Below are 72,089 nucleotides of genomic sequence, written 5' to 3' on the forward strand. Positions count from 1 at the left end.
TGTGGAATGTGCTTGTAAAAACTCAAAAAGGTCCTGCCTATCACTGTCATTACAATTGTCAATTGTTTGAATTTTATTCTGAATTAACTCATTAGTTTCAAATATGCCGTCGATATCATCCCTGTCAGTACTTGCAGAGTGATAGTTAGTGTCTAGTTCCGTCGAAAATTCCGAACTGTTGTCTAACAGAAGGTAAAGTCGATTAATTTCCTCGTCATGGTTTGAGAGCCAATCTTCAAATTTCAAAGCTATTGACTTACCTTCTTTCTCTAAACTTATTTCAGCATCGTGAAAGTTTAAGATTGCTTTGTATTCATTCAAAAAGTCTACTCCCAGTATAATTTCCGTCGACAATAATGGCACAATAAGAAAGTTCATAGAGAAGCTGTGGCTTTGACAAAAGAATTCTACGTTGGTTTGTTGGCGTACATCTACACTTTTTCCAAAGATTGCACCTCGTAATTTAATCTTACGTAACGGAAGTGTGGGGCAATCGTTCGATTTGTTGCATTTGCTAAAGGCTGTTTCACTAATTACTGAAATGGGACTGCCAGAGTCAAGTACTGCCGTAAATTTTACGTCATTTACTGTAATGTGAATCACAGGATATGCAATGTTGTTATGTTTTACGTCGTGTTCCTGGAGTAAGATGTCCCTAATGTCTTCCATTTTTACGTAATTACTAGCTACGGCAGCTGCGTCGTCAGTTTCATAAGTACGTTTTGTGGCTGCCAGCGGCGTGAGTCATTGCCTATTGTCTCTTTGTTGGCGCGCGTCGTTATTGGGATTTGGAGACCTAACTTCTACAAATTCACTTTGTCGAGAGGGCCCTGCTCTGTTTGGATCCCGCCAGTTCTGATACAATTCAGGTTCGTCGCTACGATCATATCGTCTGTCGTCATGTCGGTAGATTCCATAGTTACTTTCTTGTCGGTCACGTGGTGGAGAACTTCTCTCTGAATCGTAACTGCGCACTGGTCCGTGGCGTCTAAAGTTATTCTGTCTCCCTTGATAATATTTATTTTGGTTCCCATATTGTCTGTTTCTCTGATTGTCTCTGTGATAGTCATTACCGCGGAGAGGTGATCTTTCCCTGTAGTTATTACTACTCTGCCAACGGTTGTCATAAGGGTGGTGTCTGTTTTGGTCACGATTTGTGTTGTGAGAATAGCTTTGTCGTGTCCAGTTATTATTTCTTTCATCGCGGAATTGTGACGGATGTGACCTGTAATTGTCGTGTTCCTGTTTTCGCGTTCCGTGATTATCAGTGTCAGTTTCTAATTATTGTAAGAGTCCCTGAAAAGCTTCAATGTCGTCTTTGCAACGTCCTGCCAAAATAATATGTCGTAAATGTTCAGGTAATTTGATTAAGCAAATGCGGATGAGTTCTGAGGGGCTGTATGGGTTTGACAGGTAATGATACTTGTGCAACATGTCTTCAAAATATTTCACAAGACTGGAGAATTCAGATTGTTCGAAATGTTTCATCATTATGATGCTATGTTTTACTCGGTCTTGTGTAGCTTGAGACCAATATGCTGAGAGGAAGGCATGATAAAATTCTCCTTCACTGTGACAATCGTGAATGGCCGATCGCATTCTTACAGCTGGTTCATTCTCTAAGTAGCCACACATAAATTCTAATCTGTGCTCTAATGACCAGTTGGGAGGAAAACAATGAGAGAATTGATGGAGCCCGCTTGTGGATGAATGTCGTTGTCAGAATTCTTAAATGTTTTAAATTTACGTGTAGTAATGAAAAACTTATAGTCAAAATCATCACGTCGGCAAGTCGCATATCAGTCATTGTTACGTCGTTTCGGCGGTTCCATTTCAAAATTCGGTGCACCTTGCCAATTTCTTTCATAATTTCCGAAATGTCCTGTGTTATTATTTTGTGGTTGTTCCGTATTTCTGTGTCCCTCTTCCCGTACTGGAGCGCGAGTATCCTCTGAAATATGTAATTCTTGTATTACTTGTGCCAACTGATCTTGTACTTCCCGGATTTCTCTTTTGTACTGTGTATTGATTTGATTTTGATTTTGTTTGAATTTTCTAATTTGTTCATACTCTTCAGTGTCAGTGAAGGCTACAGGTCTTGTGTCATTCAGATCATCATCTACCTTTGTAGATAAGTTAGTGAACTGATCTGAAAGTTCGGCTACTTTATCCGATAGTGAAATTATTTCCTCTGTGTGTTTTTCTGAACCATGTTTCAGAGTGTCCATTTGTGTTGAAATCGTATCTACTGTGTCCTTTACGTTTTCCTGCGTTTTTGCAAGTTGCGTAACAGAATCGGTAGATGCAACTGAGTCAATTTTAGCTTGCAAGGTGTCGTGATTTTCATGAACAATAGTTTGCAGTTCTTTAATGGCTGCTTCGTGATTCTGTAATGCATTTTCATGACGCGAAAAAATAGGTTGGAAATGCTCACAAATTTGTGCTTTTACTTCATTACAGACTTTTTGATATTTCAATTCAATGTTATGTAACTCAGTAGTTAAATCTTCACTTGTTTGTTCGAGTGTGGTGTCTAACTTCGAAGATTTTGTTCCATTGTGTCTAACTGTTGCTATGTTTGTCTCTGGTGTTGTTCCATTGTGTCTAACTTTTGAAGCTTTTGCTGTGTTTGTCTCTGATTTTGTTCCATTTGTTGCATTAATTGCAATAATAATGTATTAGTGTCTGGAATGTGTTTCTCTATGCTTTTTGGCAGTGCATTTTCACCTGCAACATTCACGTTTTGACAAGCAGAAAATGTGTCTTGACTCATTTGAGAAAACGGTGAGGACCCAAAACCTGAGTCTACAGTATTTGCAATATTGTGTTCTGTCATTTCGGATTCCTGAGGCGAGCTGTTGCCGACCGATCGATCGATAATGCTTCCCTGTTCACTAATTGTTTCACTGCCTACGCCATTATTTGCAGCCCGCTCCATTTCCCTATGCACAGTTACCAAGTTACTACTTTGAACATTAGTTAATTAATTACTCTGCGGCGCTGACACACTGCTTTCGTCTTCACTGTCATTTCTCAGTTTACTTTGAAGCCTAGTATTACGTTTTCCACACGACATTATTGTCACAATATTTCACACGACAACACAGAAAAGCACAATTTTAAGAGCAAAATAACAAAACACATTAACATAGCATTAAAAATAATATCTAGTTAATTGCAAGCACAGCTGCGAAATACTTGGTGCAAATCTACATGCATGCCACAACTGTGTACAACAATGAAAAACTACAACTACAAAGGAAATTCTCTCTATAATTATGCGCTAGCAATAAACAAAAGCTACACTAATTACACAAACTACAAGAAAAAATCAGAGGATTCCATTGAGGTATCCTGGCAGGGTCGCCATATGAAACGTCTCCTTAAAAAAATTATACATGACTGTGCTTAAACTGACACACAATATTTTTAGCGCAACGCAATCTGACTTTCAAAAATCCGTACAAAAGAATGGCCCTGACTAACATTAACCTACACATTTCACAAATCACTTACCTCACAAAAATCTTCGTTACTCAAACTACTGCAATACAGCGAGCGCCACTACTGCCAACTAAATAAAAGATTCAAACTACGGAAGGCACTAACTACTGACAGGCATAGCCAGCAAATGAAAGATTTTAATAGAGAACAAACAATGTATTTACCTTAATAGTCATAATATATATATAGCAGTTCATGATATCCAGTCTTACAAATTTCAAAACTCTGCCATCTCACTTCCCCACATCCACCACTGCTGGCGGCTTGCCTCCAACTGCGCAACGCTATGCGCTGTTCACATCCAGCTGCCCAACACTACAATGGCGAATATTACAACAATGCCACCCAGCCACAGACTGCACACAGCGCAGCCAGTGATTTTCATATAGAGGTGGCGTTACCAATAAAAAAAACCTAAACAGCCTACCTACAAGATATATGTGCGAATAAGATTAACGTATCAATACCAAAGGAACTTCAGATTGTCAATTGTAAATAGCATCCAGAACCAAGTTAAGTAATTTTTATGCTTGTTATTATTTTAATAAATGTGTGCGAAAATTAATCAAGTTCTGTTTAAAGTTGGTCACCGTCAATCTGCTGCTCTAAGCGTGCAAGTGGCATTTCTATCGTCTGACCTAACGGCAGAAGATAAACACACCACGATAAGACGACGAGACATATTGCTGACACTCGCCTACTTCGTTAGAGCGGCAAGTCAAATAATCTGATAGTGTGTGTACTGAAGGTCTTACAGTACGCACACCACACTCAGCAATTTCCGACATAGTGTAGCTGAGGCGGAATAAGGGGAACCAGCCCGCATTCGCCGAGGCAGATGGAAAACCGCCTAAAAACCATCCACAGACTGACCAGCTCACCGGACCTCGACACAAGTCCGCCGGGCGGATTCGAACTGGGGACCAGGCGCTCCTTCCCACTCCGGAAAGCCGTGCGTTAGACCGCTCGGCTAATCTGGCGGACCATCACAGATGTAAGTGTCAAGATGATCTTACACCCCTGGCAGTACTGTTGAAACTGCACACTGCAATGTATCGAGGCAAGCGTATACCGAGGTGACGGATGTCATGGGATAGCGATAGTCACATATGCAGTTGGCGATAGTACCGCGTACAGAAGGTATAGAAGCAGACTGAATTGGCGGAGCTGTCATTCACATTCAGCTCATTCGTGTGAAAAGGTTTCCGACGTGATCGAGGCAGCAACGGGAATTAACAAACTTGAACTTACGGAATTCACCGTTCCGAGATCCACAGTGTCAAGAGTGTGCCGAGAATATCAAATTTCGGGCACTACCTCTCACCACGGTCAACGCAGTGGCCGATAGCCTTCACTTAAGACCAGGAGCAGCGGCGTTTGCGTAAAGTTGTCAGTGCTAGCAGACGAACAACACTACTTGAGATAATAGCAGTTATTCATGTGGGACGTATGACGAACGTATCGTTAGGACAGTGCGGCGAAATCTGGGGTTAACGGGGTAAGGCAGCAGACGATCGACGGCAGTGCCTTTGCTAACAGCACGGCATCGCCTGCAGCACCTCTCCTGGGCTCGTGACCATAGCGGCTGGGTGGTAGACGACGGGAAAACCGTGGCCTGCTCAGATTAGTCCCAGTTTCAGGTGGTGAGAGCTGATGGCAGAGTGCGAGCGTGGCGCAGATCCCACGAAGCCATGACCCAAGTTGTAAACAAGACACTGTGCAAGTTGGCGGTGGCTCCATAATGGTGTGGGCTGTGTTAACGTGGAATGGACTGTGTACTTTGAACCGACCAAGGACTTGGAATGACTATGTTCGCCTACTTGGAGACCATTTACAGCCACTCATGAACTTCGTGTTCCCAAACAACGATGGGATTCTTATAGACGACAATCCACCAAGTCATTGGTTTGATGAACATTGTGGACAATTCGAGCGAATGATCTGGCGACCCGTTTCTCCCGGCATGGGTCCCGTCGAACATCTATGGGACATAATCGGGAGATCAGTCTGTGCACTCTACCCTGTATCGCAACACTTTCGCAATTATGGACGGCTGTAGAGGCAGCAAGGCTCAGTATTTCTGCAGGCGATTTCCGATGACTTATGAGTCCATGCGACGTCGAATTGCTGCCTATGTCGGGAAAAATGAGATCGGACACGATATTTGGAGTTGTCCCATGAGTTTTGTCACCTCAGTGTATATTATGTACCTTTCGATACCAGTATCATTCACTTCATTTTTCGCAAATCTACACTCCTGGAAACTGAAATAAGAACACCGTGAATTCATTGTCCCAGGAAGGGGAAACTTTATTGACACATTCCTGGGGTCAGATACATCACATGATCACACTGACAGAACCACAGGCACATAGACACAGGCAACAGAGCATGCACAATGTCGGCACTAGTACAGTGTATATCCACCTTTCGCAGCAATGCAGGCTGCTATTCTCCCATGGAGACGATCGTAGAGATGCTGGATGTAGTCCTGTGGAACGGCTTGCCATGCCATTTCCACCTGGCGCCTCAGTTGGACCAGCGTTCGTGCTGGACGTGCAGACCGCGTGAGACGACGCTTCATCCAGTCCCAAACATGCTCAATGGGGGACAGATCCGGAGATCTTGCTGGCCAGGGTAGTTGACTTACACCTTCTAGAGCACGTTGGGTGGCACGGGATACATGCGGACGTGCATTGTCCTGTTGGAACAGCAAGTTCCCTTGCCGGTCTAGGAATGGTAGAACGATGGGTTCGATGACGGTTTGGATGTACCGTGCACTATTCACTGTCCCCTCGACGATCACCAGTGGTGTACGGCCAGTGTAGGAGATCGCTCTCCACACCATGATGCCGGGTGTTGGCCCTGTGTGCCTCGGTCGTATGCAGTCCTGATTGTGGCGCTCACCTGCACGGCGCCAAACTCGCATACGACCATCATTGGCACCAAGGCAGAAGCGACTCTCATCGCTGAAGACGACACGTCTCCATTCGTCCCTCCATTCACGCCTGTCGCGACACCACTGGAGGCGGGCTGCACGATGTTGGGGCGTGAGCGGAAGACGGCCTAACGGTGTGCGGGACCGTAGCCCAGCTTCATGGAGACGGTTGCGAATGGTCCTCGCCGATACCCCAGGAGCAACAGTGTCCCTAATTTGCTGGGAAGTGGCGGTGCGGTCCCCTACGGCACTGCGTAGGATCCTACGGTCTTGGCGTGCATCCGTGCGTCGCTGCGGTCCGGTCCCAGGTCGACGGGCACGTGCACCTTCCGCCGACCACTGGCGACAACATCGATGTACTGTGGAGACCTCACGCCCCACGTGTTGAGCAATTCGGCGGTACGTCCACCCGGCCTCCCGCATGCCCACTATACGCCCTCGCTCAAAGTCCGTCAACTGCACATACGGTTCACGTCCACGCTGTCGCGGCATGCTACCAGTGTTAAAGACTGCGATGGAGCTCCGTACGCCACGGCAAACTGGCTGACACTGACGGCGGCGGTGCACAAATGCTGCGCAGCTAGCGCCATTCGACGGCCAACACCGCGGTTCCTGGTGTGTCCGCTGTGCCGTGCGTGTGATCATTGCTTGTACAGCCCTCTCGCAGTGTCCGGAGCAAGTATGGTGGGTCTGACACACCGGTGTCAATGTGTTCTTTTTTCCATTTCCAGGAGTGTATTTCTATGTATGCTACATACTTGGTGAACTACAGCTTTCATTTCATATGAATTGAGGATTTTTTCAGGTAGTCAACAAAAAGGTGTTAGTTTTACAAAATTACCTACATTAATTTTCCTCTAAATTATGTAATAACAAAAATATTTTGTAATAATTACGTACAGCTTCGTGTAAAGTAAATTTAAATACCTCCGTTGCCAGTTATGTAAACGGTTAGACTGTTTGCTTAGCCATTGTACTACGTCTATTTTCCATCTCGAGCGTGGCGGGACGAGATGTTGTAGTATTTATGTTAGTGGGTGACATCGAGTTTGTTGAGAGAGACGGACAGTTGTAGGGACTTGCATATTTCTGATATCTCGTTTATCGTGGTGTAACAGTTTTCATGTCCGCTAGAAAAAAATACAGGAGACAAAATTTATCGATCTCTTATTATTTATGAGCAGAACACGAGTCAAATTAAACTTCGCTGGTAATTCCTCCGGAACGACAAAGCCTATGCCAACAAAAAAATGGCTCTGAGCACTGTGGGACTTAACATCGGAAGTCATCAGTCCCATACACATAGAACTACTTAAACCTAACTAACCTAAGGACATCACACACATCCATGCCCGAGACAGGATTCGAACCTGCGACAGTAGCAGCAGCGAGGTTCCGGACTGAAGCGCCTAGAACCGCTCGGCCACCACGGCCGGCCCTCTGCCAACAGTCATACCCCAAAGAATATAACGAAGCCAATATAAAACCAGTTAAGTACCAGATTTTATAATTTATCAGTGTGGGAAAGACTACTTCCAGTTTTATACAAATATCTGTGAAGTTGATTTGATATGCAGTTCTTATTGAAACAGTACGTCAGAACGGTCTTCCCCCCCCCCCCCCCTCCCAAGTCCTCCCGTAAAACTACGACCCTGCATTTATTTCTAGACAGATTTAACAATTTTGTAATTCTGCAAATATGTTTAATAAAAAGTAATCACTATTAAAAATATTGCTTAAGAGAACTACATTGATAAAAGGTATTGTGCAAAGAAAATTCAATGTATCAACTGTATAAATGTGGTGTCACCGCTAGACACCACACTTGCTAGGTGGTAACTTAAATCGGCCGCGGTCCTGTAGTACATGTCGGACCCGCGTGTCGCCACTGTGTATTCGCAAACGTAGCGCCACCACAGGGCAGGTCACAAGACACGGACATGACCTCGCCCCAGTTGTACGGACGACATAGCTTGCGACTAGACCTATCAAGTATTCCTCTCATTTGCCGAGAGACAGATTAAATAGCCTTCAGCTAGTCCATCGCTACTACCTAGCAAGGCGCCATGTGTATCATTGCTAATTGCTTACTACTATGCAAGAGATGTATTTCAACAAGAACAAGACTACATTAAAGTTAAGTATATTAAAATCTCTCTTCTTTTCTTTATAGTTTTCATCCAGTCTCCTGTTTCAGAATTTACGCCCGTCTGCGTTAGTTTCGCGTGCACCTAGCCACTCATTGTGTCGAGACCTTAGGGAATCGACACAACAATATTTTGGCGACGAGGATGGGATGCCGCGCCCACGTTGCAGTCTTTGTGTTATACTTGCTCTAATTTGCTTGTGTCATGGCTTCGCCGCATTCTCCAGATGTACTGTCCGAATTTTTTCGCTTGCAGAATCAGCAGACGCAGGCGTTATTGGAAGCCCTTGGACAGCTCGTCCAGGGTCAACGTGCGCTGCAAACCGATGCGGCGGCAGCCGCTTCTTCGCTACCGCAGCCACACAACGCTGTCGCACCGCCATTTAGGCCCTTTGAGGCCACAACCGAAAGCTGGACTGAGTGGGCCGATCAGTTCCGGTTCCACCTCACAGCTTATGGAATTCAAGGTAAAGAGCGGCAGCCGTTTTTGCTTTCTTGTGTCGGTGTGTCTACCTACCGTGTGATAGTGAAATTGTTTCCCCGACGCGACGTAGCAACTCTGTCCTACGAAGAAATTTTGTCGGCTTTAGATGCCTATTTCAAAGAAACAGTAAATGTAGTTGCAAAACGGTATACGTTTTTTCGTACAAAACGTACGGCCGGTCAGACTAATAGGGAGTGGGTTGCAACTTTGCAAGGACTTACTAGAGACTGTGCGTTTGCCTGTGAATGTGGCCTCCCATATTCAGATACTATGGTGCGTGATGCAATTGCACAGAACGTTTCTGATGTTCGCATAAGGGAACAGATTTTGAAGCTAGTTAATCCCTCCCTGCAACAAGTGATAGACATATTGGACAGGCAAGACACACTTGACTTTGCTCAGGAATCATTTGAAACTTCGCCAGCAGTGTGTCACGTTAATCGGCCCGCCCGGCCCGCTGCACGGGACGCTAAGCGGCCCTCGCGCCCGACTTCGCTGCGGCCGCCTAGCTTGCAACCACGTGCGCCGCGTAAGCAAGCAAATGCAGTGAAATCTTGCCCGCGGTGTGCAACTAGACATTCGCGTGAAAATTGCCCGTCACGCCAAGCTATTTGCTTTTCCTGTCACAGGAAAGGACATGTACAAAGTGTTTGCCAGAAAAAGTTAAGATCAGACAATCACACAAATTCCAGGCCCTTTGCTTCGCGCCGGAATCGAACCCAGGACAATCAGGCTCGTGGACCTTCGCCCATGGACATCCATGTAGTTCATTCCCACCCGTCCAGTGACACTTTAGCTAACAGTGACTGTGTTCGTCCCACCCACAGTGTGCGTCGACGTCGCCGGAAATCCCGTAAAGTTGCAAGTGCTTCTGGACCTGTATCAGTTCAAATTGCACGTGACAGTCGCTCTTGTCGTCAACAAGACAATAAACTTTTTGTGGACTTAGACTTTGCAGGCAAAGTGATACCATTCCAGCTCGATACCGGAGCTGCAGTTTCATTGCTTAATCACGACACGTACAAACAACTGGGCCAACCGCCATTGCGTGCCGCAAATGTTAAGTTAACTAGTTACTCAGGACAGCATATACCTGTGTTAGGACAGTGCAGCCTTATTGCCACATACAAGGGACAGACAAAACTTGTGTCATTTTATGTTCTTCGTTCTTCTAGTGCAGTGAACTTGTTTGGTTTAGATTTGTTTCAATTGTTTAATTTGTCTATAGTGAATCAGGTCCTATCAGTGAATCAGACTGTGCCTTCCGCCAGTGTTTCTAGTCTTTGTGAAGAATTTGCAGACATTTTTGCACCGGGCCTTGGTTGCGCTAAGAACTATGAAGCGCATTTGGAACTGAAAGACAACGCGCAACCAAAATTTTTCAGAGCGCGCAATGTTCCCCACGCATGGCGTGATGAGGTCGCAAAAACATTAGCCGAATTAGAATCTCAAGGTGTAATTGAACGTGTGCAGGATTCTCTCTGGGCCTCACCCTTAGTCATTTTGCCAAAACCTTCCGGAAAACTGAGACTTTGCGTGGACTTCAAGGCCACTGTGAATCCACAACTTGTGACTGCTACTTTTCCTTTGCCCCGCCCGGAAGATCTTTTTGACAAACTGTGCCCGGGAAAATATTTTTCAAAATTGGACCTAGCAGATGCGTACTTGCAACTACCTGTGGACGAAGAATCCCAGCGCGTCTTAGTGGTTAACACGCATCTTGGCTTGTATCGCTTCAAAAGACTGCCATTCGGGTGTGCATCCGCCCCTGCTTTATTTCAGCAATATTTACAAACTATTTGTGCGTCGGTCCCTACTGCTGCGAACTATCTGGACGATATTGTGATCTCAGGAAAGACAGAAGCCGAACATTTGCAGAATCTCCGGACCTTCTTTCAGGTCTTGCGTCAGAATGGTCTTCGCTTGAGGAAGGACAAATGTGTGTTTTTTGCTCGTGACTTACCGTACCTGGGCCATGTCCTTAACGCCCAAGGTATACATCCGAGTCCAGAGCACCTTCGTGCCATTCAGGACTTGCCGTCACCGCAGAACTTAAAACAGCTACAGAGTGTGCTGGGTAAGGTGAATTATTATCATCGGTTTGTGCGCAATGCTTCTTCCATTTCAGCTCCGCTTCATCGCTTACGCCGTAAAGGTGTTCCGTTCGTTTGGACGACGGAATGCGAACGCGCCTTTCGCCAGTTGAAATCGGCGTTACTTTCAAATACTTGCCTTACGCCATTCGATCCCCGAAAACCCCTTTTGTTGATGGTCGATGCATCGGATTTCGGGATCGGTGCTGTGCTTGCGCACAAAGATGGTTCGCATGATCGCCCTATTGCCTTTGCGTCAAAATTGCTCTCATCTGCGCAAAGAAATTATTCCCAAATAGAGAAGGAAGCTTTGGCTCTTGTGTTTGGTGTAACAAAGTTTCACGATTTCTTGTATGGTCGTCACTTTACAATCATCACGGACCACAAACCTTTGACATCACTTTTTCATCCAAACAAGCCTGTACCTCCACGTACAGCGCAGAAATTCATTCGCTGGTCTCTTTTTCTCTCGCAGTACCGCTACGATATCTTGTATCGGTCCACTGCTAAGCACGGAAACGCTGATGCGTTGTCCCGTTTGCCTGTTGCTGAGGATAAAGCATTCGATTCTTCCGAACTTGCTTGCATGTTCATTGATTCGGAAGCCGATGACGTGGTCGCATCGTTTCCGATTGATTTTCGTCGTGTAGCTACTGCCACAGCTGCTGACCCTGTCCTTGCTACTGTTTTGCGTTTTGTTGCTACGCAATGGCCCTTGTCAACGTCACGGATCGAGGATCCTTTGGTTCGCCGTTTTTTTGCTCACAAGGAGAGACTTTTTGTCCGACGTGGTGTTTTGTTGTTGCGTTCCGATAATGATCAATCCCGAGTCGTGGTCCCACGTTCGTTACAGTCCTCTGTCTTAAAGCTTCTTCACCAAGGACATTGGGGTATAGTGCGCACGAAACAACTTGCTCGTCAGCACTGTACTTGGTTCGGAATCGATGCTGCGATTACGAATATGTGCTCCTCTTGCGTGGCGTGTGCCGAACAACAATCCGCACCGCCGCGGAAATTCTTTGCATGGCCGAAAGCCACTTCCCCTTGGCAACGCTTGCACATCGATTTTGCTGGTCCATTCTGGAATGCTCGATGGTTGGTTGTGGTCGATGCTTTCAGTAATTTTCCTTTTGTTGTCCGGATGTCTTCCACGACGTCTTCTGCCACCATCCAAGCCTTGTCTGCTATCTTTTGCATTGAAGGTTTTCCGCAGACTATTGTTTCCGACAATGGCCCACAATTCATGTCCGCAGAATTTCAGTCGTTCTGCAAGGCCAATGGTATTCAACATCTGACATCCGCGCCGTTTTCGCCTCAGTCAAACGGTGCCGCTGAACGATTGGTCCGGACTTTCAAGTCGCAGATGTTGAAGTTGAAAGAGTCGCATTCTCGGGAGGACGCTTTGTTGCTCTTTTTGTCCTCATATCGCTCTCAGCCCCGCGATGGTCGCTCGCCGGCTGAGTTGCTCCATGGTCGTCCTCATCGAACTCTGATGTCTTTGCTGCATCCGCCACATCAGGTTCCTGTGCAGCGGCAGTCTCCTGCTTTTGCTCCTGGCGACGTTGTCTATTATCGCAACTATCGCGGTTCACAGCGTTGGCTCGCAGGGCGCATTCTTCGCTGCCTCGGCCGCGCGATGTATTTGGTTTTGGGGGCCTCTGGTGAGGTGCGTCGGCATCTCAATCAGCTGCGCCTCTGTCGTCGCCTGGGTTCTGCCGCTCCCCGTCTGCTTTCAGCGACGGAGCCGTCCGGTCAGCGCCTTGGGGACCCATCTACTGGCTCGCCTCATCCCCAGGTGTTACCGACGATGCCTTCCATTTTGCCTCATGGCGTCGCGCCGCCGCAGCCGCCGCCGGCGCCGCCAGCAGCGGACGCTTCGCTGCAGCCGCCTCGCGCCTCCCTGGGTCACGCGCCGCCGCTTGCTTCCCGTGACCAGCCGTCCTCCGCCATGGACCTCTTGCCCGCTCCGGACCAGATGTCGTCTTCGCCCGTCGGGTGCTCCGACCACATGGAGGTCGACCCCGCGGCTCCTCTTATATCATTACGTGCGCAAACACCTCATGTTGACGTGCACCCTGGACTAGGTTTGCAGGCGTTTCCTAGCTCCCCTCGGACCGAATGGCCGGGTGCGGGTGGCACAGCCTCGCCTGTTGTTAGGCTCCCCACCTCATCGCATACGTCAACATGGGGTCCTCCCCACGGCGGGCGGAAGCCTTATCTCACGACCGTTCGCCGATTTGCGGGGGAGGAATGTGGTGTCACCGCTAGACACCACACTTGCTAGGTGGTAACTTAAATCGGCCGCGGTCCTGTAGTACATGTCGGACCCGCGTGTCGCCACTGTGTATTCGCAAACGTAGCGCCACCACAGGGCAGGTCACAAGACACGGACATGACCTCGCCCCAGTTGTACGGACGACATAGCTTGCGACTAGACCTATCAAGTATTCCTCTCATTTGCCGAGAGACAGATTAAATAGCCTTCAGCTAGTCCATCGCTACTACCTAGCAAGGCGCCATGTGTATCATTGCTAATTGCTTACTACTATGCAAGAGATGTATTTCAACAAGAACAAGACTACATTAAAGTTAAGTATATTAAAATCTCTCTTCTTTTCTTTATAGTTTTCATCCAGTCTCCTGTTTCAGAATTTACGCCCGTCTGCGTTAGTTTCGCGTGCACCTAGCCACTCATTGTGTCGAGACCTTAGGGAATCGACACAACAATAAACTTTCTAAAAAAATTAAAGTAAAAAAATACAATATTATACTGTTTATAGCAGTTACTTGGTACAGAAGAATGCTGAAGATGCTGAAGATTAGACGCTGAAGATTAGATGGGTAGATCACATAACTAATGAGGAGGTATTGAATAGGATTAGGGAGAAGAGAAGTTTGTGGCACAACTTGACTAGAAGAAGGGATCGGTTGGTGGGACATGTTCTGAGGCATCAAGGGATCACCAATTTAGTATTTGAGGGCAGCGTGGAGGGTAAAAATCGTAGAGGGAGACCAAGAGATGAATACACTAAGCAGATTCAAAAGGATGTAGGTTGCAGTAAGTACTGTGAGATGAAGAAGCTTGCACAGGATAAATTAGCATGGAGAACTGCATCAAACCAGTCTCAGGACTGAAGACCACAACAACAACAGCAGTTACTTTACATTCATTATAGTGTGGTGTGCAATAAAAAACATAGTTTATTTGCTCATCTTAATTTGTTAATAATGCGTTAAGCATTCATTGGAAATAAATGCAAAGACTGTTATTACTAACTGAGAAAATATCCCCTTCCAGGAGGTGCGTTTTTATTTCTTTCTTACAATTTTTGTCGATCATTTCATTGTAGTCACTTCATCAGTTTGAGCACACAGTTGACGATCAACGGCAGAGCATAACTTTGGTTACAGGAGGGTTCAACTTCAGGAGTACAGCTATCAATAGGCAAAACGATTAACAGACCGAGCGAGGTGGCGCAGTGGTTAGCACACTGGACTCGCATTCGGGAGGACGACGGTTCAATCCCGTCTCCGGCCATCCTGATTTAGGTTTTCCGTGATTTCCCTAAATCGCTTCAGGCAAATGCCGGGATGGTTCCTTTGAAAGGGCACGGCCGATTTCCTTCCCCATCCTTCCCTCACACGAGCTTGCGCTCCGTCTCTAATGACCTCGTTGTCGACGGGACGTTAAACACTAATCTCCTCCTCCTCCTCCAAAACGATTAACAATTCCCATAACATTATTAATCAGTCACAGAAGGAATAATTAGTCTTGAACTCTCTTTTATTTACACCGCAGCACGCACCAGCCGAAAACTGTGAGCAGCAGACGTACTGGCAAATAAATTACATGTCTTCTACAAATTTTCTGCTTGCCATCTCCACCGTTGTGTCTCACTCCAGTCTATCTACAGAAATCAGAAGCCCTCAGTCACATGGTGTATTTTCTCCAGCACCCACTCTCTAATGGTTTAGAACGATCGTACAACATTGTAGCGAAATAGAAGCAAGAACTGCATTGTTGGTGATGAGCGAGCCGTGTCGCCATTGCCACATAAACCATTCTCTCGCTGAACGTCTTTGCAGCAGTGGTGCTGTCTTTGCGACGTTATTTGGACCAAGTGACCAGTGGCGCCTGTTACCATGTACTGATGTGCCACAGCACGCTGTGAATATTCTCTTCGAATGCGAGCCGGAAATCGCACAAAAATTACACCATTTCTCTTCGAAAGAATGATGATATGTAAATAAAACGGGCGAAAATATGCTTTTTAGTGCTCTCTCTGCGATAACTAGAAACCAGTGTCGATTGCTGAAATGATGGTCAACCGCATTATGGTCGACTCAGATAATGGATGTACCCGTCTGTTTTCGACTGCTCATGCTCTAATGTGACTTCATCCCTTCCGTCAGTACGAGTGCCGCGATGCTCACAAAACCAGGTCAGTATTTTTATTTGAAATTGTTTGTAATGTGCTGTGCAATTGTAGAGTATCGGAGGTTTTTGAGAAGTGGTTGCAGTAATGGCCTCATGGGTGTGTAGTTAGCTGAACTGACTGGTAATTTGTTGGCTGTGGTTCGAATTTTACTGCTGACAACTTTTTTTCATTTTACGTTATTCCTCTCAATGTTAAACAATTGATTCCAAAATTCAGATATATTTAAACAGTTCAACTTATACAATTTTCAGTTTAGTTACGAGCAGTACCCTTGCAAGTCAAAAGGCTATACGAGGTGTGGCTAGAAAAAAACCGGACTAGTACTGGTGAAACAATAAAACGAATGCAATAAGGCTGAAAGTCGCGTGGCCTGTCACGTGACTCTCGCTCCGCCTACTGCTCGAGTTTCATCTGCCTCCTGCACTCAGTCTGCCCGTGGCGTCTGTTTTAAGTAGTTGACGTTTTGTCTGTGCGTCGGAAAATGTTGAGTGTACAGAAAGAACAGCGTGTTAACATCAAATTTTGTTTCAAACTAGGAAAATCTGCAAGTGAAACGTTTGTAATGTTACAACAAGTGTACGGCGATGATTGTTTATCGCGAACACAAGTGTTTGAGTGGTTTAAACGATTTAAAGATGGCCGCGAAGACACCAGTGATGACACTCGCACTGGCAGACCATTGTCAGCAAAAACTGATGCAAACATTGAAAAAATCGGTAAACTTGTTCGACAAGATCGCCGTTTAACAATCAGAGCAGTGTCTGAGTTAACAGGAGTTGACAAGGAAAGTGTTAGGCAGATTCTTCATGAAAGTTTCAACATGAACAAAGTGTGTTCAAAAATGGTTCCAAAGTGTCTCACAATTGAACAGAAGGAACGCCGAAGAATGATTTGTTCTGACATCCTGGAAAACATTGAAAGTGATCCCACCTTATTACAAAATGTTATTACTTGCGATGAATCGTGGTTTTTTACTTACGATCCCGAAACTAAACGCCAATCGATGCATTGGAAAACTCCTGGTTCTCCACGACAAAAAAAAGCACGAATGTCAAAATCGAAATTCAAGGCAATGATGATTGTTTTTTTTGACATCAAAGGGATTGTGCACATTGATTGGGTACCAGAGGGACAAACAGTGAATCAGCATTACTACATTAGCGTCCTGGCTACCCTACGTGAGCGAGTACGGAGAAAACGGAACGATTTGTGGAGAAAAAAGTCATGGATCTTTCACCAAGACAATGCCCCAGCTCACAGTGCGTTGTCATTGAAGACGTTTTTGGCAAAACACAACATTCCCACCTTAGATCATCCACCCTACTCACCTGATTTGGCCCCCTGTGACTTTTTTCTTTTCCCTAAAGTCAAGTCAGCTTTGAAAGGAACTAGATTTGAGACTGTTGAAGCAGTAAAAGAAAAAGCGACGGAAGTAATGTATGGACTTACCGAAAATGATCTGCAGCATTGCTATGAACAGTGGAAAATTCGTATGGAGCGGTGTAGAGACCGAGGAGGAGAGTACATTGAAGGAGATAACATGAAATTGTAAATAATTGTAAATAAATGTTTTTTCCAGCATCAGTCCGGTTTTTTTCTAGCCGCACCTCGTATGGCACCACATTGTAGAGTTAGGAGCAGTACCCTTGCAAGTCAAAAGGCTGTATGGCAGCACATTGTAGCCCCCTGGTAAAATTTTGCACGAGCCGTCACTGCAAATGACACTGTAGAGATGCCATTGTGACGGAGTGCGTTTACAGCTACAGATCGAAGGAAAGGCTTTTTCTCGTAAGCGGAAGATGTGTACAAGAGGAGTAAGAGAACTTGCGTACCTAGCGTGGTTAATCCTGAAAACGCATTTCTTTCCTGTTTTTCTTTGGTCAGTTTTTGTGCCCAATCAGTGGGTATGCCTTGGCAGAGGGCCCTCTCGCCACCCTCTCGATAGTGCCCTGCTTGGCACCCACCTGTATCTGTATCCATATACATACATACTCTGGAAACTGTGGCGTATGTAGCAGGAGGTACTTTGCATGGAAGAGCTCTCGCAAAATAACATGGCCCCGATGCAAAGACGCATTCTTGTCCTGAGAATCGGGCGAGTCCACTCTTCTGTTGTGGAGGGGTTGCCGCCTCAGTTGCCTGTAGCCTGCCGACCTGCGCGTTCGTGCCTTCTCATTGCTGACTCTTTACTACGTAGTATGACACCAAAGTCTTTGTACATGGTAGGTACAGCTAAAGTTCTTCATAATTAAGCACATGTGATTGTATGCACTGCCACTAAATTTATGGTGGAACAGCCAGACGAGAAAGCAAAAATATCATTAAGAAGATTTGAGAAGCCGTTAGTTATTCCAGTCGCACTATAAAGACAACAAAGGACGAGAGGGAAAACTAGCTACAAGTGCTTCCAGAGTCTTCACTACTTCATAAAAGCCAAGGAAGAAGACGAAAATGTTATATTTTGGTAATATTAGAGGACCGGACTCAATTTTCTCGTGTCACCTGTTTTTTTTTTTAATTTTATTTTACATATCGCATTAAACGACGTTGTCCACCATGCTACATTTTTATACCAATTTTTGTATTATGAGACGTTTATCTGGCTGTGCATCGCTGTACTCGTTTTGCTTTGGTTGATTCTTTTATGTGACTACGAAATTACTACGTCCGTGGAAAGCCGGCTTCATAAACAGTGCGTCGTAATTCTCGATATATATACAGAGTCCAACTGCTTAATAGGTCTGCAATCTGCAACCCACTGCAACGTGATTGATGATGGCTACAGCTAACCTTCTTACAGTTACTGGCAACTTTCCTCTACAAAAACACTACACACATAAAATTATTGCTTTAACAAAGTAATATCACAACATTTTTGAAACTGACTGCCAACAGCTGTCAAATATTTTATTAAATACATGACTCGTAATTGTCTGTGTGTTTTTTACTACATCTAACAGTTTCAATTAATAACAGTCGTCACAGTGTGAAAGTTTATTTGTTAATTACGTATCATGTCATGTCATGTTATATTAACAAGGCAAGCTGTTGACAGAGCCGCGTCAGAACCGATGAACATCAATAGAACGAACAGGTATCCGCACTCAGGAAATGCCGTGTCACATGTGAGAGCACAGTGTGTCCTGTTCATTCTTCTTTCAACACACCTTGAAGAGCAATTTCAGTCTTAGATAGTGCGTATATTGTTAATTAATGTCAAGGAGGGTTGCCAGCATGGCATTAGCCCACCTAAGAGAGGTGTCTCACAGCGGCGTCATACCAACAATCATCATCCGCCTTGCAACACAAAACATTGAATGTCTGCCTCATAGTGATAGGCCACTGTCAATAACACTAGCTGACGATCGCTACATATATACATATCATTTATTTATTTATTAACATTACGGAGTGACCCACAACCTTGGCAATTATGGTGAGTTGTTTTTGCTAGTAAAAGCTAGTAACAAGTCTTTTTCTGCAGCTTCTCTCAGTGCTGTTATTTTTCTTGCCTTTAACATAATTACATTGTTAATTTTTTTTATATCAGGTGAGACATAAAGCACATTTTTCAATAAAGAAAACAATTTCTACTATATTCTTAAAAACAATATTAGACGAAAGGAAATTTCGGGATAATAAGAGGTCACTTTTGCTGGACAATTCAATTGTGATGGCGCGTCTGGTAGTTATGTCACCTATCGGCTTCAGGTGCTGTGCGTGCTGCGGTGCCACGTGCCAGGTGCGCAGTTGTTGAGTGATTACGCCACAGCTGTGGTCACTTGTCTACGATAGGCTGGCGCGAGGAGAGACGGTAGCATGGCATAGTCAGACCTCAGTTCCTCGGGGGCCGCACCGACTCGCTACCGAATAGCTTACGAAACTGCATGGCGGAAATAACGTTACCATGGTCCGCTTGCCTACCGAACCAATGGAGGTGCAGGCTTCGACCACATCCTCCGTGATGGCGTTCTGAAGTGTTCCACTGCGGTAACGACGCCACCTCCCCTGAACCATCTCCATGTCGACTGGTGCAGAATAGTAAATCCCTTCCCCCTGAATAAGCCACATAGGGACGTAACAACCTGGTTTGGACCGTGGCCTCTGTCACAAAACTGGAGAGAGCACGAGTTTCTCTGGCAACAGATTGATGATCGAAGGAGACAACGCCGACTCTGCTTGTTCAGCTGGAGAGAAGGGAGACTGCAGAGGCTGGGGTAATGGATGGTCCGCCAGCCTAAGTGGAGCCAAATATTCTGCCACTGGCAAGCCGGGAAAAACAGCACCGATTCAATTTCAGTGGGTTCTGTAGAGGCAGCAGGTGCAGGAGCAAGCCTTGGTGTGGCCCTGGTCTGCAGTCAAAGGTAGAACATTGAAGAGAAGATGGGTGCAGTAGCAGATCAGCACACTGTCACCATTGCGACCCTCTTCCCAAATCAACTCTGGAACCAACTCCATCGCCCAACTGCTCTTGGAGGTGGCGGTGTGGTGGTCCAACAGGTGGTGATCACAGCCAGCAACAACTCTCCTGTCAGTCGAGAGATCGGCCCCAAACTGTAGACCACTGATGAGGCAGACACAGACTTCATTTGGGCCTTGAATGTACAATCCTCCAAGTTAGATGGTGGATGAAACAGGGCAGTAGTCATATCCTGGATACTGCTGCATATGCAGAAGTCCACAAACTCGTGTGGCACAAATTGCTGGCTGTTATTAGATTCGAGGGTCCATGGGGAGCTCTCAATTGCAAAAATGATCGTTGACATGAGAACAGCTCCCATCAACGTCTGAGAGGACAGCTTAGTGACATTTGGGACATTTGAAAATGCATCAACCACCAACAACTCCGTGCTTCCCATGTGCATCCGCCCCCAGACTTTTTGAGACTGGTCATAGGGGAAAATTATGTGGCACCACAGTGTGATTTTGTGGACAGGCTGGGCAAGTCCATTATTAAGATCGTTCGCCGATCAGTAGATGTGACGACATGCCAAAGCGTTCATGCAAGTCATATCTTAGTGCAATGCATACACAGCCTGCAAAAATGTAACGCCAGAAGGACGATAGCTCCATAGTTTTGCTCATTGGCCCCAAGCATGATGACCTCCTGGACAATGCTGAATTGATCACTTAGGACAAAAATTCCGCTCCCAAAGTGACACACTCTTGCCAGCCCACCCCGAGAATGGAAACGATTTTCCAGAAAAGTGGGTTGGCGGCCATGGCAGCCGTGATCTTCCGCACCATCAAAGTAAATTCTAGCAAAATGTGCTGCAACACACCTTCCAAGATGAACTCTAGATGCGATCCCACTGGCAATCACGATAATACATTCACAGTTCTTGCTGGGTGGTGAACTGGTACCGAACGTCGTCACAATAATTGCTGAGGAAGAATGCCCACCTCTAAAGTTGGTTGACAGTCTGATCTGTCAGCTTGGAATGAGAGCAAAATAAGGAAACTACTGGCTTGTGGTTGGTGATCAATAGGAACATTGTCCCACATAAGAACACATGCAATTTTTTAATTTCGACGATGATAGCCACTTGTGAATAATTGCACTGCATCGCGGAAAATGTCTTTGATGCATAAGCTATGTCCAGGATTCATAGCTACAGGATCAAATTAATGCCTTACGGGGACGCATCACGTGCCAATGTTAAAGACTTACTCGGCGCAAAAGAAACCAAACAGGGAGGGATCACGAACGCTGCGTGAGAGAGTGAAAAGCCCATTGACAATGCAGATGTCATCTTGGTAGTTTATACAACAAGGGAAGTCCAGAATCAGCTGCTCCAAATTTCGTTGATAAATTACAGACGTATGCAAGTTTCCAAAAGGGAAGCAATTACACTCATAATAGCCAAAGGGGTTGTTGAGCACTTAGAAACTTGGAGATTGGCAACTGCATGCATGTGCCACCCAAATTGATGGATGAAAACTACTGCCCCGTCACCTCCTGACAGCTTCGCCCACAACTCCTCCAGCCATAGAATCGGATATGACTCCACAACACACTGCACATTGGCTGTTTAAAACCGATGCAAACGCGCACAGTGCCACCTGGCTTCTGAATCACCATCAAAGGAGTGGCTCGTTGGCTTGATGTAATAGGGGAAACAAGGCTGATGTCCTGCCAACGCTGTAATTTGGCCCTGACCTTGTAGTGCATGGTGAAGGGAATGATGTGGAGTTAGTTAAATTGGGTAATGCAGTTGGTTTAAGGGAGATATGGGCCTCGAAGTTTTCTTTCTGTCCCTAGGTATTCTCAAACAGCTGCTCATACAGTAAAGAGCCCAAATCGTGGAATATAACAGACTGAGATACTAAATGTTCTTTGTCAATTATCTGGAACCCAAGAACAGAAAAAACGTCCAACCCAAAAATATTTTGTGCCAACTGTGAATTAACTATTAACAAAGTGAGTTGATATTCCACATTCTCATAACGAGCTGAAACAGATAATTGTCCACTCAAAGGAATACGGTGTTTGCTATAAGACATAAAGTGATGTGGGCGTTACAACACAGTGGAAACCCAAGAGCCACTGTGGATCTAAGTTAATGAGGCAGATCATAACTCATGTGTCTACCTGAAACTCGACTGGTTGCCCATCCACTACCAAATTCAGTAGAATATGCTTGTGGGGCATTGGAGACCAACTCTGAGTGATGGGGAAAAACTTGGTCCTCCGATGACCCTGGGGCTCTCCTGCCATCACACATTGTTGCCAAATGGCTTTTCTTGGTGCATACCCCACACACGGCATCTACGTACGGACAGACCCATCGAATATGCACCAAGTGGTAATTGGGACAGGACCGTTTACCTTCGCATTGGGTGGAAACAGGAACAGAAGGGGAGCGATGCCGAGAATCCAGGAAACGTCATCAGCTGAGGTAACAAAACTTTGTTTTACTCTCCCAGCCCAACGCACGTAAAGACGGGCAGCACCATGATGTCACTGCACTCTGAGCAGTGCCTCGTTGGCTGTCGAGGAGGGCACCCCTGTTGCTTGTGGTTGTCGTTCCACCACTTCTGGTGTTAGTCCTACGCACACATACGTTTGTTTGGCATGGATGTGACCCCTCTTGACCGACCACCAGACTGATATACATTTATGTTTCCATAAATATTTGGTTGCACCTGAGGATGAAACTTCAGGCTTAATTATCCTCTAGCGATGGCAGCAACCGCTGCCACACTTGCCTACAGCTAGGTGCAGACCACAATAGTACAAAGGGGCCAACGGCCTCACTTCCGTGAAACTAGCCGTCTCCCTTGTGCAGTCTCGCCTCTAAAGAGGTTCACTGACTGCCTTCGGCGAACAGTAGCATGCAAAGACCACACCTGCAGTCCACCTCAATGCAACGCTCTCCTCCCTGGTTCACATGTCCAGTAGATACAACATAATAATCACGAAATAGTGTCTAAAAATAGACATCATCAAAATGTTAATAAAGGCAATAAATTCCCCGGATTCATCTGCAAACATTATCAAATTTTACGATTAATAAAACGAGATCCTCCAGGCCGTGAAGACCCAAGGGGTATCTACCTGCTGCCGCATCGTCCTCTGAATTGTGTGGGTACAGTGTGGAGGGGCATGTGGTCAGAACACACCACTCTCCTGGCTGCTCTCCCGGCCGTTCTGCAGACTTTCGAGACCGTAGAACGGCTGCTGCTCAGTCAAATAGCTCTTCGATTAGGATCACGAGACTGAATGCACAATGTAGCCGTCCTCCCACCACGGAAAAGTCTTTGATGGTACTGGGAATCGAAGCTGTGTCCTTTTGACAGCCATCTACACTGACCGCTCAGCTACGGAGGAAAACCTACACTTAATAACACGTAGATAATTATGTATTTTGATATGGTATTTTCATGAGATAGCATTTTCATTTATTGTGACTTTTCTGTTACTGCTGTCATCAGATCAAAACTTAGAACTTGTTAAACCAAGTTCATTGCTAGATACAATTAAACATACGTGATTATTCGTAAAAATCCCTTTAATCAAACGTCTGAGGATACGCACGGTATCTTCCACCAACGTAAAATTGGTAAGAACTGTTATCATCTTCCATTCGAATGCTGACAGTCTTACTGTTTCTTTTAATTATACTATGTAAATGAAATGGTCTTTCGGAACCTAAAATACATGGGCTTTTGCGTGGCAAATTTATTGTTGTTTACGCTCTGCTTCCACCACAGACGACAGATTTAATCGTACTAGAGGGGTCTCCCTCCCACCGTTCCGCCCCTCCCCCCCCCCCCCCCCCCGGCAACACCTGTCTTAGAACTGATGGAAGTAACTTGTAGTTCCTCAACATTAATTTTGATTTCCTAAGACTTACACAGTCGCGAAAGATGCTCACGGTGTATTTGAAGGTTACTGCGATTCAAATGCCTCGGCTAAATAATGCTGTCGAACACAAAAAAAGATGAATGTGTATATAATTAGTAGAGCCTCAAGCTACGAACATGCCCTACTGAACGTTGTACTAATATCTTTCCGGAATTCCTACGTTTAGAATATCGAAATGTTTATATTTCTCTGGCCCCTTTTTTTGAGATACGATTGCAGCGTGTTCGGAGTCTTTCGTACCGGAAACAGTCAATCATCTTTTTTACGTCTAAAAATATCAAAACATCCTACTCTCCTCGTTGCCTCCACGGTGTTGTGATCATTTGTATGAGGCTGAAACGTCCCACGACTGGTCTGGCGAAGGCGACGAAAGCTAAACTGTTCGCATTTTATTTTAGTAGATTCGAGTAGAGCAGATAACAAACGGCGTTTCACGATTTAGCTCTGACAATAACTCATCTTTCAGTGGCCTTTTGCTCTCGACAGTGTTATATGGCTAAAATAAAAAAGCTGAAGCTGTTATGCAGGCTCGAACACCACAGTGCGTTACTAGGCGTGGTCCCACTGGATTGGCACGCACTGACTTACCAGCCAGCTGTAGGACACCGGACTACAGTCCAACTTGCCACTTTTTGTTATACTCTAACCATTGTCAGAAAGGAAAGACGGGATAAGTGACGGCAAGATAACAGAGCTACAGGTTTTTGCACAACGAATCTTTCAGTTTGTATTCTGACTCTTAGCCAGCGAGCCACTAAGACATAGCGAGTTGAAAATACACTACTGGCCATTAAAATTGCTACACGAAGAAAAAATGCAGATGATAAACGGGTATTTTTTGGACAATTATATTATACTAGAACTGACATGTGATTACATTTTCACGCAATTTGGGTGTATAGATACTGAGATATCAGTACCTAGAACAACCACCTCTGGACGTAATAACGGCCTTGATACGCCTGGGCATTGAGTCAAACAGAGCTTGGACGGCGTGTACAGGTACTGCTGCCCATGCAGCTTCAACACGATACCACAGTTCATCAAGAGTAGTGACTGGCGTATTGTGACGAGCCAGTTGGTCGGCCACCATTGACGAGACGTTTTCAATTGGGGAGAGTTCTGGAGAATGTGCTGGCCAGGGCAGTAGTCGAACATTTTCTGTATCCAGAAAGACCCTTACAGGACCTGCAACATGCGGTCGTGCAATATCCTGCTGAAATGTAGGGTTTCGCAGGGATCGAATGAAGGGTAGAGCCACGGGTCGTAACACATCTGAAATGTAACGTCCACTGTTCAAAGTGTCGTCAATGCGAACAACAGGTGACCGAAACGTGTAACCAATGGCACCCCATACCATCACGCCGGGTGATACGCCAGTATGGCGATGACGAATACACACTTCCAATGTGCGTTCACTGCGATGTCGCCAAACACGGATGCGACTATCATGATGCTGTAAACAGAATCTGGATTCATCCAAAAAAAAAATGACGTTTTGCCATTCGTGCACCCAGGTTCGTCGATGAGTACACCATCGCAGGCGCTCCTGTCTGTGATGCAGTGTCAAGGGTAACCGCAGCCATGGTCTCCGAGCTAATAATCCATGCTGCTGCAAACGTCGTCGAACTGTTCGTGCAGATGGTTGTTGTCTTGCAAACGTCCCCATCTTAGGACTCGAGATGTGGCCGCACGATCCGTTACAGCCATGCTGATAAGATGCCTGTCATCTCGACTGCTAGTGATACGAGGCCGTTGGGATCCAGCACGGCGTTCCGTATTACCCTCCTGAACCCACCGATTCCATATTCTGCTAACAGTCATTGGATCTCGACCGACGCGAGCAGCAACGTCGCGATACGATAAACCGCAATCGCGATAGGCTACAATCCGACCTTTATCAAAGTCGGAAACGTGGCGGTTCGCATTTCTCCTCCTTACACGAGGCATTACAACAACGTTTCACCAGGCAACGCCGGTCAACTGCTGATTGTGTATGAGAAATCGGTTGGAAACTCTCCTCATATCAGCACGTTGTAGGTGTCGCCACCGGCGCCACCTCACCTTGAGTGGATGCTCTGAAAAGCTAATCATTTGCATATCACAGTATCTTCTTCCTGTCGGTTAAATTTCGCGTCTGTACCACGTCATCTTCGTGGTGTACAAAATTTAATGGCCAGTAGTGTACAACCAGTGTTGGCTCATTGGTTGTCCCCATATAACGTCGCGTAATACGAGAACGAAGCTGACTGAACCTTTGTGACAACTTTCTCTCAGTCCTTCCTAAGCTTTTAAAACGCAGTATGAATGTGTCTCAAACTATCTAGCTCGTACTTACTAGACTGGGGATCAGCTAGTCACTTGTAACAGCTGTACTAAACGAAGTGGCGCAGAGTATAACACACAGTAGAACAATTCGTTCCTCGACTCTTAACTGCTCGAAGTATCTAAAGCCTTGTCCCGCCCCCCTCCTCTCCCCCATGTATGTCCATCCGGTCATTGTGGCTGACGCGATCCCTCTACGTGACGTAACCGCATCGCAGCGAACTCATAATAGGCAACCTCGCATCAACACTCGGCACTTTACCGTAGCAGTGATCCGCGAGACAAGGTTAGGAAGACCACACATACATACATACACAGCTCTGACACTACTGCATTATAGCATTGCTGTAATGTGGTTACACTGAGAAAAATTCTGAGATCCAACCAACGGATTGGAAGTAAACCATACTTCAGTTTAACCTCCAAAGGTTCCTCGGAATATTCTCGTCGATTTCAGAGGAGAAAAAGTCTCATGCTGAGGGTTCAAAGATATCAAAATCCGACAGCAGTATCAAATTCATAAAACGTTGTTTCCTCGGAAACAGTACATTTTACCCCAACTTTAATAATTTTCATGGCATGTTTTTCCTTGGTCAGCACTTCCTGCACTTATTAGCGTCTCAATTAAACACAAATCTGGGGCCGAAGCATTGACTTTAGAAGTCGAAATTGTCGATCAGCTATCACTATACCAAAGCTACTCTCATTAAATGACAAAAGAATTTGGTTAAATGGCAATGATCATCTAGGATACTGAGAGTTACAAAACTCCTCCGTCTCCGGATACCTTTGGGCCTGTCTTCTGCCATCTACTTGTGCTTACACCTGAATACTTTTACCTTCAGAGTTCAGAACAACTATAAATCTATTGTATATTTGAAGCTTTCTTAGCCAGTCAGCTCAGTGGCAACTGACAGGTGGCTCATTTTTCACCCATGTGCATTCTTACTAGTTCGACACCTGTACAGCTAGAATCATCCATTTTCTCCTTAAGCTGCCACATGGTACAACAACTCGTAGCCTCAGTTGGAAACTAATGTCCAGGGAAGCTACTGTGACATGATGATCTAGCCAAGAGCTAGAACCTAAACTCGAAATAAGTACTGGAGATACATTGAAAACTGTCACCAGTGTCACACTGACGTTGGATCAGTATGAAGCTGCAGGCAAAGGGTGTGTCTCAGCTCTCATACATTTTGGTTTGTCTCCCGAAAACCCAGAGGAAACTAGAGGTTTCTCAGAGGCTGCGACCCACTGTCGAATAAATACTTTCTCGACGCCCTGTCCCTACAATCTTCGAAACGATATGTTACAGTCAGAGTCGTATTTGAAAGCAACAGGGTTCATTCACTAGTCCAGTCATCCTAATTCAGGTCTCGTCTGGCTTATGCTTAAAGATACGGTCGACTCCTTACTACAACTTTGTCTGATTATAGATTTTGCTCCATCCTTAATAACCTCGGTGTGGACGGGGAATCAAACTGAAACCTTCCTTCCTTCTTACAACCATGGTAGAATCTTATTTTGTCTTCATTTGCCTTTCTTTTACAGTAAATTTAAAAAAAAAAAAGAACAGCATGTGTGTGTGTGTGTGTGTGTGTGTGTGTGTGTGTGTGTGTGTGTGTAAGAGATAGAGGTTTCAGGAATTGGTTTCACACAATATATTTGAGGAGGTATTGAATAGAATTGGGGAGAAGAGGAGTTTGTGGCATAACTTGACTAGAAGAAGGGATCGGTTGGTAGGACATGTTCTGAGGCATCAAGGGATCACCAATTTTGTACTGGAGGGCAAGGTGGAGGATAAAAATCGTAGAGGGAGACCAAGAGGTGAATACACTAAGCAGATTCAGAAGGATGTAGGCTGCAGTAGGTACTGGGAGATGACGAAGCTTGCACAAGATAGAGTAGCATGGAGAGCTGCATCAAACCAGTCTCAGGACTGAAGACCACAACAACAACAATAACAACAACAAGATATATTAAAATTTTAAAACGTTTTCATAGATTTTAGGCACATTTTAGGCTACGTGCTAGTATCATGATGAGGGATGACATAGTCACCTAGAAGATAACAGTTCGCAAATACGGAAAAACGAAAACTGTCAGTGATCACAAGTATCATGTTTTATTCAATGATGGGTATTAATTGTAATGATCATCTTCAGAGTGATCTAAAAAAGAATGTGAATACGAGCACCATGATAAGTTATCAACATTGTAAGTAGTACCGTAATTCACATTGTCTGAGAAGTATCAAACATTCTTACGTGTTTCCTTCAAGTTACCAAGAGAGAAAAAAGAACAAAAATTTGCCATAAATTTTATTTGCCTCGTTTGTTAACTTCAAGGAAACAGGTATGTTTGTTAGTTTCTTCTCGGGCAATGTGACTCACGCTATTACTTATAATAGAGATAACTTATCATAATGCTATTTTTCATAAATATGAATATTCTTTCTTAACACAATCTGATGATGATCATTACGATTGAGACTGGTCATTGAATAAAACAAATACTTGCGATCATAAACTGTTTTGGCTTTTACATATTGAAACCACTGTCAAATGCACTACCAAAATAAGTCAACCAGTCTCGCGGGCATGTTCCGTTTACCTTCCTCCTGGGCAATGACACACTAAGCTCTGCAGACAGAAGTAGGGACAGCTGGTGTTGACATAGGACTCTGTGACCTTAGGCAAAACTTGCAACATTGAAACGTTCTGTGAAGGGTGAATGAATTTCAAATCGCGAATGCGCCAGTGGATTGTAGTCGCGGAGGGGCTCCCCTAGGCCGCACGGTATGAATCATCTGTATACACACAGCGCTCGTCCCCCGTGTGGCTTCGAAGTGAGGCAACAAGTTAGCGTCGAGCATGCCATTGTCATCGTAATTGTCATACAGAGGAGCAAGAACCGAGGACCCTTACCGTCTGAACCAGAACAACATTCTGGCGCACCCACTTTACGGTCCCACCGTGTGCTCTGATTGATGTTGCTCACCACATATTCTCCCTCTGCACTACGTTTCCGTGGACTACAGACAGGATCTTGCGATTTAAAGAACGGCATCATGGAACCCCCATAAACTTTTGCAAAGAGCATGTATTCACAGGCAACTAATTTTGGTCAAGCGATCATCTTCAAGTCACCAAGTCCAAAAGTCGACAGTCATACGTTTACGATAAGACTTTGGCCAGACAGTATATGTAAGCTTGCAACGGAGTGTCGGTTTTTGCTCTTGCTGACTGGTCGGAAATGTAACAGATAATAGACGCTTGTGTGTGTGTTGCAACTAAAACGTTATACATTTGATGAGTGGTGATCTTACTTGAATTTGATGTCGTCTTGATCTGTGACTTTAAGATGATCCCTTGACCAAAATTAGTTGTCTGTGTATAAATACTCTTTATAAAAGCTTTTGTTGGTTCCACGATGCCACTCTTTAGAAACGTACAAAGTATCTGTGCAGCGCAGGCTACAGAAAAGTATTATAATTAACACAACTCAAGCTTTTCATTCGTCACGGAAAAAGCTAATATGAACAGTTTAGCTGATACTGATGACAAAATAATAATCCTTAAGCTGCAAGTTAAACCAGACGCAAACACATAACTTTTAGTCGAAAAACGTTTTAGTAGTTACATCTACATCATACTCCGCAAGCCACCTAATAGTAAGTGGAGGAAGGTACTTTCGGTACCATTATCTGTTCCCTACAACCCTGTTCCACTCGCGAATACTGCTTGGGAAGAATGATTGTCGGTAAGCCTCTTTATTGTCTCTAATTTCTCGAATTTTCTCCTCGTGGTCAATAAGCGAGATGTATGTGGGGGGAAGTAATATGTTGTCTGACTCCTCTTGAAAAGTGCTGTCCCGAAATTTCCGTAGTAACTCTCTCAGTGATACACAACGCGTCTCTTGTAATGTCTGCCAGTGGAGTTTGTTTAGCATCTCCGTAACGCTCTCTCGCCACCTAACGATACCATAACGAAACGCGCCGCTCTTCGTTGGATCTTGTCTATCTCCTCTATCAGTCCTACTTGATAGGGATCCCAGATAGATGAACAATACTCAAGAATCGGGCGAACAAGCGCTTTATAAGCCACTTCTTTCGTGGATGAGTTACATTTCCTTAAGATTCTTCTGATGAATCTGAGTCTGGCGTCTCCTTGGATGAGTTACATTTCCTTAAGATTCTTCTGATGAATCTGAGTCTGGCGTCTCCTTTTTCCACTATCTGTTTTATATGGTCATTCCACTTAAGATCGCTCTGGATTGTTACGCCTGGATATTTTACGGCAGACGCAATATGTTACATTTATTTACGGCCAGGGTCAATTGCCAGAGCCTGCACCAGTCATCAATTCTCTGCAGGTCGTCTGCAGACTCTTACTATCTTCTAGCGTTGCGACTTTGGTATAGACAACTGCATCATCTGCGAATAGCCTTAAAGAGCATCCGACGCTTTCTACTAGATCATTTATATACACTCCTGGAAATGGAAAAAAGAACACATTGACACCGGTGTGTCAGACCCACCATACTTGCTCCGGACACTGCGAGAGGGCTGTACAAGCAATGATCACACGCACGGCACAGCGGACACACCAGGAACCGCGGTGTTGGCCGTCGAATGGCGCTAGCTGCGCAGCATTTGTGCACCGCCGCCGTCAGTGTCAGCCAGTTTGCCGTGGCATACGGAGCTCCATCGCAGTCTTTAACACTGGTAGCATGCCGCGACAGCGTGGACGTGAACCGTATGTGCAGTTGACGGACTTTGAGCGAGGGCGTATAGTGGGCATGCGGGAGGCCGGGTGGACGTACCGCCGAATTGCTCAACACGTGGGGCGTGAGGTCTCCACAGTACATCGATGTTGTCGCCAGTGGTCGGCGGAAGGTGCACGTGCCCGTCGACCTGGGACCGGACCGCAGCGACGCACGGATGCACGCCAAGACCGTAGGATCCTACGCAGTGCCGTAGGGGACCGCACAGCCACTTCCCAGCAAATTAGGGACACTGTTGCTCCTGGGGTATCGGCGAGGACCATTCGCAACCGTCTCCATGAAGCTGGGCTACGGTCCCGCACACCGTTAGGCCGTCTTCCGCTCACGCCCCAACATCGTGCAGCCCGCCTCCAGTGGTGTCGCGACAGGCGTGAATGGAGGGACGAATAGAGACGTGTCGTCTTCAGCGATGAGAGTCGCTTCTGCCTTGGTGCCAATGATGGTCGTATGCGTGTTTGGCGCCGTGCAGGTGAGCGCCACAATCAGGACTGCATACGACTGAGGCACACAGGGCCAACACCCGGCATCATGGTGTGGGGAGCGATCTCCTACACTGGCCGTACACCACTGGTGATCGTCGAGGGGACACTGAATAGTGCACGGTACATCCAAACCGTCATCGAACCCATCGTTCTACCATTCCTAGACCGGCAAGGGAACTTGCTGTTCCAACAGGACAATGCACGTCCGCATGTATCCCGTGCCACCCAACGTGCTCTAGAAGGTGTAAGTCAACTACCCTGGCCAGCAAGATCTCCGGATCTGTCCCCCATTGAGCATGTTTGGGACTGGATGAAGCGTCGTCTCACGCGGTCTGCACGTCCAGCACGAACGTTGGTCCAACTGAGGCGCCAGGTGGAAATGGCATGGCAAGCCGTTCCACAGGACTACATCCAGCATCTCTACGATCGTCTCCATGGGAGAATAGCAGCCTGCATTGCTGCGAAAGGTGGATATACACTGTACTAGTGCCGACATTGTGCATGCTCTGTTGCCTGTGTCTATGTGCCTGTGGTCCTGTCAGTGTGATCATGTGATGTATCTGACCCCAGGAACGTGTCAATAAAGTTTCCCCTTCCTGGGACAATGAATTCACGGTGTTCTTATTTCAATTTCCTGGAGTGTACATTGTAAACAGCAATGGTCCTATGATACTTCCCTGTGGTAATCCTGATATTACCTTCACATCTGTCGATTTTGTTCCGTTAAGAGCGACGCGTTGAGTTCTGCCTGCAAGAAAGTCTTGAATCCAGTCGCAAGTCTGCTCCGATACTCCGTAAGCTCTTACCGATACTCCGTAAGCTCGTATTATTTCATTAAACGTAATGCTGGGCGGTGTCAAGTGCCTTCCTGAAGTCAAGGAACACGACATCAACCTGAGGACCGTTATCTACGGCGCTGTGGATCTCATGGGGGAACAGAGCGACCAGACTTTCACAGACTATCTGTTTCCAGAATCCATGTTGATTTTTAAAGAGGAGATTTTTATTCTCCAAAAACGTCATAATAATTGAGCATAAAACATGTTCCATAATTCTACAACAGGTTGACATCAACGATATATGTCTATAATTTTGTGAATCCGTCTTACGGCCTTTCTTAAAAACGGGAATGACTGCGCTTTTTTCCAGTCTTTAGGTACCTTTCGTTGCTCAAGCAATCTACGATAAATTACTGCTAGAAGGGGAGCAAGTTCTTTGGCATAATCTTTACAGAATCTTATACGTATATCACCTGGTCCTGACGCCTTTCTATTACTAAGCGATTGTAGCTGCTCTTCAATCCCGCGATCGGTAACCTCAACATCTGCCATTTCGACGTTCGCACGACGTTTGAAAGGAGGGACAGTGTTACGATCTTCCGCGGTGAAACAACTTCGGAAGACCGAACTCAGTATTTCGCCCTTCTCTCTGTTATCTTCCGTTTCGGTGCCGGTGTGGTCGCTGAGATAATGAATAGATGATTTTGACCCACACAGCAATTTTACATACGACCATAATCTCTTAGGGTTTTTACTCAAGTCGGTTGACAACGTCTTACTCTCAAAATCATTGAACGTTTCTCTCATTACTCTCCTTACGCTCATTTTCGCTTCGTTCAGCTTTTGTTTGTCAACTAGGTTTCTCCTTCTCTCGAATTTGAGTGAAAGGTTAATGGAGCTCTATGGAGGTGGTACAGTCGATGCAATAGTCGCTCAATGGGATGCCGTGTAGTCCGACGAAAGAATATAAAACCCCATCGACCGTATTTTATGTATACTGCCACCAAATACATTATTGATCAGAAAGTGGGCGTTAATATGGGGCGTGGCCACCGTGCAAGCTTGAATTCCACTAGCGACAATTTCAGTAAGGTGTCTGAATGTCTGTGGAGGAATTGCAACGCATTCTTCCTCAAGAGCCGAAACCAGAGAAGATAGTGATTCTGCATTATGGGGTCTGAAGCGACGTCTGTGTTCTAACTCATCCTAAAGATATCTCATTGGATGCCGGAAATTGGAAATTTGTGGTAAGGTCTTATGGGACCAAACTGCTGAGGTCATCGGTCCCTAAGCCTACACACTACTTAATCTATCTTAAACTAACTTACGCTATGGACAACACACACACCCATGCCCGAGGGAGGACTTCAACCTCCGACGGGGGGAGCCGTACGGACCGTCACAAGGCGCCCCAGACCGTGCGGGTACCCAGCGCTGCCTCGGATTCAGATTGGTTCTCTGAACAGGCCAGTCCAGTTCAGGAATGTCATTCCCGCAAGCCATTGCCTCACTGACGCTTTATGATGTGGTACATTGTCATGCTGGCATAAACAGTAATCACCTCCGAACTGTTCCTCTATCGTATGCAATGCACATTGCTGTAAAAAGTTTTCATATTCTTCCGCATTTTGTGTTTTCTTAAGCGAAATAATGGGACTGCACCCCAACTACGAAAAACACTTCCATACCATATCGCCATCTTGTCCGTACTTCACAGTTGGCACTACATATGATCGCAAATAACATTCACCAGGCATTCACCATATCCAAACCCTTCCATCGAATTGAGAAAGGCTATGGCATGATTAATTACTCCAAATCACTCTTTTTCTGTCATCCAGTACCCAGTAGCCTCGATTTTACGCAACCTCAAGTACCATTTAATGCTGATTACAAAAATATGTGCTTATGTGGAGTTACTCCGCCATTGTACTCCATTCTGTTTAACTCCCAATGTACTTTGCAAGTTCCGTTGGTATCGCGCGGTTTTTTTACACCCTCCGCAATGTTAGACGGCCCCTGCCAGTCAGTGCACGAAGTCTCCATTGTCTTCAAAATGTTCAAATGTGTCTGAAATCGTGTGGGACTTAACTGCTAAGGTCATCAGTCCCTAAGCTTACACACTACTTAACCTAAATTATCCTAAGAACAAACATACACCCATGCCCGAGGGAGGACTCGAACCTCCGCCGGGACCAGCCGCACAGTCCATGACTGCAGCGCCTCAGACCGCACCGCTAATCCCGCACGGCTGCATTGTCTTAGTTTAACTGCGTTTGTTCCTTTGCGTTTCCACTTCACAATCACGTCACCGACAGGCGTCTTGACTTGCTGTTGAAGGGTTGAAATGTCCCTGATGGATCTGTCACTCAGATTGGGGGTCCTGCCCACTCGTCGCGCATAGGGTGCCTAAGGGATGCTGCGTTCTCGGAATGCTATACAACTGTTCAAGCAAATAACATTAATAATTTTTATTGCAAATAAAATGATCGACAAAACTTAACTTCGAATTTACAATGGTGTCGCAAGTGAAGGGCGACATGTAACATAAATCCGAGTCCTTTGCTATAAACAATGTTCATCCAAGTTGACACACAGTTTGTGGATCACTAATAACTGCTATCGTAGCGTTCTCTGCTAGGCCTGTCTGTATACTGTCTGAATACTGAGCCGATACTGAGCGGCGGTGTCTGGCAGGAGCGCCGCTCATATTCTCCTCTTGTAGAGGCCGCTACTGTCGTGGTGCGGTCCTAATCAGCGCACCACTGGCCGACGTCGTCTCGTCGCCTTCTCTTCTCTTGCGTTCTTCATCTTCGTTCGGGCGCTTGAGGTTGCGCCAAAGCTCAGATGACATCCAGTGACTAATCCACGTGGCAAGTCACTGAGAGCACAGTGACTTGGAACGTGACCGACTCATTCTGCGCTACGGTCGTAGGTTCGAATCCTGCCTCGGGCATGGATGTGCGTGATGTCCTTAGGTTAGTTAGGTTTAAGTAGTTCTAAGTTCTAGGGGACTGATGACCTCAGAAGTTCAGTCCCATAGTGCTCAGAGCCATTTGAACCATTTGATTTGACTCATTCTGCTGTTACTGCTGCTCTGCAATCAACATACTACTCCCCGCCCCCTTGTATACTGGCAAGTCCGCCTCTCGTACCATGTGGTGACGAATTCCGCTTTACGAAGAGTGTCCAGATGCTTTAGATCAGATAGTGTAGTTGTACAGCTAACGGCCGAATACAGTCGGTCGCATATACTGAACAAAACAGTCGGTCACCCAGCTTACAGACGCGTTTTAGTAATCAGAACGGAAGGTCCTATTCTCTGTTAAAGCTGTCAGAATGCTGAGAACTGTCATTCGTAATGCTGAGTATTTTATTGAGTACAGTAATGGCTCGCGATCTACTTAAAGAAAGATCTCGACTGAGATACGAATTTTGCTCCTACATTAAAATTTCTTACAGAGAACCAGAAGTTTCCAGCTTCAACCGATATCCTTAATATTCAGGGTGGACAGAAACTGTCTGAAACCTTGTAAGGGTGTTGCAGGGTAGGTTGTTCTAAGAAATAACTGTCACGAAGAAAAAAATTGATGCGTTGCGCTATTTCTGAGTAGTTGGCATTTAAGTTAGGCCGTTGCGCGCGAAAATTCAAGTGGCTCGCCAGGTAGACGCCATTTTCCTTGACTTCCGGAAGGCGTTCGATACAGTTCCGCACTGTCGCCTGATAAACAAAGTAACGGCCTACGGAATATCAGACCAGCTGTGTGGGTGGATTGAAGAGTTTTTAGCAAACAGAACACAGCATGTTGTTCTCAATGGAAAGACGTCTACAGACGTTAAAGTAACCTCTGGCGTGCCACAGGGGAGTGTTATGGGACCATTGCTTTTCACAATATATATAAATGACCTAGTAGATAGTGTCGGAAGTTCCATGCGGCTTTTCGCGGATGATGCTGTAGTATACAGAGAAGCTACAGCATTAGAAAATTGCAACGAAACGCAGGAAGATCTGCAGCGGATAGTCACTTGGTGCAGGGAGTGGCAACTGACCCTTAACATAGACAAATGTAATGTATTTCGAATACACAGAAAGAAGGATCCTTTATTGTATGATTATATGATAGCGGAACAAACACTGGTAGCAGTTGCTTCTGTAAAATGTCTGGGAGTATGTGTGCGGAACGATTTGAAGTGGAATGATCATATAAAATTAATTGTTGGTAAGGCGGGTTCAAATGGTTCAAATGGCTCTGAGCACTATGGGACTCAACTGCTGAGGTCATAAGTCCCCTAGAACTTAGAACTACTTAAACCTAACTAACCTAAGGACATCACACACATCCATGCCCGAGGCAGGATTCGAAACCGCGACCGTAGCAGTCGCGCGGCTCCGGACTGAGCGCCTAGAACCGCTAGACCACCGCGGGTAAGGCGGGTGCCAGCTTGAGATTCATTGGGAGAGTCCTTAGAAAATGTAGTCCACAAACAAAGGAGGTGGCTTACAAAACACTCGTTCGACCTATACTTGAGTATTGCTCATCAGTGTGGGTTCCGTACCAGGCCGGGTTGACAGAGAAGACAGAGAAGATCCAAAGAAGAGCGGCGCGTTTCGTCACAGGGTTATTTGGTAAGCGTGATAGCGTTACGGATATGCTTAGCAAACTCAAGTGGAAGACTCTGCAAGAGAGGCGCTCTGCATCGCGGTGTAGCTTGCTGTCCAGGTTTCGAGAGGGTGCGTTTCTGGATGAGGTATCGAATATATTGCTTCCCCCTACTTATACCTCCCGAGGAGATCACGAATGTAAAATTAGAGAGATTCGAGTGCGCACGGAGGCTTTCCGGCAGTCGTTCTTCCCGAGAACCATACGCGACTGGAACAGGAAAGGGAGGTAATGACAGTGGCGCGTAAAGTGCCCTCTGCCACACACCGTTGGGTGGCTTGCGGAGTATAAATGTAGATGTAGGTGTATGTGGAAAAGGATGTCGGACATTCCCAAAACAGGAGGTAGGCCATTCCGGCTGTCGCAAGACTACCCGGCCAGGGCCTTGCATGAGGAGCCAGGGAGCCGGCCGCGGTGGTCTCGCGGTTCTAGGCGCGTAGTCCGGAACCGTGCGACTGCTACGGTCGCAGGTTCGAATCCTTCCTCGGGCATGGATGTGTGTGATGTCCTTAGGTTAGTTAGGTTTAAGTAGTTCTAAGTTCTACGGGACTGATGACCACAGCAGTTGAGTCCCATGGTGCTCAGAGCCATTTGAACCATTTTTAAGGAGCCAGGGATCCCCATGATAATGGATCGCATAAAACAAACTGCCCGACGGTTCTGTGAGACGTCGCGGCAGTCTAACAATAAATAGGCTCGTTTCAAGTCTGGGAAACCAGCAACACCGACGACGGACCACAAGGTGGCTTGACCTGTTTCGAAACACACGAGTCAGTGCTCACGACGCAGAGACTGCAAATAAAACAGCTAGGTGTACACAAATACACTTTGAGGGAATGTAGGCACAGTTCTACAAAACTTAGCCTGTGCGGAATAGACATTTAGGGCTGTTTTTCAGGGAGAGAGCAGGTATGCCATTCCGGCTCCTGGCGTGAAAATAATTTCCAGACGCCCTTGCGCGTCTTGACTTCACTTCGAGGACTCTCATCGCTGTGCATTGGACACAACACGGAAGTCGTAGTGGGCATATAAATAAAATAACTCGTTTCGTGTCAATCAAGAGCAAGACTCAAACCGGGGTACCTGTCCTGGGGGCAATTTCAGGGGCCGCCAAATCCATGTTCTTGAAGAAAAAGACCTTGTTTCACAAATCGTCTAGCATCCAACGCATGTTGGTCTATCGATTATTCCCATGAACATTTTTGAACACATTCTAAGTTGTTTTCTGAACGAATCATAATTTGATGTTTGAATGCGAGCATAGTGTACGTGTAGTCTCTCCTAGGAGAATCCCCGTCGCATCTAGAAATAAAAAACTTTCCCGCTGACAAAAGGGGACGTGGTTATAAGAGCTGAGCCGAATAAACCTGAACGGGTGAATGACAATCGCTGTTTATTTATGTGGTTGACGGGGTGTGCGAATGATCAGCTTTGTTATAACTGTTAGCGAATTCCATAGATTCAGACAACCATAGTCGAAATAAACGACTAACAGGAATAAAAAGTAAGAGAGATTACATATTACCTTCTCGGTGTATCCAAGTAGATGACATTTTGACAAAGAATTTTTGCCAGATCGTTACCCTACTAAGGACCAGTTGTACAGTCCTCAGTTTACAGCTGCTTAGTTCTAATCTCGGAATAGCACGAAAAAACGCGTTTATGAATACGTAATAAGGCCTAACTGGAGAATAAACGCGGGAAAACTGAACCGGTGATTCTGGCACGGTTAATGAAGTTAACCGGAGAATAAGTTTTGACTACGGCAGGAATAGCTACAGAATTAATGGTGACAATATTGTTTGTTAGAACGAGGAAGGAGAAGAAACGGGGACACCACACAAATTATATGGAAGAAAATGACGATTCCAAATTTATACAAAAATTTCGTACTACTACTTTCCGGTCTCATGGCTGAGAAACTGCAGCGTATTAATCAAATGGGAAACTATTTAATAACAAAACTTTTTGCTTGTCGTAGGCCTAATAGGCATTTGATATTGGTACTTCGTGAATTATGTTCTGTCGTGTTATTTATGTAAAAGAGGTAGATTAAAATGAGCATTTGCGCCAAAGTAGTCTCGCTTATTTGGCATGTGTTACAATTCCTGCAATATTAGAAAAGTCTGTTTCGTTTTATCTTGCAGAAAGTGACAAAATAGATGTAATCAAATCGAGAAACCACACCACTCTTGGATGCTATTCGTATTAACAGCTTTTTCAGTATTAGATGACATTTGCATTTTTCTTGTAGCAAAATGTTTGACGATCTTTGATGAGGTAATAGATTCTTTCGTAGAAAGGCAATCACGCCATATAAAGCTGTAACAAGATAGGGAGAAAAAATTGCTGAGACCAAAGGACTGAAGAAATGTGTACTGTCTTGCTCGTCTCTTGTCTTTACTGGTTTTATGTTTCCTATATTTAATATTATGTCAGACAAAAGAGAAAGTTATTAGCTATAAGGCAATAAAGAGTGCAAATTTTCTGAAGAGTTCTTATTCGCTAGTTACAAATAATCCCACCCAGTATTAATTGTGACTTTTTTTAAGGGGTTATGATGTCAGACCAGCCGACTGAGAGCAGGAGAGGCTCACAGGACATTTTAATTTCGACTGTCCCGAATACAATGGCTTCCATTACAAAATAAACACGTTTGAATTTCACAGAGAGAAATACAGTGACGTGCGATAGAAGAATGCTTTGTGAAAAGGCGCGCACTGCACTTTGGCACACTTAACATGTCTTACATTTCCTCGAACATGTATGTTTTATGCATCAAACTCTACAAAAGATGTGCTCTACAAAATGAACACATTTTTGAAAAATCGATTTTTTAATTTTTTGACATCCCATCTCAAACGTTCGAAGGGCCGGGCGGGGGAGGGGGGTGGGGGCACTATCAAGTTTTTGCCCCAGTGCGGAAATATCTATATCGTTGATCCGGGGCTGTGGAGTTGTAAGGAGTGTATCAGAACTCTCCATTACATTGCAAACAATATATCCTATTAACGCTATTCTTTGCATTGTATAAGCACTCACATATCGATAGTAAAATGAAGGCGAAACATGGGAGCGCGATTCTAAGCATAGCGTGACACGTCTTCTGTCTCCGAGTTCTGGACCGACATTGGTACTTCCACTCTCGCAGACAGACATCGTCATCTTTCTGCAAAACGTCTTGAGAACTCTATTCTTTGTGTTTTCGTCCTTTAACTGTTCGTGTGTTGTGTTGTTGAGACAGGAATGAAGAATCCATAACGAGTTTGTGAAAGGAATGTGGAGGACCGCCTCAAAGCTAGAACCAGACTGGTCTGAGTGCCAGACAGCTAGTTGTTAACACGACTATGGATTCGGTCAATGTTTGATAGATACTGATTGACATTATATTTCAGCTTTCCTCGCATTTAAGAACGGTAAGCACATGATCAGGGGCTAAATATTATCTTCTGTGTATGGTGGTGGAAGATATTCTGCCTTGTTATGTCTTGATTTGTTAATTTTTCCTACAAATGCCTGTACTCTAAATCACACTCTTTAAAATCAAATAAGAAATCAAAAGTAAAGTAGAACAAAACTTCTTTTAATCGAGGTTTGATGGCCGTAGACCCAAACATAACGAAAATAGCTCAGATTTTTCCTTCCGATATGCTAACTTTTACTTCCGAGGACGTGGTAATTAATTGCAGTTGATTTAAATTGTAGAAGCGAGTTTACTCTAACATAAATGCTAATAGGTTTTGAAACCTCCCCTTTTAACAATTATACAATACGACTGTGCTTAAACTGACACACGATATTTTTAGCGCAACGCAATCTGACTTTCAAAATTCCCTACAAAAGAATGGCCCTGACTAACATTAAACTATACCTTTCACAAATCACTTACCTCACAAAAATCTTCGCTGCTCAAGCTACTGCAATACAGCGAGCGCCACTACTGCCAGCTAAATAAAAGATTCAAACTATGGAAGGCACTAACTACTGATAGGGATAGTTAGCAAATGAAAGATATTAATAGAGAACAAACAATGTATTTACCTTGATATCATCATATATAAATCTAGCAGTTCATGACAAATTTCAAAACTCCGCCATCTCTCTCCCCACATCCACCACTGCTGGCGGCTCACCTCCAACTGCGCAACGCTACGCGCTGTTCACAGCCAGCTGCCTAACACTACAATGGCGAGTATTACAACAATGCAAAGCAGCCACAGGCTGCACACAGCACAGCCAGTGATTTTCATACAGAGGTGGCGTTACCAAGAAAAAAACCTAAACAGCCTACTTACATAGCCCCCATGCTCCCCACAAAAAATTTTACAAATTGGTTTGGGCAGTGCCCAATACAGATTTGAAAAATTTTTTCATAATTACAATAACAAAGAAATCAAATGCACACACTTATTGATACAATGTTGGTCAAGAGCTAAAATTTTCTCACAGTCCATAAAGACAGTCCTGATTCATCACAGTAAAATTACAGTGTTTTTCTTTTTTTTTCAAAGTCTGAACAGTCAAAGAGAATGCACACGGAAGTAGTGGATTTCCATGCAGTCTTGAAGAAGTATCGTTGTCCTTCCAACGGAAAGACAGTGTTGACTCTTGACATGCAGACAGGTAATGGGCCACAACAGAGCAAACCCACAGCGGAGTCAGTCGAAGTTTTGAAGAGTATTGGTGGGTAGGTCATCACAGAGCAGACCCACTGTAATCCTGGTAGAGATTACGGTATTGGTGGGCCACCAGAGGCGCAGACCCACTGCAGTCCTTGTAGAAATAATGGTACTGGTGAGTCAGCAAAGACGCAGACCCACTGTAGTCCTTGTAGAGATAATGGTACTGGTGGGCCACCAGAGGTGCAGACCCACTGCAGTCCTTGTAGAGATGGCCAGCAGCCATCTGTTGTGACTGTGCAGGTGCACAATCACCATCGAAGATTCTTGCGGAGAATATAGCAAGTTCATAAACCACCAGTTGTGCACGCACAAAAAAAATTTTTTTTTGAAATGTCCTTAGAACCAGCAATGCTGTTATCCAGTCCCTTGCTGAATTATTAACACACGTGCAAACACTAACAGTCCCTACTTCTCACATATTGTCCATATACTATGACCAACAGAAATGTGTACAGTGAAATGTAACTTACAAGTTACTTAATTTGATGACCTGGTAACAATTACAATTTGATAACATAAAAATACAATTACAAAGGTACAAAATACATCATTAAAGAACATAACAATACAGATAACATTTGTAGTACAGGTTTTACAATAGAATAGAAATAAACATATACATCAGTGTTACAAAAATTATGACATCAGTACATACATAAAGATCAGAATAAATTTTGAAACATCAACTTCACACATGAGCATTAAAACAAAACAGAATAAATAATGTCTAAGCATATTTACAAGTTAAATAACATATTATTAAAACCAATTATATTTGAGGATAACAGTATTCCTCATCATAGTGAATAGTATTAGAAAAAAAATTCTATGAAACTACACAGAGACAGGAAGAAAACAAATACACAAGGGTACACAAACACATAGGGGGATAACACAAGGAAAGGACAGGGTTTGTTTTACTGCAGTATTTTGAAAAAAAAACTTTCTTTACTTCTCGGAGATCTCCCTTCGTTCTTCATTATTTCCAAAAGTCCTATCTATACCTCCTTCCTGTATTCTATTCATATTTCTTTCAAAATAATTATTTCTCAGTGCAAAATACTCATTTTTGCCATATCTGTTTCTTGTGGCTTCTCAATGCATTTCTTCCAATTCCTCATAGTTAGTTTCTTATATAGTCTACCCCCTCTTAAGCTAACTTAAATCTACTGAGCTCAGATGCTAAACTAAGGGACGAGGCAATGCAGCAGCACATAAAACAATTAATATAAACAGCAATGAAAAAAGACGCAGATTTGCGAAGCAAGCAGCATTAAGAAATTAGCAAAGCAATTGTAATATTACAACTAATCTAAGGCAATGTGCAGCAAACAATAAAAATAAATCATTAGTAAAACTGGCTTAACAGAATAATACAAAGTCAAATTCAATAACACTATGCCTGGCAAACAGCAGCAACTTATACCTAAACATGACATAGCTCAAGCAGAAAAAATAGACACTAATGATAACAATGCAGATAAGGGAAATGTATAATCACATCTTAATGTCTAAGTAATTAAAGTGGTGCACCACAAACACTTATTGTAAAAAAAAATATTACCATGTACTTGAAAAGAATATTATGTATGCATTTACTGTTACTAGTCCCTCCTTATTGTTCTTTCCTTTCCAAGTGCTCCTTTTTTGAAAAATGTGTATCACAAAATTATTATTTAATAGATCTGTTGACAGAAAGTGTTCACATTAGCAAATGCATTTAATTTTATTTTATGAAACCAATGCTACAAGACAGCTGGAAACCAGATATCAAATGAAATAAGCAACTATGTACAAAGTAAAGCATAAAAACATCATTCAATAGCCATGTGGCATTTCATAAGTAGTAAAAAAATATCTCATCTAGACAGACAGTAGTCATAATCAGGTGTGTAGACAAACTATTTCTTGTCATTTCATTAGGCATTTCAGTAAATATCAGAAAGTACGATATGTTTCCAAGTAATGAGCGTGTCGCATTTGCGATGCTTTCTACAAAGGAACGTCAATAGCGAGGATAATGGCCTCCCCTTTTTTTTTTCTTCTTCTCCACCTGCGCCACACACTAATGGCTTTTTCTCAAGGCGGCTGGCACACCTGGCCGCTCACAACGAATTACTTCACGGTCACTTACCTTTCTTAACGAAATATTTACGACAGCAATTTTCGCTACAGCGACAGTCTCATATAAAAATTTCATAGGTCAAGAATTTGCGTTACAAATCTGTAGAAACAAAATCGTATGAATATAACAGTGTCCGAAAAATTTTCGTAGGCATTGTGGTACATTCACGCATTTACACACATTTCATAACTCTTAAAGTACGATTCTTGGTTTCCAACATCCTTTTTCCCTAACCACCACTCATTATTCCTTACTTTATTACACATATACATATTCGTCGACACGTCTTCAATATTTCATCTTAGAAATCCGTAGCATAATCAAATTCCTCATATACGGTAGCATCATCTTATTGATCATAAACATATCTCAACAGCATAATACACATCGTCGTCGTAAAAATAACATCATAACACCTCAGTCAAATCTCTCAATCGTCGTAGCTTTCTGCAATAATATCAAAACCTAAAAAAAATTCTCTGCTCATTTCAATGGTGTGATCTACCTCAAACATACTTTAAAAATTATCATCCCATACCAAATACATCATTCAAAGCTCTCATAGTATCACAATGGTTCCGAAAAAATATGAACAGTTCACAAAGTACAGACAAAATGCAATTTCATAAGTGTGAAGTTATTCAACTGTGTAATTACGTAAACATCTGTCACTAATGCAGTAAAAAAAAATGTTTATCTCTCAGTTAAATGATCAGATAGCTGTGTAATTTGTGTTAGAGAAATATGGTACCGATGTTTAAAGTTGTATAAGCAAATACCATATTAGCTACGGTTCCTTGTGGTTGCCACACACATGGTACACAAAGTAAGCGTGTACCCCCCTGAGGATAAATGTAATTATACCCTCAGGTGTTACAAATTACAGCAATGTAATGAAATGTATCACGGAAAACTTTCTTTGTAATTCAAAAATCTTTAAAAATAAATGTTTTAAGTATAAAATTAATCACTCAAATACGTGTCCTATAGCGCTAAATGTGCTTCTTGCTGTAAGATAATTCTGTGGAAGTGTCGTAATTATCGTCCTCCGAAAGCTAAGTTCCACAAAAGTCAATGTACTTACCTCGTAATAAACAACAATGAAGTGCTTTGCGTATAGATATCGTAGTTATTATGCTTATTGTTGTGATGAAGAAAGTACTGTACTGTAACGTATTGTTATGCCACGAAAAAGGCTGTCTCATTGTTGCTATACCACAAGAGTTACTACTAAAACATGTTTTTCTTTCCAGAAGAATTCAGAAAGCTGTGCAAATATAAAACAGATACACTGCAAAAGCAACATTGTAAATTGTCACTCATTAGTAGTGTCGTGATAACATCGTGTAGCTGTCACATAAACTAACCACTGTGTCCTCTGGTATCTCACAGAAAGTACTTTAAATCCAGAATTATTATTTTTTTTTAAGTAAACCAAAATGTTGCATGAAAATCTCATTAGCGTTGCCGGTATATGTTCTAAGTATGTGATCCTAATAGTCGTTACGTGATAGTGGAACTAACAAGCAAGAATGTACACACACAATAACACTGTGACGTCTGTTCACTATAACAATGCATTCGTAATTTCTGTTTCAATAAGTTCTCTTGGTTCTTGACTGGATATTTAACTTCAAACATTGTTGCATGTTAACAGTTTCTTAAGTCTGACAAAGCATACTAGAAATGTGAAGTGAAAAGTTTTATGGCTAAGACAAAGTTAAAAAGCAGATCATTTTTCAATAAACGGTTTTACATGTGAAATGTGGTGTAAACCTTTACTCTTCCTAGTACGCAGAGTTTCAACTTCAACGCAATTATCATGTGGTATACGTCGGATTCTGTAAGGTCCATTGTAAACTAGAAAGAATTTGTGACTCAAGTGTTTCTTCTTATGTGACAATGAATGAGCTTTAATGAGAACTTTCTGACCAATACATAATTTCTTAGCATTTGCTTTACCGTGTAGTTTTCTCCTTTTGTCTGCTGCAGATTTTATATTTTTAATAGCCAAATCAATTATGTCTTTGTGTCGAAGTTTACGTGTATTTGGGATAGGTACAAGCTCTCTGATTCTGTTCGGTGTTTTTCATTCTTCAGTACAAGAGTAGGTGGTAAAGCAGTGGAGTCATGAGGCATTTCATTCAGCACGTTTTGAAATAAGTGTTAATATCTGTCCCAATGCTGATGCTTTCTGTGACAATAAAGTCTACAAAGCTTATTGATTTCTTTCATAATCCGTTCGGAGGGGTTACAATGTGGTGAGTACAATGAGATAAAAACAGGATTGATTTTATGGTTGCGAAGCATGCGTGACCAAACAGCAGATCTGAATCAGAAGATTCCAGGTTCGCATCCTGGCAGGGTCGCCATATGAAACGTCCCCTTTGAACAATTATACAATACGACTGTGCTTAAACTGACACACGATATTTTTAGCGCAACGCAATCTGACTTTCAAAATTCCCTACAAAAGAATTGCCCTGACTAACATTAAACTATACCTTTCACAAATCACTTACCTCACAAAAATCTTCGCTGCTCAAGCTACTGCAATACAGCGAGCGCCACTACTGCCAGCTAAATAAAAGATTCAAACTATGGAAGGCACTAACTACTGATAGGGATAGTTAGCAAATGAAAGATATTAATAGAGAACAAACAATGTATTTACCTTGATATCATCATATATAAATCTAGCAGTTCATGACAAATTTCAAAACTCCGCCATCTCTCTCCCCACATCCACCACTGCTGGCGGCTCACCTCCAACTGCGCAACGCTACGCGCTGTTCACAGCCAGCTGCCTAACACTACAATGGCGAGTATTACAACAATGCAAAGCAGCCACAGGCTGCACACAGCACAGCCAGTGATTTTCATACAGAGGTGGCGTTACCAAGAAAAAAACCTAAACAGCCTACTTACAGTTTAAGAGTTTTGGTTAGTCCCTCTACTACAAATCACTTAAGCCTCAATTTATAATTATATTTTCGTACATTTCTAGCAGAATTGATTAAGAGTTATGCCGTTGTAGTTACACGTTTCCGTTAATTAAATACTTCGCTATTCTAGGATTTTATTTCGACATCTGAGACTCACAATATCTATAGAGTAATGTTTTATTTTTGAAAATAGTGTGAAGAAACATGGTGGTATCTGTTACATAGGTGTGTGTTTGTGTGTGTGTGTGTGTGTGTGTGTGTGTGTGTGACATTAAATTCTGGATCTCTCACTGAAGAAGATATCTGTGATAAGTGGATTTATAGAACAGTGCATCACCCAATGAACTTCCAAGAAAATTGGTAGTCTTCTATGATGGTAAAAATTCGTTTTGGAAGGATGAATTCGACTTCCTTGGATCAATCTTTCTGTTTTATTCAAGAAGACTCTACGTAAAGAAGAGCTGCATATCAACTTCTATACTCCGCAAATCATTATAAGGAGTGATGTACAGTAAAGGTTTGTTTCTGTTCCAGACGAAAATATAAGATTTCTTTCGCGTGATATGTGCACCTGTCTTCAATAGTAAAAAGTTTCCCGCTGGTTGAAAATTTGGTAGCGCCATCAGAAATGCATTTTAGTACACTTCATGTGTATTAACTTAAACATTTTATCTCGTAAATAAGAGTAATATGAATGCATAACACACTCCTTTTACAGCTCACTGACGCCGGTACCAACTTTGCACACTGAACAGCTTGCGGATTTGCACGAGATGAATGACATACAAGATTACGCGAGTTTTCTCGTGGCATGTGGCAGCTCTTTTCGGCGCCTCCACGTGCTCCTGTCTAAGTGTCAGTCCTAAAGTTATTTTGAACGGAATATAGGAAAATTCGGAAATAATATAGCGAGTACTAAAGGCTACTACTGTTTAACACGTAGCGATACATCGATATAAAAGAAAGAAAAAGTTTCCATTGTTGCGCAAGTACAGTGAATCGGAAGATATACAAATTTTTAAGTCAACGTCTTCCAAACAGTTGGTTTCATATTACTGGACATCATGATGCTGCGTTCTACTCTTGGTCATCTTCGTCTCCGGACTTAACACCGATGCATTTATGTTTATGGGTTACGTGAAAGATCTTGTGTATGCGCCGCGTTTGTTCAAATGTTCAAATGTGTGTGAAATCTTAAGGCACTTAACTGCTAAGGTCATCAGTCCCCAAGCTTACACACTACTTAACCTAAATTATCCTAAGGACAAACACACACACCCATGCCCGAGGGAGGACTCTAACCTCCGCACAGTCCATGACTGCAGCGCCCGAGACCGCTCGGCTAATCCGGCGCGGCTGCGCCGCTTTTGCCGAAGAGAATTCCAGAACTGAAAATGCGCAGTTCCAATGCTCTCACGGTCGTAACTCCACACTTACTTCAGAATGTGTGGCGCGAAGGGGAATGTCTATTAGATGATGTCCGAGCGACCAAGGAGGTTCATACACATGGTCTAGTGTGCGACGGTACCTAACGGTTACTGCTGAGGAGTTGCTCTTCCCAAACAGCAGTCCATTGGTGCAAAGCAGCTGCGCCTTTACCTGCAGTTACTCGTACTTTAGGTACATGGACTATGCACGGTTCTGTTTAAAAATACGAGTAATAGCTCGATGAAGTCATAGGGAGGAGCCACGCACGTCAGCTCCCATGCTCTGCAGCTAATTCACTGCAAATAATAACCGGTATCTGTGACACTGCAGTCAAATAGTCTATGCACTGTCTAGAATGGCGAGTTAATGAAAACCACAGAAATACAGCCGGCCGGAGTGGCCGTGCGGTTCTGGGCGCTACAGTCTGGAACCGAGCGACCGCTACGGTCGCAGTTTCGAATCCTGCCTCGGGCATGGATGTGTGTGATGTTCTTAGGTTAGTTAGGTTTAATTAGTTCTAAGTTCTAGGCGACTGATGACCTCAGAAGTTGGGTCGCATAGTGCTCAGAGCCATTTGAACCATTTTGAACAGAAATACAAAATAAAGTTAAATGAATAATTTAATGAAAAGAGTTCTGTCCTAAAGTCTATAACTGCTGTAGACAATAAAGAATTATGTTGAATAACGTTTATTCGATAAAGGACATCTCAAATAAACGGGAAGTGGTCCTACGGTATTCCGTTAAAATACAGACAGAAATACCCTTATCAGATGCAGGGAAGTTACGTTAAGAGCATTATGAGAGTGGCAGAAAAATTCCCAAAGTAAATAGTCACCAAAGAGACATAAAAACTAAGTCCATTTCGTAATCACAATACACGAAATATTCTCCAGCTCAAAATAGTTCGGAGGTCAACACGATGATTCACGAACTGACACACGCGATACAAAGAACAGTAACGCATACTTTGTTATCGTCAGTTCCTTAACACAAATGGAATTCGTTAGAGTCCTGTTCTGGAGCACATTCAGACCTCTCGGAATATAAAGTCCCTTCAGAAGTTAAGGTACGGTAGCGGCCTTTCATCACCCAGAACCAAGCACCGATGCAACTGAATCATGCATGTTATCCCAGGCAGGTCTGTCTTCTTCAAGAACTCGACATAAAATGTCCAAAAACGCTCCCTTGAGCTCATCACTCGGGAAGTCCTTGTCTCCACTTGATTCCCATTGAGTTCAGCTGCTGTCTGCTTTTCCATTGGCTGGAGGCCATCCCCATCAAAAATACATCACCCTTCAGCTCTACAGACACGATCTGATTCAAGATGACAATTTCCCAGACTGAACTAATACATTACAACAATACTTGTATAAAGAAATTTCACATATTTGGTCACACTCAGAACATTCAGAATAATTACAAATTACGGATTTTTCATAAATAAATAAGCGAATATTCTTGCATAAGTGCGCTCACATTAAATGATAACGAATTATCGTTAAATATTATTTAAGTAATTACTTATTCCTTCTTGACAGAAACATTTTTCGCTTCTCTTTTCAGTTGTGGTGTCTGCTAACACATGTGACTGTTCACTTTTAAAATCTCACAGTCTATTTAACAGCACATGCAATCACCATGTAAGTGAAGTTACTGGCAAAATAGTAAACAGTTCATTAAATGAAAAAAAGTATGACAAAATATACTGATGCTCTGTTTATTTGCTGTGTAAATGTGGAGAACACTATGTTCTGACAAACATTTGGATAATGAAACAGATATGAAAGACGTAATTAATCAAGAAATGAAACGGATACATACACACAGCTTTCATAGATGATGGATACAGTGCAAAGCTATTATCTGGGATATTGTTCGTTGAAATCGTATTACGCGATTAAAAGTTGTTAATTCAGAGGTTTATTCTCTGTGAAATATTAACTTGTGTAGTTCTAAAGGTATTGAAACTATTGTTGTGTCAATGCACCTCATTTTTCAGGGATGGCCGATATATTCAGATTTGCATTAATATTTGATGTTAAATTATTATAGACTCTTGAATAACTATAAGAAGCGATCTTTCAGTTTGTCTCAAAGCACGCCATTGCCTGGAAGCATAACTGGCCCCCTTATGCGATCGATGCGCCGTCCAAGTTTCCCATACGGGACTTTTCCGACATCCAGTTCTTTGATCACGCACGTGGCTCCCAGAGATCAGCAGTGGCGGCCAGACCGGCCGCGTAGTGCTATGGGCCCTGGGGCCGCATAGCTTCAAAAACTAATTCACCTTACCTTGTGCTAATTCTAGGGTACCCATTAGCTCGCCGACATACACGTAACGTTTTAAGTCACACTAATGTGACCATCGCCTGTGTTCGACGTCCATGCGCAATAATCACTCACAAACTGCACGTGTTACACTACTGGCCATTAAAATTGCTACACCAAGAAGAAATGCAGATGATAAACGGGTATTCATTGGACAAATATATTATACTAGAACTGACATGTGATTACATTTTCACGCAATTGCGATGCATAGATACTGAGAAATCAGTACCCAGAACAACCACCGCTAGCCGTAATAACGGCCTTGATACGCCTGGGCATTGAGCTTGGATGGCGTGTACACGTACAGCTGCCCATGCAGCTTCAACACGGTACCACAGTTCTCCAAGAGTAGTGACTGGCGTTTTCGATTGGTGAGAGATCTGGAGAATGTGCTGACCAGGGCAGCAGTCGAACATTTTCTGTATCCAGAAAGGCCCGTACAGGACCTACAACATGCGGTCGTACATTATCCTGTTGAAATGTCGGGTTTCGCAGGGATCGAATGAAGGGTAGAGCCACGGGTCGTAACACATCTGAAATGCAACTTCCACTGTTTAAAGTGCCGTCAATGCGCACAAGAGGTGACCGAGACGTGTAACCAATGGCACCCCATACCATCACACCGGGTGATACGCCAGTATGGCGATGACGAATACACGCTTCCAATGTGCGTTCAGCGCGATGTCGCCAAACACGGATGCGACTATCATGATGCTGTAAACAAAACCTGGATTCATCCGAAAAAATGACGTTTTGCCATTCGTGGACACAGGTTCCTCGTTGAGTAAACCATCGCAGGCCCTCCTGTCTGTGATGCAGCGTCAAGGGTAACCGCAGCCATGGTCTCCGAGCTGATAGTCCATGCCGCTGCAAACCTCGTCGAACTGTTCGTGCAGATGGTTGTTGTCTTGCAAACGTCCCCATCTGTTGACTCAGGGATCGTGACGTGGCTGCACGATCCGTTACAGCATGCGGATAAGATGCCTGTCATCTCGACTGCCAGTGATACGAGGCCGCTGGTATCCAGCACGGCGTTCCGTATTATCCTCCTGAACCCACCGATTCCATATTCTGCTAACAGTCATTGAATCTCGACCAACGTGAGCACCAATGTCGCGATACGATAAACAGCAATCGCGGTAGGCTACAATCCGACCTTTATCAAATTCGGAAACGTGGTGGTACGCATTTCTCCTCCTTACACGAGGCATCGCAACAACGTTTCACAAGGCAACGCCGGTCAACTGCTGTTTGTGTATGAGAAATCGGTTGGAAACTTTCCTCGTGTCAGCACGTTGTAGGTGTCGCCAGCGGCGCCAACCTTGTGTGTATGCTCTGGAAAGCTAATCATTTGCGTATCACAGCATCTTCTTCCTGTCGGTTAAATTACGCGTCTGTAGCACGTCATCTTCGTGATGTACCAATTTTAATGGCCAGTAGTGTAGTACTACCAGTGGAGGGTATATAAAGTGCGAGAGGTGGTGGATGGGGGGAGGGGGAAGGGGCTCAAAATTGCTCTTGAGCACTATGGGACTTAACATCTGAGGTCATCAGTCCCCCAGAACTTAGAACTACTTAAACCTAAGGACACACATCCATGCCCGAAGCCGGATTCGAACCTGCGACCGTAGTGATCACGGAGGGAAGGGGAACGGTAAACAGTGAAGTCGTTTTCGTATTGTTGAAACGGAACGATATGGCTGATATCCGAGGGGTATCTTCATTGGCTTTTGAGCCAAGAGTCAGAAAGGATTTCCGAAATGGCAAAGTCTGTAAACTATTCGCGTGCCGCTGTGAGTAAAGTATAGCGCGAATGGCAGAACGACGCTACCCAAAACCAGCGCTGAAGCAACTATGATGCGCCACAGGCCATAGATAACAATGGTGAACGACGGCTGCGGAGCTATGTAACTTTTGAACAACCGACCGCCCAGGTGAACCATCGGGCTACCAACAGTGTCTCCTCAACCACTGCTCAGCGAGCGTTGCTGCGTTTGGGCCTCCACAGCAGGCGCCTGGTTCACTCACCCGTGCTGACGGCTGTTCATCGGCGACTAAGACTGGGATTTGCAGGTCAGTGCCTCAACTGGGCGTCCACTGAGTGGCACCATGCGGTCTTTTCAGATGAATCACGTTTTATGCTCCATCGGACTGATGGTCCGATGGCGTGAAATGTCTGAAAGAAAACTGCGATAATCGTCTAGAGTGTCCAAGCCTGAGATTATTCCCTGGGTGAACTGGTCATTACAAAAGGTACAATGGCTCAACACAAGTATACATCTGTGCTTGGGGACCATCCCCACCCCCCACATGTATTTCGTTTTTCCTCGACACCTCGCATCTACAGGCAGGACACTGCAACGTGTCAGACAGCTCATAGTGTAAGTGCGTGGTTCGAAGAGCAGCCGGATGAGTTTACCTTACTCCCCTGGCCACCAACCCCCCTGGATTTAAATCAAATCGAGAATCTGTGGGACCATGTCAATCAGGTTATTCACGCCATGGATACTCAAGCGAAAAGCCTAGCGCACCTGGAAAGACAACTGAAGTTGCCACGGCTCCAAATCCTGAGAGCGGATGATCAGGACGTGTGTCCATCAGATACAGTAAATTTGTAAGACTGGATGTCATGAACTGCTATATATATATTATGACTTTTAAACACTATTAAAGTAAATACATTGTTTGTTCTCTATCAAAATCTTTCATTTGCTAACTATGCCTATCAGTAGTTAGTGCCTTCAGTAGTTTGAATCTTTTATTTAGCTGGCAGTAGTGGCGTTCGCTGTATTGCAGTAGTTCGAATAGCGAAGATTTTTGTGAGGTAAGTGATTTGTGAAAGGTATAGGTTAATGTTAGTCAGGGCCATTCTTTTGTAGGGATTATTGAAAGTCAGATTGCGTTGCGCAAAAAATATTGTGTGTCAGTTTAGTGTTGATCAGAATAGGTAAAGAGTGAAATGTCTGAGTACGTTCAGTTTTGCTCAACTGTTTGAAAATCAAATAGCGTAAGAGTTTTATCAGCACAGTAATTCATAAATTTTTCTAATGGGACGTTTCAATCCTTGTGGATACCTTCCGGAACCTCACTCACTCTCTTCCTGCACGTCTCGCAGCAGTCCGCGCTTCTGACAGGTAGCCACATTAATGTGACTGAACAGTGCAGAACACCTACAAAGCATATCAAAAAATTGTGTTTTGAACTTTGACTTGCTATGGCATTCTTATCGGTGTATAGCTATGCATAAATAGTTACCGAGGAAGGTGGTGCAGTGGTTAGCACACTGGACTCGCATTCGGGAGGACGACGGTCCAAACCCGCATCCGGCCATCCTGATTTAGGTTTTACGTGATTTTCCTCAATTGCTTCAGGAAAAGACCGACTTCCTTCCCATCCTTCAGTAATCCAATGGGACCGATGACCTTGCTGTTTGGTCCCCTCCATCAAAACAACCACCCAACCATAAACAGTTACAGCCGTTTGTAATCAGTTTATTATTTTTGAATTGGCCCGTACAGTTGCAGAGTTTGGGTACTGACAGTAAGGGCCGTTTTGGGCAAGTTTCAGTAGTTTTCTTGTCATTATTATTATTATTATTATTATTTCATTATTATTATTATTATACGCCTTTAACTTACACCATAGAACCAGTTTTTGTGTGCATGTGCACACACATGAACACACACACACACACACACACACACACACACACACACAAAGACAAGCGCGCGCGCGTTGTAAACAGAATGTACAGTACAATCATTGTAAATACAAAGATTATAGAACACTTTCATCTAGTCCACTGTCTATGAAGTTAAACTTAGCGCCAGATACCAGCGGCAACAATGAATATGTACAATGCTTTGAAAATTCTGTGATTATGTGTCGTTTACTAAGCCATCACACCGTTTGGCACTGGATGACCGAGCTTCACAAGTTATTGTAAAGAGATTGTAGTACTTCCATGTAGATGGGGATACCCAAAGAAAATGTGATATGCATTATCTTCTTCTCCATAGGAACAGAATGGTGTCCTCTGTACGATGTGCGGCTGTGGAAATGTTTGCGTAAACATAACTTTGTTGGATTTGTGTGTGTCTATTAGAGAGGCGAGGTGTCCATCGTTGAATTTGTATGGATTTTGTAGAATAGGTACCGACTGGCGGATTATCGGGTACTTCGCGCGTTTGTGGTTTCTTGTTTCGAGTCTTCCATCATCACTCTGTATAGTCAGTATCGTCATCATCTTGAATAGTTTCCAGCTCAAGGCTGGTCTTTTTGGAACATGAGGGTCTTCATCTAGTCCTGCTTTCCCACTATCTTTATGTCTTCATTCTGGTCCAGTCCTCGCCTCTTTTTTCAACAAACTCCTCCACACATGACAGCCATCTATCCCTTGGTCTTCTTCTTGCTCATTTCCTCCCCATCTCCATTTCATTTATCTTCTTCGATTGCAGATTGTTAGATGCATATTGATTCCTTTTCCTTTTTGTCTTTTTTATTTTATTTACTGTATGATCAGCTATTCAATAGATTTCGATGCAACAGGTCTTGTCGACATGTAATGTATAGTCAATAGTACAGCTTTATGAGTACATAAAAGATCCAATAAGTCGAGAACAATACAAGTTACTAGTATAATTTTTAACTCCTATATGTAGGTTACTGGGACACTCGTTTACTCGCAGATTACTGCATAATTACAATGGTATACTAGTCACATATATTTACTAAGTACTAAAGAATACTAGTACGCTTATACATGTATATAAATGCATAGCAATGATTCCATGATTATTAGATACGATTTCACTGATAAGTACAATTACTCAAGACCACAATTCCTGAAAATCATTCTTCATAAATTCATCAGTTGAGTAAAATTCGTGAGCTTTTAACCAAATTTCTAAAGCGTATAGTTGTGTAAGGGAGTCAAGTGGGCTGTTTTTTGGTAATTTGTTTAACAATTTGACGATCATGTGTTTATGGCTATTGCGTTTGTGTGTGTATTTAACATCATTTTTTAGTCTAATTTTGGTCAAAGTTTCCTTGTCATAAATTAGTGAGCTATTGATGTAAAGCTTGGGGATTGTCATTTTATTTCGTGATCTGAACTGAGTTCTGAAAGTCTCTCTGGAATGACAACGTATAAGACATCTAACTGCTTGCTTCTCCCATTGAGAAATATACGAGTGAGTTGACTCTGAAGAATTTCCCCCATTACGGCATTCCATATTGCAGGTGTGAGTGGGCCGCGCTGGATTAGCCGAGCGGTCTAGGGCGCTGCAGTCACGGACTGTGCGGCTGGTCCCGGCGGAGGTTCGAGTCCTCCCTCGGGCATGGGTGTGTGTGTTTGTCCATAGGATAATTTAGGTTAAGTAGAGTGTAAGCTTAGGGATTGATGACCTTAGCAGTTAAGTCCCATAAGTTAAAAATTAAAAAAAAAATTAAAAAAAGGTGTGAGTGGAAGAACGTATAACAAGAACTTAATAGCAGATACTTACTGGCATATTGTCTGAATATGCTGTTTATTTGTCCACTCCACGACAGTCTTTCACCCTTCACAAGTCCAAGTACTTCCACATTCATGTTCTCAGACTTCATTACTCTGAGAGTGAAACAAAGTTCTACTGTTTTTATTTTGTTGGCGGACAGCTGGTTGGTCAGATATCGTTAATTACTCATCTCAGTTGTTCCTCTTCTCTAGTTTCGAACACTTTGTAATTTTCGCCTGTTATTATCAGTGTGTTACTATCGTCGTAGAGTTACATTCTCACCTCGTATATGACTTGGGAAACCTTTTGTATAAACAATGAAGAGACAGAGTCCTGTGGTACTACAAGCTTCATTTTCAGCAGTTGTGATATCTGACTATCCGCCCCCGGTAGCTGAGTGATCAGCGCGACAGAATGTCAATCCTAAGGGCCCCGGGTTCGATTCCCGGCTAGGTCGGAGACTTTCTCCGCTCAGGGACAGGGTGTTATGTTGTCCCAGTCATCATCATTTCATCCCCCATCGACGCGCAAGTCGCCGAAGTGGCGTCAAATCGAAAGACTTGCACCCGGCGAACGCTCTACCTGACGGGAGGCCCTAGCCACACGACATTTCTTTATATATATGACTGTTTGCATACAATTGCTGTAGGCTGTCAGACGGATAGGTTCTAAATAAATGTAATGACTTATCTTTTATTCCACAGTGACCTAATTTTATTAATACACCGCTGGCCACCGTAAATGCAACACCCTGAAGGAAGCATCCGAATCAAGTGAAATTTACACCATGGGTTGGCAGCGATGAGATATGCAACTGATTAGAAATTCAGCGCAGACGCACATCACGCGCGCCTGTGGTGCCACCTCATAGCGCCATTTAAGGCTTGGCGATTTCGACGAGTGTACGTTCGGCACGTGTGTTTACCTTGTGGTTGTTTCACAAGACGATCAGTTATGCCTCGTAGACAACAGCGAACATCTTTTGAACAAGTATTCGAGTTCGACAGAGGAAGGATAGTGGCTTACCGAGATTGTGGATTATCATACAGAGAAATCGCTAGTCGTGTTGGACGTAACCAAACAACTGTAATGCGGATATGTGACCGTTGGATGCAGGAGGGTACGACGGACCGACGTGGTCGATCGCATTCACCTCGGTGCACCACTGCACGTGCTGATAGGCAAATTGTGGGCATGGCAGTGACGGATCGCTCAGTGACATCCCGAACCATAGCACAGCACATTGCGTCTGTAACGCATCATCCAGTGTCTGAGCGTACCATTCGACGCCGTTTACAGCAGAGTGGTCTGTCCGTAAGACGTCCATTGCTTCGTCTACCATTGACGCAGAACCACAGACGTCTCCATCGCCAATGGTGTGATGACAGACGGATGTGGACGGCAGAATGGAATGACGTTGTCTTTACTGACGAGGCACGCTTCTGTCTGCAGCACCACGATGGTCGGATTCGAGTGTGGAGACACCGTGGAGAGAGGATGCTGGACAGCTGCATTATGCACCGCCACACTGGTCTTGCACCGGGTATTATGGTATGGGGCGGTATTGGATATTACTCTCGCACGCCTCTAGTACGCATTGCCGGTACTTTAAATAGCCGGCGCTACATATCCGAGGTGCTGGAGCCAGTTGTCCTTACTTACCTTCAGGGCTCGGCCACAGCCATATTTCAACAGGATAATGCGCGACCACACGTGGCACGCATTGTCCAAAGGTTCTTCGTCAATAACCAGATTGAATTGCTTCCCTGGCCGGCTCGGTCTCCGGATCTTTCGCCGATAGAAAACATGTGGTCCATGGTTGCTCAACGAGTGACCCTGATTACATCCCCAGCTGCCACACCAGATGATCTTTGGCAACGTGTGGAAGCTGCTTGGGCTGCTGTACCCCAGGAACACATCCAACGTCTCTTTGACTCAATGCCGAGACGTGTGGCAGCGGTGATCTCCAACAATGGCGGCTACTCTGGCTACTGATTCTGGCAGGAACGACATGTCACAGACGTCTGTAAACGTAATCATTTGATACTTGGTCAACATGTTATCTACAAAATAAATCTTGTTGTGCTACCTCTTGTCTTTCTTGGTGTTGCATTTACGGTGGCCAGCAGTGTATAATGTTTATGGAATACTCCGTCAGTTCTTGGAGGAACATAGACATATTAAAAACTTGAACACACGGTATTCATGTTCCACAATAAAAGCTGTTCGTAACGAACTATTAAATAAACACTAGTGTGGAACTTTAATACTGTTATTCAAGTTATTAATTTAACAGCATGTGACACCGAGTGAAAGGCTTTGCTCAAGTGTTTCTAGTGCAAACATCTCTCGTTTATTTTTCAGTCTCTGCTGATCATTTTCTAAATACACGACTTTTTTCGATCTCTGTGTATCATTCGTATTTAGATCTATGTAGTTGCGATAGCAACACGTCATGTATGTGTCAAAAACTCATATCAGAGTACAGTACTCTGATACGTGGTTTGATCCAGACATGACGTGTCGCTAACTTAACTACACAGATCTGAAGATGATGGAGAGAGATCGAAACATGTAATGTATTTTTAAAAAATATGCGACGGGGACTGAAGAATAAATCAGAAGTGTTTAAAATATTAATACAGTTGCTGTTCTCTAGCGACGAGTACGACGACTATGATGAAATTTTCTATTACTTTTACTGTTGACGGATCTGATGTGCAGCTACATACGTATTGCGCAATCCACTGTACTATGAGTAACGGAGGGTGCATTGCACTACTACTAGTCATTTCCTTTCCTGTTCAAAAAATAGCTCTGACCACTGTCGGACTTAACATCTGAGGTCATCAGTCCCCTAGAACTGAGAACTACTTAAACCTAACTAACATCCATGCCCGAGGCAGGATTCGAACCTGCGACCGTAGCAGTCGCGCGGTTCAGGACTGAAGCGCCTAGAACCGCTCGGCCACGGCGGCCGGCTTTCCTGTTCCACTTGTAAATGGAGAGGGGGAAACATCACAATCTATATGCCTCAGTACGACCCCTAATATCTCGTGTCTTAGCTTCGCGGTCCTTATGCGAAATGCATGTTGGCGGCATTAGAATAATTCTGCAATCAGCTTCAGATTTCGGTTCTCTGAATTTTCTCAGCCCGCATCTCGTGGTCGTGCGGTAGCGTTCTCGCTTCCCACGCCCGGGTTCCCGGGTTCGATTCCCGGCGGGGTTAGGGATTTTCTCTGCCTCGTGACGGCTGGGTGTTGTGTGCTGTCCTTAGGTTAGTTAGGTTTAAGTAGTTCTAAGTTCTAGGGGACTGATGACCATAGATGTTAAGTCCCATAGTGCTCAGAGCCATTTGAACCATTTGAATTTTCTCAGTAGTGTTGCTCGAAAAAAACGTAGCCTTGCCTGCAGGGATTGCCATTTGGATTCCCGAAGCATCTCCGTAAAACTTGCGTTTGCGAGGCTACAGGTAACAAGTCTAGAAGCCCGCCTCTGATGCTGACCTGGTGCGGATCCCAAACACTCGAGCAATACTCAAGAATCGGTCTCACCCTCACCAGCTACGAAGTGGTTTGCTTTTATTAATCCGACACTTTCAAAACAGTCATATATTTTGTGTGAATTGAAGGTGGAGGGAACAGAAAGGATAGGAAAGCGAAGGAAGTATTGGTGTCATCTGCATCGGGACTTTATGTGGAATCGGCAGCGACGAGTGAAAATGTGTGCAGGACTAGGATTCAAACCTGGGATCTCCTGGTTATTAGGGAGCTGTGTCAATCACTGCGCCATCCGGACACGTGTTTATCGTAATTGCGTGGACTCCGACCCACGATTCCACCTAGCGCTACCTGTCCGCGGTGTCCGCTTCCTTTCCTTTCTTTCCCCTCCACCTGCAACTTGCAAAATATATGACTGTTCTGTAAATAACGGTTTAATGAATGGTACAACCTGTTCTTGGGCATTGCTTCTTGAGCTTCCCGCAGGAGATCGAACGTAATTTTGCATCTCCACCGAAGGTGGTGGATTCATTGCCCATCGATGATGATGATGATGTTTGGTTTGTGGAGCGCTCAACTCCGTGGTTATCAGCGCCCGTACAAATTCCCAACCTTTTGCTCAGTCCAATCTCACCACTTTCAGGAATGATGATGAAATGATGAGGACAACACAAACACCCAGTCATCTCGAGGCAGGTGTAAATCCTTGACCCCGACGGGAATCGAACCCGGGACGCCGTGCTCAGGAAACGAAAACGCGACCGAGAGACCATGAACTGTGGACATATTGCCCATCAAGGCGCATCAATTACATGAATGCGTGGTGTCTATTGTTTCGGACTTCTCCGAAAAAACAGACATTCAAAAAAAAATGGCTCTGAGCACTATGGGACTTAACATCTATGGTCATCAGTCCCCTAGAACTTAGAACTACTTAAACCTAACTAACCTAAGGACATCACACAACACCCAGTCATCACGAGGCAGAGAAAATCCCTGACCCCGCCGGGAATCGACCCGGGAACACGGGCGCGGGAAGCGAGAACGCTTCCGCACGACCACGAGCTGCGGACAACAGACATTCAATTAAGTCATATATTCGGTTGTGCATACAGACTTTATTATTTTTTATAGAATACGGACAGTTGAGATCGAGCAGTAGTTACTAGGGAGGTGTCTTTCTCGTTTCTTAAACAGTTTGTATTTGGTGTAGAGGTAGCGACAGCATAGATGGATTGGAGGTTAATGTGCTTCGGAAAAGAGTTGGCCGGTGGGCGTGGAGTGCATTGCTCTCGAGTAGGGGTGTCGAGCAGGTAAAAGTTGGGATGTTGATGTGAGCCGGGTGTGATGACCGCAGTGTTGCATGCGGCCAGCTGTGCCATTCAGTTGTTTCCGAACCGGGGCAGCTATTCCCCCCAGCGCCGCTCGCTCCCCCACTCCACGCGCCACCGGCGCCGCCGCTTCCCCCCTATCGGCGTCCCATTACCTCCGCGGTTGCGGTCGCAAATCGCGGTGTCATCCATCTCCGGTAGCTCGCGGCAGTGTAAATAAGTGGTAGAGGTAGTGAGAGGAGGGGGCAGCGAGAGAGAGAGAGAGGAAGCGGCCGCGGCGGCAGGGGGAGGGGGGAGGGGGTCGGCGCGTCTCGCACAATGGCAGGCGGCCGCTACGTCACACACGCGGCGGCCAGGTAAACCTTGCCTCCGAGACTGGTTTCAGTGCGCGAGCCGCTGCCGGCCGAGCGAGAGCGAGCTAGCGAGCTAGCGAACGAGCGGCGCGCGAACGACACAGGCGAGCCGCGACTGCGAGCGCGAGTGACGCCGCCGACACCGCGACGGCGACGGCGACGCCGAGGACGCGCGCCAGCGAGTGGGGGTGTGACGTCACGCCGGCGGCTGCGCCCCTGCCGGCGATGTTCGCGCGCGCGACAGTGCCGCGTCCCCGGTGAACCTGTTGCACTTTCCGCTGCGCTAGTGGGGGAGAATAGGGGGAGGAGGAGGAGGGGGAGGAGGAAGAAGAAGAAGAAGAGTCAGCGGCCCAGTCGACGCCGCGTTCCCCTCGGCTATCGCTGAAGCTCTGATAACGGGAGCGGAGCGTTCGCGTGATGTGCACCTGTGGCAGGAATGTGCCGCTGCGCCGGTGCGGTGCGGTGTGAGTGCTTCTGCGACGCGACGACGACGGCGGAGATGGCGACGGCGGCGCGCGTGGCGTGATAGCGCGAGCCTGCAGGGCGCCGGGGCGCCTGCGCAGAGCCGGCCTCACGGTAAGCGTCGCGGCGCCTACATAATTGGTTCCGGAGGGTGGGGAGGGGCGGCCGCAGGTGGGAGTGGTCACCGGCGCGCCCGAGCCGCGGCCCTGCCAAGTGCTATTTGTCGCCACTCTCGATGCACTCGACCGTCCTCCGCACCATTATGCAACGCCTCGCTGCTCGCCGATTTTTGCCGCTAAAGTGACCAACAACCACAACGATAAATGTGCTGCTCCGATTCCCCCACTCTTCACAACCCTGATACGTGACGAGAATATTTCGTACCGACCAATAAAAAGTGAACCGCGGGACGCCGTCGCTGGAAGCCTTCTGACATTGTGTACCGCAGTAATTAAACTTTTGGAGAATGAATATAAATACAAATAACTGCTACTAGTCAGTTTTGAAACATTTCTTTATTTCCATAAACTACTGAAAAAGTGTATATTTTTGTCTACAGCCGCAATTAATTTTTGCCTACTGGTTTCGGTACACAGGATCATCCTCATGGCATCCTATGATTAAAAAGCACAATTACATAGTTAGGACAGTAGTGCAAGAGTAGTTTAGAAAAATATTGATCTTTATGACAGCAAACGCATGTTGTATGGTGAACAGACAGCCTCTTACCCCTGGCACGCTGTCAACACGACTGCTTCCCAAATAGGTGTGCTAAACGCTAAAAGAAAAGGTCATCGTTAAAATTTAAATGATCTAGACTGCGGCCACCAGTGATAAGAGAACTCGCTATGAACAAAGTTAATTTTATTTACTATTATATTTTTACCTCTTAAAAACAGTCACAGTGTAAAAGATTTCTAAAAATTGCATAAAATTTGAAAAAAATGAAATTACATAACAAAATAGACCCCTCTGCAATAAGAGATTAAAAGAAAAATCGCAGATGTGTTTAGTCAAGTTTACATTTTCCCATTATATTGAGTTTTCGAGCTTTTTTACCACCATACACAGTTTGTGAGTCTTTTCAGCCTCATATTCAGAAGAGGCTGCATATTAATTTCCGTTGTGTGAAACTGACTACTGGCTTGCGGCACTATGGATGGTATTGTTAATAACCACATGGCAGATGTCATTTTCACTCTCTGTTGGCTACAAATTTACTTTTCTCTATTAACATCATTTGTGCTGCACATTCTGAACACTCGCGGATTTATGGTAACTATCAATGTTTATAGTGAAAAGTGATTAATTTTGTTGCCAACAGCCAATAAAATGGAAACTACCAGGTGGATTTTAACTACGCTACTGCCCATGCTGCAGTGTGCTAGCACTCAGCTTCACACTTTGGAAATTAATATGCAACCCCATCTAAAGATGAGACTGCAAAGACTCAAAAACCAGTTCAGGAAAGCAAACAATTATTTCAAAAATGATTCGTAGCGGTCTTCTGTATTTATAGTCAATTAATACACAGTCACGTGGTCTACAATGTCCATCTTTTCCAAATGAACTCTTTCGTATTTCTAAGCGCAAATTTCAATAATTAATGACAATGGTCTTCGCACTGTACTTTTCGGAGAATCACATACCACCTGCAGGTAGACTGTTTTCAATTAATAAACAAAGAAGAGAAGAAGATTACATTTAACTTTCCGTCGATTACGAGGTCGTTAGTGGCGAAGCACAAGCTCTGTTCTGAAAAGATATCATTCCTGTCTTTTCCAAGGAACCATCCGGCACTAGCTTTAAGAGATTGGGCAATCACACTAATTATGGGTCACAAAAACTTTTCATCCTCAGACTACCGAGTTCGGTCAGCAATGACCATATTTAGATCTGTCTTATAACATGTAATAATGTAATAAAGGCATAGTGGCATCGTCACAAAATATGTACAAAATCAGCTTAGCATCGTCGTACATATTTAGAGTATATGGTAAAGCAGGCCACTGTTCGTAACAAATTAACCATACTTTAAATACGTGCGACAATGCTAAGCTGATTTTGTGTATATTTTGTGACGATACCACTATGCCTTTATTATATTAGGACATGTTATAAAATAGATCTGAAGATGGTCATTACCGACAGACACCGGTGGTCTAAGGACCAAAAGGTTTTGTGGTAACTGTGGTAATTGACGGAAATAAAAGAAATATATTCTACACTTCCTAGATCACTATTTTAACTCTCGACAATGTCTAGGCAGGGCTAAGAACCTCTGTCCTCACAAATATGAGCTCAGCGTCTTTATCCACTGCGCCATCTCGTTCAGTTCAGATTCGTAAGACGGCCTGCACATATTACTTTTTTGGGCGTCCTGTGGCACGGCCTTTTAACGATCTCAGGCTGCTATTCGAGTACTGTTTACATTATACACCAATGCATTTTTAGCCCCTAATACACAGTCTTTGCTTCATTTAATTTACAGAAAGTTTGTATGATGTAAATAAGACGCGGAAAGTAACCTGTGACCACTAAAGCCACTGCCACATGTTGCCAACAAAAGTCATATGTACAATTCATTTATGTCTTATTAATTTAAGTAAAATCACCTGGTAATGAAATATATTTCCTTGACACTCACAATACAAAGATCAATAAACGCGTCTGTTTATATTTCGTATTTTTAACTGATATTCATGGCAGACATACAAACTTAAATTTTCAAATTTAAATTTCTGTATTAGTTAATGCACTAACTTAATTACCAGCTGAAGTGTGGGTAAGACGCTACATTCTCAGTTGCCTTATTTCTTCTCTCTGTTCTCCATTTCTATTAGCGCGATAGTAGCCACACAACGTAATATCATTACGACGTATCAAGTGTCTGTGCCGCATATAAATATATTCGCAGCACATAGACAAAACAAAATTACCCCAAACATATTTTGGATGTGTCGCTCCGATCACAGTAATCACCTTTGTAGTAATCTATCAAGTAAAAGAGCGATTTAAATAAATAAATGTGATCAATGGCGCGGTTTAAAAAAATAGGTTCACCCAACTTGATTCAATCGTGTCACTGAGAAAGGCAAAGGGAAATTCTTACATTAATTTCCATCTAATGTCAACGTGTCGCATTATTTCACACATACCCCCGCGGCACAATTTAGTACTTCACTTTTTTTAAAAATTCGCAATTAAGTAAAGGTCTTAGAAAAATGAGAGGAACATCTTCGTATTTAATACTGGTGTCTGGTCCATCCTCAGCTCCTAGAAAAATTTTATTAACGTCTTGAAGTTATGTCTGCCTGGAACTGAACAAATGCAGTTTATCTTTTACTATAGGCGTTTCGCCTCTGTTTATTAAGCAGAATCTTCAGTGCGAGTGTGTGTTTATGGACTTGATTTTCTGCCGTTGAAACGGTTCTTCTACTTCGTTATTCTGATCAATAACTGTCTATGGATCTTTCCAGTGCCAAGTGGATGTAACGCAAATTGTCACTAGTCGCGGCTCATTCATAACATTGCAGATTTACATTGCTAAATAGATTTCACTGATATCACTTAATATCACTGCATTTCGTTGATTTCTTCCTCATGATTCCGGGCTCTTAATATAATGAATTTTATTCAGCTGTGGCAGATAGAGTAAGTCACTACACTTGATTACCACATGAGGTTTGCCTTATTTGTTGTCCCTGTTTTCCATTTCCTATCCTGTGCCAAATCCCTTCCAGCTAGTGATGGAATGTTTGCGACAGTGAAAATTTGATAACGGTAGACAGAAAGTCGTTGTAGAAATCGGTAACCATGACGAATCACTTATAAAAGTCACAGTCGTTGAATCTGGCTTGGAGGCGTTCTAGGATAGCATTAAGGTTAAGGTAACTGCTAGCAAAAGCAAGACACTACGGTTCGTGTCCCGGTATCGCATAAATTGTCGTTTCCCACGAGAAATTAGGTTGTTGCAGCGCTGGAAGTAGAACAGTTTCAAGAGCAGGAAAGCAAACACTCCTATAATGTAACATAAACGCCCCAGTACCGGAGATGCTTCTGAATAATTATTTCTCAAAATATCTACAACAAAATGCAAATTGCACTTATTCGGTTAGCCACGGACGCAATATCAAAACTAGTTACATAATAATATTTACAATATACAGCCGAAAATGTTCTACTCCTCACCGTTGTAACTCTTACTACTGTGATAAAAACCTTGGAAATCCTTGATCTGAGTGCCCTTCATATTCAAAGTGCTTATCACGATAAGAATAAATTTTCTGTTTTTTGTTTTCATTTGTGAGACCGTTGTGATGGAAGGAACATAGCGGCGCAGATCAGGACACAGACTGCCTCATACCACTAGTGGAAACAGGACAGCGACACACTGGCCTCGAACTGCCATTGCTTGAGCAATTAAGCTAACTCTAGTCACCAGTTCGCAACTCCTTTCCTTCACTAGATCCCCGTAAGTCAATGTGCAAGAATACTGATTGCAAGGTTAACGTAGCCTATAAACAGTAATTTGTTCGATCAAGCGGCAATGCTGGACGAAAAAAAACTAGAATGACTTCCTACGGCGTATGGTTTTACAACAAGCGTCTGTTTCCCCCGCGCCTCTCCTTTACCGTTTGCTTAATAAGAATTTTACTTTGATAGACGTCTCACTGCCCTGAGATTTGAGAGTGTATGGAATGGACGTTTTTTGCCACTGCCGCAAGTTTTACTTCCTTTGGATTTTATTGTTTTATTTTTTCTTGACTGTTATTCAGTCCTGAATAAAGGGTGAATTTTGTCATTCGTCGGTTTGCTTCAATGAACTTGTAAGCTAGGCTATAGAAAAGATATAGGTTAAAAGGAACAGTCGAGGTCGGAATAAGATTTGTTTATTTACCGGTTCCGGCTAATGTCAAAAAAAAAAAAAATGGTTCAAATGGCTCTGAGCACTATGGGACTTAACATCTATGGTCATCAGTCCCCTAGAACTTAGAACTACTTAAACCTAACTAACCTAAGGACATCACACAACACCCAGCCATCACGAGGCAGAGAAAATCCCTGACCCCGCCGGGAATCGAACCCGGGAACCCGGGCTTGGGAAGCGAGAACGCTACCGCACGACCACGAGATGTGGGCGGCTAATGTCAGAGCCATCTTTAGAGTTTTTGGCGCCCTATGGCTGGAGCTAGCGGCTCCTCGGATTTCTTGTGATACCACGATTGTACACAGTCAATACGTGTACTGTCGTAGTATCACGAGAAATCCTAGGGGCCTCCAGCACCAGCCATAGGGGCCCAAAAACTCTGAATATGGCTTGACATAAGCCGAAACCGGTAAACAGACAAATCTTATTGCGATCTCAACTGTTCATTTCAACCTAAATATAGGATCAAGTCGCTGCTCTCCATAGGCAATGTTATCTAAATTTATGTAGAAAAGATGGCAAGTGAGACGCTCGTGTAGGTGAACTCTAAGACTGCTTTGCATTTATGAAGTAAAAGTTGTTTCTCACGAATTCGACATGCATTTCGTTCAAATCATCATTTAGTTCGGAATACGAGCTCCACTGTGATCCGTTCATGGTTTTCCAGTTCCGTTCCATCAAATTTTTCTCGGTGAACTTAGAATACGAACCGTTTTACATATACGCCTGAATCTGCTTACTCCTTTAGAAACGATGAAATTAAGATTTTTTGAAATGATCGAAAGTAATTTGTTCACATCATCTGCTAACAAGTTTTCCGTTGAACCCCGAAAACCATAAATACGTACTGTCAAATCATCATTCTTCAATATATTGTCACTGTTCGAAGAACCTGCAACTATTACAGTGTAATTCGATCACACTGTAGAGTTGCTAAGTGAAATTACGGCAATACGTGCTATAAGAAAAATTCCTACATCAGTAAAAGAATTCTGTAGTCAGAGTCCGGATATAATAAATTTCACTGTATGTGTGACCACATTAGCAATGACTTTTGTCATACAAGCAGATGAATATTATTCAGAAAAAAAATCGCACTAGGTGACAACTGCTGCCGATGTGTAGACGTGTGTTGTGAGCTAAACTTGGTTATTGTCGGTGCATGAATGCAGACGTGTATGTCGTCGGATTGTGTGTGTGCGATAGTAAAAGAAATTACGTTCTCCTCATTTTAATATATCACAAAAACTTTCCCCTACATTCTATCTGCGACAGCGGATACTATAATGTTTCAATAAAATATAACACCGGTGAACGTTAGTAATATTCAGCTATGTTTCTCAGCCGGCCGCGGTGGTCTAGCGGTTCTAGGCGCTCAGTCCGAGGCCGCGCGACCGCTACGATCGCAGGTTCGAATCCTGCCTCGGGCATGGATGTGTGTGATGTCCTTACGTTAGTTAGGTTTAAGTAGTTCTAAGTTCTAGGGGACTAATGAGTACAGATGTTAAGTCCCATAGTGCTCAGAGCCACTTGAACCATGTTTCTCAGGATTGTAATTTCATATACAGTATCATCAGTGAAGAATGTTTCTTCATTGTAAGGAATATCCTGCAAACAGAAAAGAAATTAATATGGTTTTGCTTTAACTGAGGTACTTACAGATTCGTGCTGCAACTGTTTGGAACCAAGCGCATATTTCTTCAGTGTTGTCTTTCGGTGTTCTCGAAATTATTGCGAGAACTCTGCAGGAAGCCACAGTAACGGAAGACTAAGTGACTGTATTTATTTAATCCAATTTATTTCCTTCTATGAAAGAAGTAAAATGAACGGAAATGTAGCTGCATCAGACACACCACCGCCATGAACTGGAATTAGTTTTACGAAAGGGAAAAAAAATAGCTAAAAACAGGATGACACAAATTTTACGTGAACCATTATAGAAAGAAGTGAACGGTCTAGATACGTAGTGGTCAACAAATAGAAATAAATGTGAGCGTTACATGTGAAGGTAGGACGTTGAAAATTTATAAAATCTCGTAAAGAATGTTTTCGGGGGATGATATTGTTTTCAAAGCAATACAGTGCACAACTATGTACAGCATTTTTGGCGATGTCAACGATATTAACAGTTAGGCCATACGATTCTCAATAACATTTTATCACATTCCATTACTGATCGTTTTAACTGTTTTATTCTTACACGTTTTACTGCAGGAAAATAAACGAAAAGTGAAGGGCTATTTTAGATTTACAAGGTATTTCATTCAGTAGATCCTATCTGTATATATTCGTGTACTCGCAATACAAACGGTGCGCAATAGGAGTAGGATATAAAATTACTGCCATCATTGTTATGAATGAAACATATACACAGGTACATTGTGTCAGTGAAACAGAATGGTACTGGTCAAATACGCGCGTTAATAAACATATCATTACCATTAAGCGTAAAGCAGCGTCAGTAAGCAATATCGTATCTCCTACATATTTCTGTTATTCAGAGATTAAAGTGCTTCGCGAGTGCGAGAATTCAGGAAGCGGTAGGCAAAGCGGCCGAAACATTACGAGATAAATTTAAAATTTGCCCTTGCGCCAGAAATAGGCTGTTTTCCTACGTCGCAGAACTAATAAGCGTCGAAATGTTTCCGCCCGGCGAAACAAAATTTATTTTCGGATGGCGCTCGGACACTGGAGTAGTGCCGCGAAGCACACCTCTTTCCCTAAAACGAACAGAGGGGCGTTAACGTGTTCAGCTCAGAGTTCGACAAGGTTTTGCTTCTGCTCTCATCCAGTGTTCCCGCACGCAGGCAGAGGCCTACGCCGTTCGACAGCCGGGAGAATCGGTGTGGGGCGGGGTGCGATTTCGGCATGTCGCGCGCCGGGTCTTAATCGGCATAGTTCCGCCGAGATGGCTGTCGAAACTAGTAATTGTGTTGCACAACAGCGGGGCCGCCGTTGGCGAATGTGTTTTGCGAAATTGGATTCTGCCCTCCGCCCCCGCCGCCGCCCCCATCCGCTCGAAGCGGCTGCCTAATTCAATGGCACCGCGAATAAACTTATCAGGCGGTGGGTCGCCGCCCAAGATTTGTGGCTGTTCTCACGACAGAGGTGATCGCAGCTGGGTAGACATTATGTTACAGCCGGAGGTTTGGCCCACGGGACTTTCCGCATTCCTCCGTGTGAACTGTGCCCATGCAAGGTGCAACACCATACATCATATTTGGCGCATTCCTTCCGCAAAAATCGATATAAATAAGTACGGAAACACACATCAAAGAGGCTTTTTATCGTGCAACGAAGGATAACTCCAGTGTCTTGGCCTAAATCACCTTCTTCCTTGTCGACTCAGCGAATAGGAAGGGGTCCTTTTAGATTTCTTGTGTATTCGGTACTGCCGTCGTTTCGAAAAGCGGAGACGGAGTTCGAAGCCATCCAGAGCATGGACGGAAACTTTAAATGCACCGTTACTGAGTGTGTTCCGCAGTAACGACAAAATGATTACATATTCGTATTGTGTGTCTGTGTGTGTGTGTGTGTGTGTGTGTGTGTGTGTGAGTGAGTGTGTGTTTTGGTGGATGACTGGGGAACGGAGAAATGCGTGTCACGAACACGTAACATGTTACAGCAAAAAGAACTGAATTGGCTACACGGCCTCGTAATTCGACGTCAATTGAAAAATGAATCTTTTTTCGTACATATTCGCAATGTTTCGTGTAAATTCTCTGTTCTAGTAGGATTATATTCTGACACCTGATTTGATAAAGTCCTCCAAAACACTTGCTCGCTGTGTGTGTGTCCGTTTCTACCATGTATAGATCAATGTTCATTTCATTTCACTCGTTGAACTTTTTATTCTGTTTTCGGAGCCAAATTTAAAAATAAACTGATGACTACTGACACAATGTTTTTTATTACTTTCTTTTCTCTGTCCAAAACACAAATAAGATAGTGTGTGTACTGAAAATAAAATTCTGTATCTTTTCGTAATTTCTTATGCCAACTTAATTTGTCACTTTGCTCGGTCCTCTTTTGTCGGTGGGTTTTCATACACGCTCTTTCGTCTTCTTGACAGGAAACTGTAGTCATGTCAGCTACATACGTAACGCACATTCTTTCGTTGGTGTCGCCACTGTCGGAACTGTGAATGGATATTTTACGCAACACTGTTGAAAGTTGGTGTTTGTGTGTTATCAATATGTCTGGTTAACATTAGAAATTTAGATTAACTTTTTCCTTTCCTTCCCCTATCGATTTTTCGTGTTTTATCCTTATTTTAGGTGCCTGGTTATTTTATCTACAAGTTCAGTTTAATTTCACACCCTCCGCATGTTAGTTGATGAGGTTGTTTCGAAATTATCTTCTCTACTCCATAGTGAACAAATAAGAAACGAATACTGTGTCGTGAAGCGCCTCGCTTGAGTTGAGGGTTAATGACACGAAACTAAAGAAGACAAGTGAGGCAACAAACGTAGTTGATATCTTTACGCGAAGTCTTGGCACAAACTGTCAACTCTGATACATCTGAGATATTCGCCGGCGCTATTCTGTTTCTGTATTCGTAAAAGTATAGAGGAGTCCTTAAAATGTTTGTACGTATTATTATTCTCGGATAATGTTCATACGAAGATCAGGAAATAAATAAATGATTGCAAAACTGCATGCTGGTGACACATTGAAACAATGAAAGCCAGTAATTAGTCATGAGGGCGGACAATAAACTGCAGGTTCTGTACAAAAACCAGCGTGATTGGTATTTTGTGAATGGGTGTAGCTTACAGCCTTTCTACTAAAATAAAGCCAATAATTTTGCCTAGCAAACATCTATGTTTGGAAAATTTCGCATTTCATCAAATTAAAAGTGTTCTTTAGATTAACAATATAATTTCGTTAACTCCAAACAGGGTGTTTATTATTTCAGAAGTCAGTAATAGGTGTTCCGAATCACTTCTCAAAACTTGCTTCTTTAGAAAGAATGTCAGTTCAAACTAAGAAATAAAAGATTTACATCAATGTCGTATACCTCCAACGCAGTAGTGCCTACGTGTACTATTCAGATGAGGTTAAAATTTTTGTAACACAGAGGTCTTTTAGTCATATGAATGAATTACGTGTGCACTACATAACACACACACATACACACTCAAAAACAATTTTCGTCTCGTATCGAAAGTCGAAATAAAGAAACTTCTTTGACACTGAAACGCCATCGAACATTATTAGCTATTAATGACGTTTATATTCTATCTGGAGTATAAGAAAGTATTGAATATGCATCCTGTATTCTGAAAAATATTTTCGTCATTGTTACGACATGTACGCGAACGTCGATGAACCTACACTGTAACAGTTGCCCTATGTTAGAACATTATGTTTTCCATTGGAATATCGATGTCAGTTGTCCCCCAAATGTCTCTGCTAAGAACACTGGTCCGTATGTCATTTTCTTTAAAATGAATAAACCACCTCAACGATATTTTTACAGAACGTTAGAACAATTGCAC

The sequence above is a fragment of the Schistocerca nitens genome, chromosome 8 (assembly GCF_023898315.1).
Source record: "Schistocerca nitens isolate TAMUIC-IGC-003100 chromosome 8, iqSchNite1.1, whole genome shotgun sequence".
In the NCBI taxonomy this organism is placed as follows: domain Eukaryota; kingdom Metazoa; phylum Arthropoda; class Insecta; order Orthoptera; family Acrididae; genus Schistocerca; species Schistocerca nitens.